The 72089-nt window shown below is 43.2% G+C and overlaps 1 protein-coding gene across 1 annotated transcript; it reads left to right on the top strand.

Annotated features, from left to right (window-relative positions):
* Positions 1-40609: 40609 nt before the first annotated feature.
* Positions 40610-69306, top strand: AADAT (aminoadipate aminotransferase). The gene is made up of 14 exons (XM_054990303.1): positions 40610-40788; positions 50124-50240; positions 51932-52100; positions 52907-53039; positions 56334-56408; positions 59484-59693; positions 61485-61550; positions 61999-62081; positions 63166-63262; positions 64055-64116; positions 65167-65231; positions 65718-65824; positions 67445-67546; positions 68818-69306. Exons 2-14 carry the CDS (start codon positions 50174-50176, stop codon positions 68857-68859), a joined length of 1278 nt encoding a protein of 425 aa, XP_054846278.1. The 5' UTR covers positions 40610-40788; positions 50124-50173; the 3' UTR covers positions 68860-69306.
* Positions 69307-72089: the final 2783 nt, after the last annotated feature.

Below are 72089 nucleotides of genomic sequence, written 5' to 3'. Positions count from 1 at the left end.
ACTGGTCGGTCACTGTGTGAGATGGGATGCTGGAACAGATGGATCCTGTCTAATCTGGCGGGGCTCTTCTGCTATTCTTATGATATCTACCATAAATAATTCTCTTTCCACACTTTCTTGTGTCTCTAGATTCTGCCCAGCTGCACTTTGTAACAATGAAACTTCTTCATGGGAAGTACTTCCTTAAAATATGTGTGTGATTTAAACTAGTTCTATTAGAATTATACACTGGGTGCTAAAGAAAAATCCCATATTTCAAGATTGATTTCTAATTAGTCTGTGAAAATATGTTATCTTGCTATGTGAGGCTAAGTTGTCCTATTGTTTGTAATAAGAAGTTGGACTGAGATTATTGGGAGTGGGGTAGTACAGCCCACATATAGTTTAAAACTATGAAATGTATATGATATTTTTAGTGTTATATAATACATATAGTGCTGCTGCAGCCCTCCACCATGGCAGCTTTGCTGATCTGAACAGGACCGTTAGCTGGTGCTACCCTGCAAATGGGCAAAATCAACAGCTGCCTTGCAGGGCAGCAGTTAGTTTTCCTGAACAGCATCAATCAGATGCCAAGAGGAGAAAGACCTTACCTTATTAATTAACTCTGTTGGCAAGAAGGAGGAACAAGACCAATGTGCATGAGTGCATCTCCCTACCCCATAGCTACCCGGGCCATAGCACCCTCTCCCTCCCTGCCAATCCAATCCTTGCAAGGAGAGACCCTTCCTATCAGCTTTGAAAGCATTTGGAAGGGAGATTTCAACCATAGGCTGTAGTTTGAAAGATACTTCCCTGGGAGTAAGCACTATTGAATAACATGGGACTTACATCTGAATAGACCTGTTTAGGATTAATTCCATAGTCTTTCAGGGCTCTCTTTTTCTGAATCAAATACCAAACATACACCTCCTCTGCCCTTTTAAAAACAATCCTGCTTGCTGCCACAGCAAAAGGAAAACTTATAGGAAAAACATAGGGCCAGGGGGGTTCAGCTAATCATTCTGTCTGCACTTGGGGGACGTAGAAGATTGGCAGTGAGAATGCTCTATTTTGCAGCGAAACGCAGAGCTTCAAGAAGAAGGATTTGGATTTGCTCTTCATTGTGGGAACAAAGCAGAAGGAAACATGAAAACAACAGGCAACAGCAGAACGCAAAGCTAATAAGTCATTGGCACTAGAGAAAAATAAAAAGTGAACAAGAAGCCAGATGAATTTAATGGTTTTTAATGTTGCTGCACTGCACTTGTTTAAGCACTCTTCTACTTGAGAACGCTCCACTGCAGCTGCCTTACCTGACCACACTCGGTCTCTATGGGCCCCTTGTTGTGTTTGTGTGCGTGCATGCATGTGTGTGTGCATGCCTGTGTGTATGCATGTGCATTATGGTTTGAGGAAAAGTTCAGTGAATCAATGGCTTAGACTGGGGGGGGGGACTAATGGTTGATGCTGTTCTTGGTTAAGAGTAAAAACAGCTGTCCCAGAGCCTCATTTACCCACCCCCCTCCCCTTGGAAAGAACAGCACGCATTTGTGTATGTGCTGCCAATGAGCATGCAACGGACCAAAACAAAAACAAAAAAACCCAAACAGATCAGTGCAACCTCCACACTTGGAGACTATGGCTGCTTCCACACACATTAGATAATCCACTTTCAAAACTCTTTAGTGCACATTTGGAACTGCTTTTCCATGTGCTGAACAAAAAATCCACTTCCAAAGGATTGCTAAAGTGCATTGAAAGTGCATTATTCAACGTGTGTGGAAATGGCCTGTGAAGCTCCTTAGTGTTTGATTAAGACCCTTGCAGGTGACTATAATTTAATTCGAAGGTCCAAAAAGTTGGCACCTAAAAAAGAAGAATAGATTACATCATAGGAAATCTGTTAATACATAAAGGACTTACCTCAGGACGCCAAGTCTTTAATGTTGTATTATCAGCACTTACGGTTGGGCAGTAGAAGAATACTTCCTGATTACATGATACGTGTAAATTATTATGAGCTGTTGTTGTGATTGAGTGATGTATTTATTGGACATGAACTATATACTATTTCTTGATATTTAAATAATTATTTACTGTTATTTATTGCACCTTGCACTTTATAATCGCATATATAAATATATAAAAATATTGAATGTTACTGGGTTTTGCATGGTGCACTTTAACGGTTGAGAAGGTTTTAAGTCTTTGCTGTGGGAGATCTTTGATCTCTCCTCTTCCCTGTGCTCTCCGCAGCATTTCCCCTCTTTTTTTTTTCCTGCTTCTGATCCCAGCTGGATAAAGGGGGGCGGGCATTTCCTCCTGCTCCACAGTTGATCCCGACCTGTTGAAGGGGGGCGGGCATTGCCACCTGCTCCACTCCTGGGTGAAGGCATGGGGTGGGCAGTGCCACCTGCTTCATGTCTGATCCCACCTGGGTGAAGAGGGGATGGGCATTTCTATCTGCTCCGCTCCTGATCCCAGCTGGGTGATGGAGGGGGGCGGGCATTGTCATTTGCTCTGTGCCTGATCCCAGCTGGGTGAGGGTGGTGGGCGGGCATTTCCACCTGGTCTGCTCCTGATCCCAGCTATGTGAAGGGGGCAGGGAATTGCCACCTGCACACTTCTGATCCCGGCTGTGTGAATGTGGGGGGTGGACATTGCCACCTACTCCCATTCTGATCCCAGCTGGGTGAAGGTGGGTGATGGGCATTGCCACCTGTTCTGCTCCTGATCCCAGCTGGGTGAAGGCGGGTGATGGGCATTGCCATCTGCTTTGCTCCTGATCCCAGCTGGGTTAAGGTGAGGGGCAGGCATTGCCCACTATATTTGCCCACTGTTCCACTTCTGATCTCAGCTGAGTGAAGGCGGGTAGTGGACATTGCCACTTGTTGTGCGCCTGATCCCAGCTGGGTAAAGGCAGGGGATGCACATTGCCAACTGCTCCACTCCTGATCCCAGTTGGGTGATGGTGGGGGATGAGTATTGCCCCCTTCTCCATGCCTGATCAAAGGGTGGGTTGGCATTGACACCTGCTCCATTCCTTATCCTAGCTGGGTGAATGCGGGGGGTGGGCATTGCCACTTCCTCTGCTCCTGATTCCAACTGGGTGTCAGTGGAGGGTAGTCATTGCCACCTGCTCTGCTCCTAATTCCAGCTGGATGTAGGTGAGGGTGGGCCTTGCCACCTGCTCCACACCCGGCCACTCCACTAGGCTGGGAAGTCCAGCCTAGTCCTTGGTTAAACTTCATCCTCTTTGTTCCAAACTACTTTGAACTCATGTCTGTCATCTTTTTCTTTCCCCTTCCATGCTTGTGAACTACACAACTTGAGCCTGACTGTACATCTCGAAACTAACATTAAAGGAAGCACTTTATGTACTTCATTTTTAAAGGGTTTTTTCAACTTTGTTTTTGTCTCCCTTGGGTCTACTGGAAGTGGTATGTATAATCTCCCCCTCCCCCACCCCCCGCCAGTGGTAGACTTAGAACAGTGGTATTTGCTATACAGCCCATGGCTGATGGAAAGATTTACAAGATATATAGTAGTGTGTATCATAAACTAGACTGGTTGGTTCTGTGTGTGCGCTAGGTGGCATTTTTGTCCTGAAACTTGTAAAAAACCCTTTAGTTGGCTTAGAAGGATTGAAAGTCAGGGTTGTACAGATGTAGGGGTTTCTTCCCTACCCATCTTGGCCACACACTGGTTGGTTATCCACAGTATCCTTCAATAACTGCCAAGCGTCTCTTGTGCATTACAGAGCCGATATGTGGTGCTAGTAACTACCGTGCTGCCTTCAACTAATGGAATTTTGATTCAGCCTTGATAAGATGGGGCCAGTGCCAAATACAGTGATGTGAGCCAGCTGTTCTTTTGCTTGGGTATCAGACCCTATCCCGGCCTGGGCTTTCCACCATGGAGGACCCCTCTGGAGGTCTGGCTGCCTCATCTGGGTTTCCCTGCACAACCGTGCCCTCTGGTGGTGCACCAGGGTAGGAAATGAGTTGTCTTGAATATGCTTAGCCTTTTATATAGTAGGATATGTTAGTTAGGAACATGTTAGTTACATCTGCCTTGATAGCTATGAAGGCTGATCCAGCTAGTAGCTGTAAATATATGGAAGCAAACTTGTGTGCATGTTTCTAAGTAGATGAGGTACTGGATGCACAAATGCATGTGCAATTCCCAGTCTTGCACCAATATCCATCTTCAATTACAACTTCTGGATATTGCTTTGGGTTATTTTCTACTAAAGAGACTTTTAGAAACATTATTTGGCACACTAAAGTGAAACATGTGTAATTGGAAGCAAGTCCCATTAATCTCAGAGGCGCTTACTTCCAATTAAAGTGGTGGGCCCTAAAGAGGAAAGAAGTTCTAAGTGCAAGAAACAGGCTCACTGGCACTAAATATGTAGATCTGACAGATTGCACAAAACTAGACCAACATTCCATCTGTCAGTTTATATTTAAATAGCCAATGGGTACATTTAAATCACCAGGCTGTTCCTGTTCTGTAAAAGAATCGAGTAGAAATTTAGCAATCACTGCATGGTAACATCTGATACCAACATACCATCAGCAACTAAGCCTTCTGCAGCTTCACAAGAGTCGGATGATATTCAGAATCTGCCTCATCTCAGCCCGGTTCAAAAAATCACGTTTCATGTGCATTCCAATAGCAACAAGTAGAAAAGCCACTATGTGGCAAATGAGAGGTCATATATTAACCTTCATGTACTAGGATGGGCAGCAGCATTTGGAAAAGAAACACGGCCAGCCAAAACCATTGGGTAACCAAGGGAGATTGGAATCCTTCCTTTCCTTACTGGAGACCATGTGGTTGAGAGTCAGTTTGGTGTAGTAGTTAAGAGTGGCAAGACTCTTATCCAGAGAACCAAGTTTGATTCCCCACTCCTCTGCTTGAAGCCAGCTGGGAGACCTTGGGTCAGTCACAGCTTCTTGGAGCTCTCAAAGCCCCACCCACCTCACAGGGTGATTGTTGTGAGGATAATAATAACATACTTTGTAAACCGCTTTGAGTGGGTGCTAAGTTGTCCTGAAGGGCGGTATATAAATCAAATGTTGTTGTTGTTGTTGATAGGCTGATCCAACCAACATCAGGCTGTGAAATGGGCACTGATGACAAATGCAGATGACAAAAATCAATCGAGCCCTGATTGTTTCTCTGCTCACCTCACGTTTTACATTAATAACTAGACAGATTATGATAGAAAATTGTCTTCCCTTCCTGAACCACGTTCCAAATCTGAAATGCGCTCTGTATTGTTGAGATGTTCAGAGGCAGAAGTAGGTATCAGAGGATGTGCATTAGACTGGTTCAAATCATTCCTCACAGACTAGGCTCAAAGCGTTGCCACTGGAAGCCAGTTATCATTCGTGTGGGAACTATCCTTCGGGGTTGCCCAGCATTCAAACCTATCCCCCACATGCCATTCAATCTCTATATGAAGCCCTTAGGACAAATCATTCATAGTGTTGGAGTTGCTGTCCTCAATATGCTGATGACACCCAGTTCTGCGTCTCCTCATCCAGATCTCCTAGTGATGTGGTAGAGATCCTGAATCACTGCCTGGCTCCTGTAGTTAAATGGTTAAGCATGAACAAATTGAAACTAAACCATGGCAACATAGAAGTAATTCTGATTGAGAAGGCAGAGATCTTGAAAGACATTGAGCTCCACACTTTTGATATGGTTCAGCTGACACTTCCGGACTCTGTTAAGAGACTAGAGGTTATATTGGATCCAACATTACTGCAGAAAAAGCAAGTTAAAGCAGTTGCAAAAAAACAATTTCTCATTTATTTATTTATTATTGGGTTTGTAATCCTCTTTCCCTGCAAAGCAGGCTCAGAGTGGATCACATCATTTTAAAAGACATAAAAAACAGATTAAAAGAGATAAAACCGGTAGCATAAAAGAGTGAATACAATACAGAAAACCACCCTCTTCTACACAGTCTAACCTGAAAGATGGTTCCATACCTTGACATAGCTGATCTGACCACCGGGATCCATGCCACAGAAACATCAAAGACTAGCCTACCATAATGAACTCTACATAGATCTCCCCTTCAAGTCAACTTGGAGACTCCAGTTGGTAGATAGATCCAGAGGTGTTAGCCGTGTTAGTCTGTGGTAGCAAAATCAAAAAGAGTCCAGTAGCACCTTTAAGACTAACCAATTTTATTGTAGCATAAGCTTTCGAGAATCAAGTTCTCTTCGTCAGATGCCTGATCCAAACGTTCATATTACTCCCATCCTGCAGTCCCCCATAAGTTACCAGGCTCAGTTCAAGCCACTGCCTATCACTTACAAAGCCCTTCTTGGCCCTGGACCCTCGTATCTGCAGGTCTGCATCTCTCCCTATGTGCCGCCATGATAGCTTCACTCATCTGAGCACAGTCTTCTGCAGGCGCCACCCTGCAAATGGGCAAAAACCACTGCCCATACAGGTGCATTCTCTATTGTGGCCTCTATCTTAGGGAATGACCTGCCTTATGAGGTCAGGAAAGCTTTTACTCTCCAGGCTTTCCACAAACTATACACATCTGAATTATTCAGGAAGGCTTTTTAGACAGGGAATAGGACTGTACTGCAACAAAATGTTCAGAAAAATGCTTTTGTAAAGAGATAAAACTGGACGATACTACTGCTTATAGTACATACTGCCTGTTGCTGTAAGAATGGTCCCATTATATAATTCCTGCATCCAGGGGCCATTTCGTAGGAAAAGAGCTGGAGGAATTCATTAGCATAACTCATTAGTATATGCCATGCCCCTTGCCATCGCCAGAAGTATGTCATTGGCATAACTGATTTGCATATGCCACACACCCTGACGTCACCTATCCTGGCTGTTTTGGACCCAATCCTGGCAATTCAGGGCCGAAATTGGGCCCAAAAAGGCAAAAAGGGGCTGGAAATGGCCAAAAAGGGGCCCATAATGGTCAGGACTGGGCCACTGCTGAGTGTGAGAGTGATCCACCACCTGTCAGAGGCCTGATCCAGGCTGTTTTGGCCCCAATCCAGGCTGAAACGGGCCCAAAATGGCCGAGAGTCAGGTGGGCAGGGCCACCTGACATGTGACCTCTTTGGGGAACTGCTGGAACTGCATTACTGCGTGTTCCCCTTCGAAATGAGCCCTGCCTGCATCATTTAACATGTCCTGCTAGTGCTTATGCTTTGTTTCAGTTCTGTGCCACATTTCTGCTTAGCTTCAGATTTCTGCAATCCAAATCCTATTGAATTGTTTATTGGATATCACATCCTGTTGATTGTATTGACTAACACTGGGTAATCCACTTTGAGTCTCAATCAGAATGGAAGACTATAAATATCTTAAATAAATAATCTTATGTACATTTGCTCGGAAGAAAATTCTGTTCCAATCAGTGGGGCTTACTTCTGTACATGTAAGATCAGTCCACGGGTATGTTTACATTTGTGACAGTTCAATAAAACAACTTCCAACTTGAGAATCTCCCTACATGAGACACCTGAGCACATGTTCATCAAGTGCTGGGAGATGCAATATTAGTTGGAGAATGTAGTTTTAAAAGATAGAGCTGATGGAGATTGCTCCAGAGAGGACAGATTCTCTCACAGCTCTCTGCCATCTCTTGCATGCTGGACTGTCTCCCATTCTGGAGCCTTTGCCTTGCCACCCTCACTGCTTAAAACACTGAATTAACCAAGCCTTGGCTGAGCAAAGGCTCCAGAAGGGGAAACAGTCCAGCACACCAGAGGCAGCAGAGGGCTACGAGAGAATCTGTCCCCTCTGCTGGCTCTGTCTTTTTAAACTATACTTCCTGGCTAACATTGTATCTCCCAACATGTGAAGAACACATGTCAGAAGGCCTGCGTAGAGAGACTCTAAGACAACTTCACACAGGTAGGAATAGTCCTTAGTTTCTAAATCTGCTGTTCTCTTCATCTCCATATCTATATATAAAAAGCTCTCCCAAATGATACCCCTTGACCTTCCTTTTTCTAAGTGAAATAAGTATTTTGGGTAGTTACTGCTGACTTCTGATACAGCAAGCTTCCTTGAGGCATTGCTCATTAGAATGCTAAAAGGAATGATTCTACCATGACAATTGATGCAAATCCCCTAGAGGTGGGAGAGAAAATCCTATTAGCTGTTGGTTCATACCTCTGGAGACTTCAAAAGCCTTCCTTTGATGTTCAGGCAAGGTCTTTGAAGTGGCCAAACATGCAAACAGGAATTAAAAGACAAGGAAGCATAGGATACTGAATCCCATTATGTGTCTCCCAAATTACAAGAATACTACAGTGATTCATTATTCCCGGATGGCATACCAGTTGCAAAAGAAGCTTGTGTCTTGTAACAGAGGTTGCATAATTACTGCAGAGCAGTAATTCTGAGCTTTCTAGAACTGATCACTCCCATGTAATTGTCCTTTTGCCCTAAATCTCAAAAAAAAAACCCGTCCAAAATAACTCATATTCCTTACAAGGGCATTGGAGAATCTCCCACTGAAATATAATGACGGGGAACCGCATGATCTAAACCGTTTGTTGAAATATATCCCAGACATTCCCAGGCTTATGACGTTACATGGTGGTGAACTCAGCATTTGAGTCTGGCACCAGGTTTTGGACTGAACCATAGGAATTTGACCAGTTGGAACACTTGTCACCACTGCCACTTGTTCCCTTTGAACAAGGGTATATTGTTTATTCTGCTTGACACCCAGTTAGATATACCACCCATTATATTCGCTACATTCAAGCCAGGCTAAAACTAGTAAACAACAACCATTAAAATTCCAATTGGGAAACCTTTGTTTATTTTACATTATTGATAGTCCACCTTTTCAACTAAGACTTAAGGCAGATTATTTCAATACTTTAACTGGTGCGTGTAAGGTGGTTGATTTCTATTATGTTGTCACTACACCAAGGCCATTTACAGAGCAAAAAATAAAAAGAGGACTCTTCGCAAAGTAACATAGAATGGTGGGCGGGGGGATGGAAAAAGGATCAGAAGTAGGACTGTAAGCAAATGCAGTTACAGACTTATTCACTTTCATGTCTCATAAGAGCAGCAGTGCTGCTCTTCCGTGTTTTTTCACGACGTTCCGCAGCATTCCGGATGACGGTGAGTAGTGTGGAAATGGCCCAGGATATGTATGCAGTGTTCCAAAATTAGCAAGGAACCTGATGCATATAATTAGCAAGGAACCTGATGCATATAAGATATCAATTCAAAGGAAACTCTTTTACACACTGAAAGGTAGACTAGACAAGGGGCCATTTCATAGAAAAAGAGCTGGAGGAACTCATTAGCATAACTCATTAGCATATGCCACACCCCTTGACATCACCAGAAGTGTGTCATTAGTATAACTGATTTGCATATGCCACACCCCCTGACATCACCTATCCTGGCTGTTTTGGACCCAATCCTGGCCATTCAGGGCCAAAATAGGGCCCAAAATGGCAAAAAGGGGATGAAAATGGCCAAAAAGGGGCCCAAATGGTCAGAATTGGGCTGTTGCTGAGTAGGAGAGTGATCCACCACCCATCAGAGGCCCGATCCGGGCCATTTTGGCCCCAATCCAGGCCGAAACAGGCCCAAATGGAGTCAAGTGTGTGGGGCCACCTGACATGTGACCTCTTTGGGGAACTGCTGGAACTGCATTCCTATGCATTCCCCCTCAAAAAGTGCCCTGGACTAGCCTTTCTCCAACAACCTTCTTTTCTTCCACTTTTAATTTTGAGGTTCTGCCCTGGCACTCATCCTTGTGGCTCAGGCTCATGGGAGTTCTTCAGCTTTGATTGTAAATCTTGTTGAATAGGCATATGAGTGTACAGTAATATCAGTTTAAATTGCATCCCTGTCCAGAGAGTCATAACACCAGAGCAGCAACAGCAGCTGCTGCCACTTGGCAGGAGCAGGAGCAAATGTTGTCGGGCAGCCAATAAAAATAAGTGACAAGAAGAACCTCATGGGGTTTTTAAAATGTTTTTTCAAACTTAGCACCCACGATACAACCACTTCTTGGTGGCACAGAGGCTGGAAGCATGGAAAGCATCAGCAAAGAGGATAGATTGGCCTGATTCTATCTTCTGCTGAGCAATCCTGAAAATTTCCAATGACCATTCAAATACAGTTACCATTTTGAGACTCTAAGAAGGCTTTCTGTTTTGTAGTCTTCCCTCCTACAACACAGGTTATGCAACAGAAACAGAACTGGCAGCAAAACCAAAGCCTGTGAGATGATCCCAGCACAGGACTGATATTCCTGACAAATTAAACAACCCCTAACTGCCAATTGCATGTATACCCTAACATCCTGCACTTAATTATCAGGCAAAGAGAAACAGCCAGTTCTTCTTTAAAGATCTGAGCCTGCCAAGATCAGTTAACACAAAATGTCATCTCCTAATAATCTACAGAGTTTTGCGGGGAGGGGGGAGAATAAAAATGAGTAATAGTTTCAAACCAGGGTAGTCAGAAATAAAACTCTTTGGACAATAAATTTCGATATTTTTGGTAATCTCTGAAAATGAACGTTCTTTGGGATGAAGTTGCAACATGTTTCCTCGGCAAGCTGGCAATTGGCGTTATCTCCTTTATATGCCCTTCTGGGCTAGGATGAGGGTAATAAGCCAAGATTTCTTCAATAACTCTAGCATTTAATGTTTGCAGCCGGAATAGTTATAGCAGCATAGTGGCAACACCCAGCGTCACTGTTGCTGAACTGATTGATTACAAAGCCTAGATGCTCTTGTGATGGGGAAAAGCTGACGGATTCCAGAAGCCATCTAGACACCTGGTTGCTTTTCATTCACTTTTTAGACCAGCAACTAAAAATGTCTTTAAAAAAAATGAATAAAGAAAGCTCTTCATACTATTGATGTCTGAGAATAAAGCCTTTTGCAAAGATCTCATCTATACATCTTTGGATACAGCACTATCATTGCTCTATAGCAATCAACTGCAGCTGAACTGGTTTGTCTGCACAGGACTACCCAGTCGCAAATAATAGTTATAGTACAATATCCAACAATGTGTGCATTATGCTGTGGCAATGGGTTTTCTGGCATCCCAAATGCAATACTACATTTAGATGTGGGTTATTTGTTTATGCTTCTTTGTCAAAGTGGCTCTCATGTTTTTCCCCTCTGATAACATCGATATCCAGTCTTTTTTAAAAATCTATATATAATCCATTGTCCATCAGATAATATTACCATTTCACATTTTCAAATGCCATGGCTTTCACCCTTTCAGCTTTTATCAAGTTTTTTTCCATGATGCACTATTTTCAGACAAGCCTTGAGCATCTGCCATGAATCCCAGAATATTGAAAAGAATTCAGTAGTATGTCCAGCCACATCACTGTCTCATGCAAAGTGAACCTACATGCCCAGCCTTTATAAACCTGGGATCTGTATTGGCCCATGTATTTATTTACTTTATCCCACCTTTCTCACTGAGACCTAAAGCAGATTACAGAACTAAAAAACAGCACAATCAGAGCAGTATAATGCATAGCACAATCTAATAAAATGGGACTACAAAATCAGAGTAGTACACTAAACAGTATACTATATACAATAAAATACTATAATATCTACAACAAACAAACAAAATTTGATTACAAAATTATAGAAACAGTGCAATGGTACGTACACAGTACACAGGGAACAAAGCAGTGAAAACTATCTGTTAAGTTTCACAGACATTAGTTATGATCTTATTCCCTTTATTTAAAAAAGGTCCTCCTGAACAATTATTTATCAATTTTACAAAATTATAGACATTATTGTCAGGCAAACTATTTCATCAGAAATGTTCAGGTACAGGCAACTGTTGATTTACAGAGTGGCCCGTTCAGAAAGCTTTGCTCAGAAAAGCAGTTGCTGTAACTAAGCCTGACGCCCCCAGGCTGAGCTCCTGTTGCCTGCCACTGCATTGGGAGAGGGGATTTAAAAAATGCACTGGCACCACAAGCACAATGACATCACTTCCAGGTAAAAACCCAGAAGTGACAGCAGTAGCTATAGGAATCACTGGAAACTCTATTATTTTACCATATGATGATTCCCAGAGCTGGGAAAATGGCAACTTTAGGAAGTATTTAGCTCCCTAATGCATGCCGAGTACAAGGTGATGCAGAATGGCCCCACTGACTGGTGAGAACTACTCCTTGTCCCTTGTCCCTCTATGCATCCTTTAGCTGGTTGTGTTCTAATACAGGCTCTTTAATTTAGAAGTTACAGTGTTCTAAAAACTTCCAATTACCTTGGAGTGTCCATCCAGGAAGCCCTCCCTTTGTTTGCTCAACATGGCTATGACAGCCACAAAGACGGCACTCAGGTATGAGAGCTCCTTCCTCCAGAAGGAAACGGCCAAAATGGACCTGTAAAGATGACCCATCTCCCTCCATGCCAAAGGGCTTTATCTCTTCTGTTTTTTCCACCCTCTCATGGGCCAAAGAATCATTCCCTGAAATCTTCAGGAAAATACAATATAGCCTCTTGCAGCCCTAAGTCTCTTTATTGTTAGTGGAGTGTAAACAGAGCAGAGAAGTTACACTGTGCTGATTAAAGAGGCAAAAAGTTTATTTAAGAAATACATACTTGAGAGTGAAGGAGAGAGCTAGAGATAGTGTCCTTGCTATCTGACTACATCTTGTAGAAAAGTGAATAAGGCAGGAGAGAGAAGAAGCAGGATATTGCCCTGTTTAGCCCAACAGGAGACAAGACAAGGAAATGACCCCCAGGAAACAAGAGAGATGCTGCTCTCACTGTCCTAACTAAGTGATCCTTGCTGCCCCCTGCATAGAAGGCACTTCTTCCCTTCTGGCTGCTGCAGTACACCAGGCATTGCAATTTCCAACATTTATCAACATCTAGGTATCAGATTCCAGCTAAGGTGTGAGCTGGCCATTTCATTGTCCCTGGTTAGGACGGCCATTAGCATTTCCAAAGCTTTGGTGTTAGTACTTGAGTGAAGCTTGGGAGCAATTGACTTCCCTCCTCCTGCCTGTCTTCTCCCAGGAGATAAAAAAGTGTTTAAAACTAAAGTAAAAAGGTGTCTCTCCACAAAAGGAACTAGAAAACATTATTTGAAACACTTTCTGGGTCAATGGCTTTCATTATGATGATGCTATGAGGTCACTGAAGGCATTTTTGGGTCACCACCATTTACTATTAATCATGTTATTATTGCATGGTAATTATGCCCATTAAACCAATGTCATAACTATGAATTGTTTTTACTGTTCTGTTAGCCTTCCAATCAACAGTGTGCACTGACCATGCATAAACCCCACAATTGTGCCTTTAACGCACAATGATGATCGCATAAGAATATTTGCTAATTTAATTTGCATTTCTGTAGTTCCAAGTTTATTTTTCAAAGTAACGTTTATTTTTCATGGTAAGTTCTCCTTCTTCTGTCTCCAGTTAGAAAACTAAATGTTTTAATGATGCAGAAGTAACAGCAGCTTTATTTCCCTTCTTGAAACTTGTGTCTTTCTACTGTCTGGATCTTCATAAGGTATTTGCCTCTATATTCTCAGACAATTATAAATTTTATGAGGCTCCTTTCTATTAATACCCTGGAGAGTCAAGGACTGAGGTAGGGGAAAGTTCCCCAAATACTATTCAACTTAGAGTCTCTCTACGCATCTGACACATGAAGAACACTTGTTAGCCAGGAAGGATAGTTTAAAAAGACAGAGCCTGCAACAGGGCAAAGGTTTTATTATACACTGGGGCTGTGTGAAAGGGCTGTGAAATGCCAGAGGGGAAACTTCAGCCCATTATGGCCTGCCCAGGTCTGTGGGACACACACCAATCTGCCCTATTCTTAGTAGTAAGCAGAAGCCCTCAGTACACCTGAGAGACATATATGCAACATTAGATATAGTAAGATTGTAGATTAGAAGACGTATAGCTATAAAGAGTCAAGTCTGATATTTTTTGTAACTTGGCCTGACTTTCTGTATGTAACTCAAGAAATGAGGCCCCTTGTCTCTGTTCTCTAATTCCTGCATTTCAGCATGAATTGGCTACTAGGGGTGTACGCTTCAAGTTTCCGATTCTGATAAAATACTCGAATCAGACTCGATTAGTAAAGATTCGGGATTCCCGAATCAGGGCCAACATGATGGTCTCGATTCAGAAATCCCGAATCAAACCTTCCCCAAAGCATTCAGGTTGCTTCGGGAATTTTCAAAGCTGAGTTTAAAGGGCCCTTTCTCTGCGTCGGCAGTGGAGGCAGCGTGGGCCCTGCAGGAGCTGGCACAGTGCTTCCTTGCCACCCAACTGGCCACTGCCGCGATGGTGGAGGTGGTGTGGGCCCCACAGGAGCTGGCTCCATGCTTCCCCGCTGCCCAGATGATTGGCCTCCCCTCTCCCTGCCTGCCAGGTAAGTGGGGTGGGGGTTTGCCCCAGGGGGGTGGGGGGTTGCTCCCCCTCACTTCAGTATGCTCTGAATTTTTATGGAGCATACTGAAATGAGCTAAATTCCAGAATCCCAAAGTTGCTTGCCAATTCAGGATTCTGGTAATTCTGGATTTGGGAAACCCGAATTTTTTGGCAGTGCACACCCCTATTGGCTAGGGAACCAAAAACACATTCCAGAGATGCAAAATAACTTGTAATTGCCCTTTCTGCCTGTTCTCTGCTAAGTGTCAAAGATTAGATAATGCATAGGCCTCAAGGACCCAGGGCCAAATGACAAGTGACGAATGACACAGGTTGGACACTTGTCAGCTTCCCTCAAGTTTTGATGGGAAATGTAGGCAGCTTGGCGGAATGTTGGACAAGTGACAGTTGAAAAGTCCATTAGATAGCAGTCGGAGAGCCAAGCTGCAAGATCAGGATGCCTACATTTCCCATCAAAACTTGAGGGAAGCTGACAAGTGTCCAACCTGTGTCAGGTATCACTTGTAGCTTGGCCCTCAGACCAACACTTGCAACCTGATTGCCCACTGAGTCTCCAAAGTACAGCCGATCTCCTGTCACACATTAAGATCCTTGTAGGTGCAAATGTTACTAGATCAAGACCTTTATTTCAGGAATGCTTGGGAGATCACCTCCTATATGAACCTATATCACCATATGGGACAGGTTTACAATGGGGCTTGTTATGCAAACTAGCCCTGAAAGATGGCACATCTCCACTGAATGGCTACTTTATTGATACTGAGGTGCCTGTAGAAGGAATGTTTGGTCTTTGATATGATAAACAATTGTTACAATTGTTAATTGAGAAGATGACCAACCCCAAACTGTCATGAGCCAATGGACTTTTGCCAAGTCATAAGCATGCTTCACATGCTTGACCAATTATTTGGTGAATGTATAATCTCCGCTAATGAACCAAAGGTGATAAAAGTTTGTGCAATGCCTTTAAAACCCCGAAGAGCACTTGGGTTCTGAGGGGCCTTACACTCTCTCCCTACTCTCTTCCGTCTATTCTAATAAGCCAGGTAGTTTAACCTCTTCACTGGACTCTGCCATCTGCTTCTTTTTCTGAGTCTGGCCTAGAAGCAGTTCAGGACACGTGTTTGCGTGTAACAGATCCAAGCCTGGCTCAGGAAGGCAGCTCCAGCCCATTTCCATTCCTGGCTGCCTTCTGGTTGTGATCCCACAGAGTTTTAGACTGGAGAGGTGAAACTGACAGAGTCTTTGGGGAGGTGAAGATGAAATTAACAAACCCCCTGAGGAGCAATCTCCACTGGTTCTGTCTTTTTAAACTACGCTTCCCGGCTATCATTTTGTCTCCCTACACTTGACGAACATGCGCTGAGGTGTCTCATGTAGAGAGACTCTTACTATTACAACCAAAACTTTCACAGGGCTTCAGTGAATGGGCCATGCTGTTACAAGTAAACAAGGCTATCCTATTCTTTTCTGAATAGGAGAAAATGCTACAGATGCATCCTGAGGGAAATTTCCATGACACCGAAAAGAACTGGGACAGCTTTTGCTGGAGCAAAGTTCCATGTGCATCCTGGAACCCCCTACATACTTATTATTTATTTATACCTCTCCTTTCTCCACAGTGGCTCCCAAAGTAGCTTAAAACACCATTCTGTCCTCACAATAACAACCTTGTGCAGTAGGTTAGGCTGAGAAAGAGAGAGAGAGAGAGAGAGAGAGAGACTAGCCCAAGGTCAACCTGTGAGCTTCCATGACAGAACAGAGATTCAAACCTGGGTCTCCAAGATCCTAGTCTGACACTCTAATCACTACACCACTCTGATTCTCACCAGAGCCAAAACAGAAAGGTAATTTTATCAATATAATCTGGCAAGAGTATTCTTTAATGAGGTCTCACTGCTTTCTGTCATTTCATAGGACAACTTCATCCCCTTTGGAGTGAGTCGTGAGTTATATCCTCGTTGCGGCGTATTTAGCATTTTGCCAGTCAGCAGCTTCATCTGTCTCCTCTTCTGCTTTGTTTGGATGCAATTCAGACACTTCCATCAAACGCGCTGCCGCAGCCAAGATCATCTTTACAGTGTTGTTTTATGAAGCACCCCTTGCATTCTGTATTTTATATATATACATCACTACATTTGAAGCATGATAAATAGTCCTCAAGCTGCAATCATCTACGGTCTCACGCCACTCTGTCAACACATCCAAAGAAAGCAATTGCTTCAGCCTTAAAAATGATGAAACTGCCTCTATCCTCACTGACGAGGGGTAGCATCCTAATGGGAGTTCAGCATTCATCAAAACCTCCAGGTGCCACATTCGCTTTGTTTCCCTTTTTTCTTCTTTAAATCCACATTGCAAAGCAACATATTTCAAATGAGGGGAGAGGAAGAAGTTTCAAAAGTTTGTGACAAGGTATTTACTTTATTAGTATGCTGTCTTAAGATCAGGGTCTGAAATATTCCCCTGCCCTTCCTTTAGCATCTTGAGAGCATCTTGGAGGACTCAGTGTGGTGTAATGGTTAGAGTGTTGGATAGGACCTGGAAACCCCAGGTCTGAATCCCTGTTCTTCCATGGAAGCTCACTGGGTGATCTTGGGCCAGTCAAACACTCCCAGCCTAACCTACCTCATGAGGTTGTTGTGAGGATAAAGTGGAGACGAGAATGATGTAAGCTGATTTGGGCCTCCATTGGGGAGAAAGGTGGGGTATAGATGAAGTAAATAAATAAATAAAACTCAACAGCTTGCACATTTTTGGTGTTATTTTTGTGCATCTTAATAAAAGGTCAAGATGGGTAGCCATGTTTGTCTGTAGCAGTAGAAAAGAGCAAGAGTCCAGTAGCACCTACAAGACTAACTGCAACTGAAGAATTTCCTGAACAAGACCTCGGCCCTAGATCCCTTCCAGTCCGGTTTCCACCCAGGACATGGGGTCGAGACACTGCTGGTCGCCCTCACAGACGATCTCCGCAGACATCTGGATCAGGGTGGATCAGCACTGCTGATCTTACTGGATCTGTCAGCAGCGTTTGATACGGTCGATTACAAGCTCTTGACCCACCACCTTGCCGATGTGGGGATTCAGGGGACAGCATTGCAGTGGCTGGTCTCCTTTCTCCATGATCGGGGACAGAGGGTGGCACTTGGAGATAGAATATCATCTCGTAGGCCACTAGTGTGTGGTGTGCCACAGGGAGCGATACTCTCTCCATTATTATTTAATATCTATATGCGCCCCCTTGCCTGGCTGGTGCGGAGTTTCAGGCTTGGGTGTCACCAATATGCGGATGACACCCAGCTTTATCTGTTGATGGACGGGCGGCCTGGATCGGCCCCTGATGTCCTGGAGCATGCTTTTGAAGCTGTGGCTGGTTGGTTGAGGCAAAGCCGGCTGAAATTGAATCCCACAAAGACGGAGATCCTGTACCTGAGTCGTGGAGGGGTGGCTGTAGGACCCCGGCTTCCTACACTTGATGGGGCAGTGCTTACGCTGGCCCCGAGAGTGAGGAGCCTGGGGGTGATTCTGGATTCCTCCTTGAAGATGGAGGACCAGATCACTGCAGTTGCCAGGTCTTCCTTTTATTATCTTCGGCAGGCCAGACAACTTGCCCCCTATTTATCTTCCCGCGACTTGACTACAGTGGTCCAAGCAATGGTCACCTCTAGCTTGGACTACTGTAACGCGCTCTACGCTGGGCTTCCCATGGGCCTGATCCAGCAGTTACAGCTGGTACAGAATGCAGCGGCGCAGGTCATTGCTGGAGCACCGGTGTGGGAGCATATCACGCTGGTGCTATGCCAGCTGCATTGGTTGCCAGTGGAGTACCGAATCAGGTTCAAGGTTTTGGTGTTAACCTACAAAGCCCTATGCAGACTGGGACCGACATATCTACGGGACCGCCTCTCACCATATGAGCCATGGAGGACTCTTCGGTCAGGCGGGAAGCATCTTTTAAGGGTCCCTGGTCCTAGGGAAGCCCACCTGGCGTCGACCAGGGCCAGGGCCTTTTCGGTCCTGGCCCCGGCCTGGTGGAATGCTCTGTCTTGTGAGACCAGGGCCCGGCAAGACTTGTTAGCATTTCGCCGGGCCTGTAAGACGGAGCTATTCCACCAGGCATATGGCTGACACCAGGCGGTGCTCCCGCCCCCCTCTGTGGAGGGGAGGATCAAACCATATGCCCTCCTATGCGGATGCAGATGTTATTATTATTGTCCACACTTGATACTGTACATAGTTGCTCTGGAAAAACCACTGTATGGAACATCAAATCTCAATTATGTGCTGCTTTTATCTATTCGTATGTAAATATATGACATTTATATACATAGCTGTAATTTTAATGATTAGATATAGTGTTTTTAATGTTTTTAATGGTATTAACATTTGTATTTTTGTTATCCGCCCTGAGCCCACAAAAGTGGGGAGGGCGGAATATAAATGTAATAAATTAACAAAATTTGTTTGTCTGAGTTTTTGTGAGTCACACAGCCCACTTCTTCAGATGGCTTCAGAAGGCTGTGACTCACAAAAGTCCCTACCACCAATTTTGTTAGTCTGATAGGTGCTACTGGACTCTTGCTCTTTGCTTTAATAAAAGGTATTACCCGGTTTCTGCTCTGCAGACAGAAATTCTTTGTCAGCAATAAAAAAATAAAAATACTATTGCTGTTTGTGTTTTATTATGGTGATGTCTGGTGAGGCAGCTCATCAAAGACAGAAGAGGTACGAGCGGCATTGGGGAGAAGCAGAGACTGCGGTGTCAGCCCATTCGCAAAGGCAGCCTGAACACCACAGCCAAACACAGAGAGTCCACGTGTCTTATGAGAGTTCAGCACCCGTGTATCAGCAAGGATAGGATAGCGGGCCCATGTGTGTGCAAAGAGTGTGTGAATGGGGCACCCATGAAGACTCAGGGAAGATGCAATTCCATTTCCCTCCTCACCAAAGGCTCCAAGCATACACACACACACACACACACACACACCAGCTCCAACTACTGCCTCCCCCACTGATTCTTTATTCCCCCACCCCCAGAAGATCAGGGTTCTCCTTTTCTCTTTCCCTGCAGCGACTCCTGAAGCTATGGATTCTCCATCCCCCCCCCATTTCCATTACCACTGAGGGCTCTCATTTTCTGTCCCCCACTGCAAGCTTTTCTTTTCCATCAGCCCTCTGCTGTCTGCACTGGATTCCCCCCCCCGCCCCATTTCTTTTCACTTCTGTTGTTGTGTACAATTTTAGAGTTTCTATGGCAACCCCAAATGCCTCCTGAACTCTGAAGGGTTTTTTTTCACCACCTGTACATGTGTGGATGTCAGTCACCTTCTCCCAAAGTACAGCGTTTTTTAAAAAGATTATTCTGTAAATTTGGAAGTCTTCACCCTAAATCATAACCTGTGGTCAGGGCCGGCTCCAGCTTCGCCGGCACCTGAGGCAGCTTAATGCTGCCTCTGTGTGCATGTGCATGCGCATGTGCGTGCACCGGACTGCATGATGACATCACTGCATGTGACATCATCACACAGGGGCTGGCGCGCACACAGGGGCCTTCCAGCCCTCCTATTCAGTTGCTCTGTGGGCCAGGCACAGCCGGCCGCCCTGGGCCCCGTCTGCACCTGGCCCACAGAGCAACTGTACGGGAGGCCTCCCACTCAGCTGCCCCATGCTGCCACCACCAGCATGCGCTCCTGGCCACCGCCGGCAGCTCTGTGGCGCGCATCCCTACCCCCAGGCCAATGCCTCTCTGGCGCCTTAGCGCCCTGAGGCGGCAGCCTCACCAGCCTCAATGGGTGGGCCGGCCCTGCCTGTGGCTAGATAGAAAGACAGGCACAAAGGGCACAGGTGGTGGGAGGACCTGTGCACATGTACCCAAAGTCTGGGAAACACTGCTCCAACAGAAGAAACATCCTCCATTTACTGAATCCTAAAGAAAGCCTTGATGAACATGCTGCCTGCTTTTAATTTGTCATGAAAAACTGCAGAGCAAATAATGCTTTGTTCAAAGAAGAAATTTTGACCAGAAAGGATAAATAAATCCTGTCTCTTCGACCGTAAACCGCCACTGAGTGTCATTTTCCCAGGGCAGCAGCAAGATACATCAGATCAAAACCACTCTCTGCAATGCTTTTGCTATGCTACAGAGAATATAGTGCCACAAATTAGTTACCATAGCCTAGGTGATTAGTATTTCTAACTCCCTTCGGTTTATGCCTCTTCAGTTTTCATTTTCACTCTTTCTGGCCTGGCCCATTTAAGTTAATGGGAATCTTTAATGGGTTCTGCCTGTGGCTTGGTCAGGTTCAGTATCATCAGTTCTCTATGATGGTTCCAGAAGAAATTCATTTGGATTCGCTGGGCAATGCTCTCTGCTTGCATATAACTTTTGTTTCATTCTAATAGGCACATCCTTCTTAATGATTTTGTTCTTTGAAATATATCCTTTGATTTAGTCCTATGACATTTTCTAGGTTTTACTCAGCTTCTAGGTTTTGCTCAGTTATTTACTTTAAAATGTACTTCCATCCCTTGTTTCTTAGTTGCAGAGAGCAGTTTATAATATTTTTTAAAACAACATATTAAAAACCTAAGTGATCTCTTGAAACTTAATGATAACAGTTGGTGACATATTAACATGTTGTATTTTACTGCAGTTGTTTTATAGCAGGTCTGTAGCAGTTTGGCAACGCTAGCCCCGTTCATACGTTACAAAGAACACGTGTATATCCTGCATGTACAGGTGTACTTCTGTTTGTAAGGAAGAATCAACACACATTCACTTTCAGTGAAATCATAAGCAGAGTTACGCCAGTCTAAGCCCCCTGAAATCAATGGGCTTAAATTGGTGTAAGTCTGCTTAGGATTTCACTGTTTTCTTTTTTCTTTTTAAAAAAAATATTTTACTAAAACAGAAAAAAGCATTGGACTGTAGAAAGAATATCAAAAGCAGACTATAGAACAGAAAGTAACATTAGACAGTAAACAATATCAAAACATAACGTAATAAAATATTAAAACTACATAATAATATAACAAAAAGTAATATTAAAGAATAAGCATAATATCAAAAAAAGAATGTATAGCAGATTATTAAAGCTGCATAACATTTCTCCTCTCCATCTCTTCATTTATTTATGTTAAAAAAACATTATACTTGCCATTTGATATTCAGCATATTAAGAAAAAACTTATCTTTCAGCCACATAGTCAAAAGACTTTCCATTTTTCCTGAAATTCTGAAATTGGTCTGTTACGCGTATAAGAAGTTAATTTAGCCATTCGTCCATTCAGTCATATCTGGACAAAGTTCCACCTTCCATTTTGTTGCATATACTACTCTCACTGCCGTAACCATATATTTAAGGAGTTCACTGCGGGGTTTTTTTGCAATATTACTTGTTAAAATATTTAATAACATATTTGGTGGGTCTAGCACATAGCAGAGCTTAAATAGTTTTTGCATCTCTTCATGTATATCCAATATCTTCCCACTTTCTTGTATGTCCACCACATGTGACAGAATGTTTACTAGCTTTATATTTGGTGCAAAGTATTATATATTTACATCATTTATACCCTGCTTTTCTTTCTGAGCCTCAAGGCGGATTACACAGTGTGAATTAGTACAGTCAATTTCAAGGATATTTCAATGAACAATGTAATATGTAAATGCAAATTTGCAAAGATTTAAACCAGCAGAAATAAAATGTACACAGTTGAAGAAATGCTGAACAGAGTGTTAGCAGTTCTAAGATATTAAACAATGCAGAACTACTCAGTAGGATCATACTTAAAGCAACAGATAGTATATAGTAATGAAGTCTATGGTTCTTATCTCATCTCTTTGATACCATTACCTTATAGAACAGAGTAAAAAGCCCTCTTGAATAATTCAGTTTTGCATCACTTGTGGGAAGCCTAACCTCTTCAGGCAGGCCATTCCGTAAGATAGGTGCTACCACAGAGAATGTATGTGTATGGGCAGCTCTTAATTTTGCCCATGTGAAAGGCAGCACCTGCAGAAGGCCCCATTCAGATGAGCAAAGCTGCCATGGTGAAACATGGCAATGACAAAAATCTGATACAAGACTAAATATTTTTAGAATGTGTATGCTTGTACTTGTGCAAGTGTGCTTACACAAGTGGAAAGGCACCCATAGGATACAGACTGAGGTCATAGTAATACCATTCGTTACCTGATTGAGTGGCGGTGGCGGAGCAGCTGCAGGTTTTCCTGGAGGATTCTTCTATCCTGGACCCCTTCCAGTCCACCTTGTGTCTGGGCCACGGGATGGAGACAGTGCTGGTCACCCTCACAGACAAGCTTCGTAGGCACCTGGCTCAAGGCGGATTGGTGCTGCTGGTTTTATTGGATCTTTCAGCAGCATTCGACACAGTTGACTATGCACTGTTGACCCACCACCTCACCAATGTGGGGATTCGACAGACTGCCTTGCTGTGGCTTGTCTCCTTTCTTCATGGTTGGGGGCATTTGGGGAGAGGTTATCAGCATGCCACCCATTGGTGTGCAGCATCCCACAGGGGGCGATACTCTCCCCTTTGTTGTTCAATCTTTATATACTCCCACTTGCCCAGTTGTATCTGTTGATGGATGGCCATCCTGACTCTGCCCCAGATGGGCATCTTTGGCAGGCCAGACAGCTTGCGCCCTATCTGTCAACCCATGACCTAACAACAGTGATCCATGCAATGGTCACCTCCAGATTAGATTACTGTAACTCGCTCTATGCAGAGCTTCCCTTGGGTCTGACCCAGAAATTACAGTGGGTCCAGAATGCTGCTGCACGTGTCCTGATGGGTACATCATACAGGGCACTCCGATCCTGCAGCAGCTGCACTGGCTTCTCATGGAGTTACGGAGCAGGTTCAAGGTTCTGGTTTAAACTTACAAAGTTCTAAATGGACTGGGACCAGAATACCTGAGGGACCGCCTCTCCTCATATGTACCCCGGAGACTGCATAGATCAGCAGATCAACATCTACTGGTGATCCCTGGCCCCAGGGAAGCTTGGCTGGCCTCAACCAGGGCAAGGGCCTTTTCAGTCCTGGCCCCAACCTGGTGGAACTCTGTCGAAGGATACCTAGGCCCACCAAGACCTTACATCTTTTCAGCATGTTCCGACTTTTCAGAGATGTTCCGCCAGGCATATGGTTGAGGCCAGTCTTAGTAATGCCTCCCTACCGGTCTCCCATTAAGGGTGTGCTATATAGCCATCTGCCCCATCGGTGAAGTCAAAGTTTGATTAGATCAACTTGCACCCCCCCTCCCCCTTGTGTATGTTTAGGGAAGAATGGAGGGGGCTTCCATCTTGGGACCTGGAATGTATGTGTACTGATGAGTTTGATTTTAAAGTATTTAAATGTTTTTATCGTATATTATTTATACTGTTGTAACCCATCCTGAGCTTACTTGCAGGGAGGGCAGGCTAGAAATGAAATACATAAATGATGATGATGATGATGATGATGATGATGATGATGATGATGATGATGATGATGATGATGATGATGATACATTTACCACTGATCATCCTCTCTTCTTCTCATGCATCTATCATTAAGTCGTTTTCATTTCAAAGGCTTTTGCTTTGCTTTTCCTTTCAAAGCCAGCCTCCTTATCACTTTTCCCTTCTTCGTGGCCACAATGACCTCTGCTAAAGCTAAAAAGCTGAGTTTCAGCAACCTAAGGTTTTGCCTTCCCCTCATTGGGCGGGGAGGGGAAGCATAGCTGGATTCTTAGTTTCATTTTTGTTTCATAGCTGTTTAAATTTCTTAAGTCACCATTGCCTTGACTTCATTGGTACTGATCTAGCCTCCAAGGTATGATCTATTTTCTCTAGAGTCTGACAGCTAGATAATAAAAAGCTGCCATGGCAAATTCATCTTCTCTTTTCCCTAGTGTTAACTTTCTGGCCCCAACACTCTGAAAATTTCTGAGGTGTTTTGCTTCCCACAGATGTTTTCTGGTTTGGCTTACAACACTTTCAGGTTCCCTAAGGGGCCGATAGATTCATTGCTAATCGTCTGTCTGAACATTCCTATAGTGATGCTTACCAGAATACAGCTACTAAAGATGGATTCACACATAACGTTTTTCATTCACAGCAGATAGTAAATTTCATTTGAATTTTCAGAGGAAGATAGTCAACCAGTGTAAGCAGTCTACTCAAAAGTAGGCAGCTGTCCCAAGCAGGTCTAACTCAAAAGTAAGTCCCATTAAATTCAATCACCAGGAAAAGTATTCTTAGAATTACATCCTCACTCGCCTAAGTTGTCCTTCCTCTCTCCAAAAAGAGGGGGAGAGGAGCAGCCATACCATGACTCAATATGAAGTCGTTGCTTTGAGCACCTAATTCCACAGGCACCCTTTTCCTGTCTGACATTTTTTTAAATGAGTTACAGTTTAGAGGAGGGGCAAAAACATTTTTTCCCCATTTGCCTCAGGTTGCACATCTGCCATCCAGCTTTCCTCCCTTCCAGGCTCCTGTATGCTTTCAGGGACTTCAGGGGCAATTCTCACTGGACATCCATTCTTGGTTCTTTCTAAATCTTCTAAATCTTCTTCTGCCCCTACTCCCTTCCAGCTAATCAAATGCCAGAAAGGCAGTCATCTTGTGATACCCATGCAATGAGTCAGCCTAGCAATAAGGCCGAAGCATTCATTCCAAACTAGGAAAGTCAGATCATGCACTGATTGGCTTAGCAGCCAGGGTTAGCAATGTCAAGGTGGGGTCCAGAGTTCTCCCAGAATTACAACTTATCACCAGAATGCTGAGATCGGGTCTGCTGGAAGACACAGCAGCTTTGAAGGACAGGTTCTACAGCATGAAATCCCAGCTGAAAGCCCTCCCCTCCCCAAACTCCGCCCTCCCTAGGAACTGCCTCTAAAACTCAAGGAACTTCCTAAGTTGAGGTTGGCTACCTGAGGGATGCTGTCCACTCCTCCATACCATCATGGCTTCTCACAGCTCAGTCTGGCTGCTTCTGTTCTGATGGTTTAGTTATTCTCTATTCATTTTGCTTCAAGTAGAAAATGAGTTTCCTATTAGTTTTACATATGGATGGATGTCCAGTTTCACACATGGAGGCATTTGGCTCAATCTCTTTCTCTTTTTCTCTTTTCAATGCTAAGCATCTCTTGTTTGAGTCAAGTCATATCCATGTTGCAATTTCTTTTACCCAGATTAAATCAGGGTAATGTTCAGGGTGCTAATGTATTGCTGCTATAGCTGATTGTGCATAGACCTTGCTTTGGTATTTCTTTGTGCTTTCCTGTCTGTCTTCTGTGTTCTGCAACTGCCTTTGGATAGACAGGCAGGTGCAGTTATTCTGGCTTGAAGCTTGTTCTGTAACTTGCTGTACAGGGGACAAAGTAAATGATGTAGGATAATTTTTTTACAAACATTTGCATTATGGTTGAATCCAGTGAAGCATAAATGGGAAATGCAAACTCAGTGCAGTTGCACAAGCAATAGTACTATATATACTGCAATGCACGCCAACAGCTTGCACAATGTTTTGCGTAAGGAGAAAGGCAAGTTGGGATATGTTGTGGTTAACTTAACACAAGCTGATAGCACAGTCTTATTAGTACGTATCTGCTTACATAAGGACTCTATCTTGCACAGAAATCTACCACTGGATCTACCCCTATGCTAAGGGATTAGTTTAATATTCTGCAGCATGGATCCAAGTAAAACCAATTAATTAAAGACATTATTTGTATTTACTGAACCAAGCTTAAATGGGAAATGTTATCACTACTTCCAGGAATTTAAACTTACAAGAGTACCAAGATTCTGCAAGGGCGAGGAAACTATTATCCATCCCTTGAACCAGATGGATATACATGGTGATTTTAGTGAATTTTCTGATCAATATGGTTGGCACTGTGTTAACATCCTGGTTGACTTCAGGAACGAAGCAATAGCCCAGGCAATTGACATAATCATCCCTAGGTTTGCTATTTCAGGTCTTAGAACCTGAGCAGCCCCTTGGTTTACTATGGGTCTGTGTGCCATGACATAATATAATAACAACAACAACATTTGATTTATATACCGCCCTTCAGGACAACTTAATGCCCACTCAGAACAGTTTACAAAGTGTTATTATTATCCCCACAACAAAACACCCTGTGAGGTGGGTGGGGCTGAGAAAGCTTCAGCAAACTGTGACTAGCCCAAAGTCACCCAGCTGGCTTCAAGTGGAGGAATGAGGAATCAAACCTGGTTCTCCAGATTAGAGTCCCGCACTCTTAACCACTACAACAAACTGGTATAGAGTTGCTAGGCCCCTACCCCACTCTGGTTTCCTTTAGGGCCAACGTCACTTCCAAGGAACAGACATGATGTCAATCCTCTCTAAAAATTGCTGGAACTCTGGTTTTACCATAGAGTTTCTGGTGATTCCTAGAGAGATGTGGGTTTTACCAGAAATGTCATCACACCGTTGCCGATCTCCCACCTCCCTTCAGGTGGTTACATCTAAAGATAAGGGAGATGGTCAGAGTGACATTTAAGGAAGATTTGTGACAAATCCAACAAGACAAAGACTAGAGCTCATTTTAAAACCTACTCCATAATGGGGATTTACTCTGGACCCAGGAGATTTGCATAACTACCATCCAGTCTCAAATGTACCATTCTTGAGCAAGGCGGCTAGAAAACTTCAAGAATTCCTGAAAGAAGCAGATTGTTTGGATCCTTTCCAATCTGGTTTCAGGCCTGGTTACAAGACTGAAATGGACTATTGGATGATCTGCTCTAGGGAAAAGGGAGCAGGGCCTTGTTGATTCTTCTGGGCCACCCAGGGGCTTTTGATACCATTGATACCTTTTGATACCTTTCTGGACCAACTTGGGACTGGGAGTCACTGGTTTTCAGCAGTTTTGGTCCTGCCTGGAAAGTAGGTTTCAGGTGGTGATATCTGGGAATTGCTGATCAACCCCTTGGCCCCACAAGGTTTCATCCTGTCTCCCATGCTTTTAAACATCTACATAAAACATCTGGGTGAGGTCATCTGGAGGTTTGGGCTGGGTGATCACCAATATGCAGATGACACTCAACAATATCTCACACTTCCAGTGGATCCCAGGAAGACTGCAAAAACCTTTAACCTGCAGCCTTTCCTGGGTTAAAAAAAATCTTGCCATTGTGGTACATGCCCTGGTAATATCTAGATTGTCCTGTGCATGAGGTGACCCTTGAAGACTGTCCAGAAGCTACAGTTTGTTCAGAATGCTACAGCCAGAACGCTGATTGGAATGGGGGATAGGGACCATTTAATCTTCTTTCATCTACACTGGCTCCCAATTTATTTCTGTGCCCAACCTTTAAAGCTTTATATGACTTGGGACCAGCATACCTTAAGGACCATCTACTCCACATGAACCTACCTGAACATTATGGTCATCTTCACGAGTCCTGATTTGCAGGGGGGGGTAGGTAATCTAAGAGCCAAACTAGACAAGACAAATTACACGAGTCTATGCAAGTGGCCAGATTCGTTTTTTATCCCTCACCTTCCTGTGTCTCTTTTACCCCCGATGAACTCATGTCCATGGCTCTGCTCTGTGCACATGTCAGCAAAAAAGTGGCTTACATTGGCGAGTGTCCGCAGACCATATCATCGAGTCACCGTTGCAGAGTGATGATTCTGTTTTGCTTCCACTTCCCTCTTCTCACACAGAAAGGCAATAGGGGACAGGGGATGGTTACAGGGGACAGTTTACGCATGTGCAAACTGGCTGTGCATGATGGGATACCATTCCTGTGTCTTGGAGGAGTGAAGAAGAAACCCGTGCCAACACAGACACAGGATCGAGCACAGTCTGGCTGCACTAGCAAGTGTTCAGGAAAGCAACAGGGAGACGCATGTAAGTCCATTTGCGTGTCATTCGTATCGTGTAGTTTGGCTCTGAGACAATTGCAACCCAAGGAAGGGCCTTTTCAGTCATGGCACCAAAAGTGTAGAATACCCTCCCCAGGGAGATTCGTCTGTCCCACTTGACTTCCACAAGTGGGTGAAAAGATTTTTGTTTCATTCAGTATTACATTATTGACCATCCTTCCTGTTTATGTTTTAACTGCTGCTTCATACATATGTGTTGTTTTTAAAGTTGATTGTTAATGTTTTTAAATGTTTGCCACTTAAAGGGCCCTAATTGGATGGAAAGGTAGCATTAAAATGTTTTAAATAAATAAAAATGTGCATTAATATCAAATTACTCATTACCAAAATCCTAGAAGATATAGACTGCACTCCTCAAATCACCTTACTCCAAAGAAACTAATCTACTCCCATCCTAAAAGATAATGGCATATATTAAGGTCTGCATAGTATATCTGAATCCCTAACAAAATAAATCCAAACTGACAGGGCTGTGGGTTTTTAGCACAGTATCTCTATGTTGTCAGTAAAAGTAATTTCATTTCATATGATTCATTTCATTTCTATTTTAGTGTATTAGCTGGATACATTATTGATCTTTGCTCCATCCAATTTTGGCTTCACCATAAAGACAAAAATTTGATTTGAAAAATGTCTGTTCTGGCTTATTCTATAATAAAAATGCTGATGATAACTGGAGTTTATGGGGTTCTGAGTAAAAGACGGTAGCTACAATGGACCAAAAGGGAAGCGCAAGGTTGGAATAAACGTTACTTGGGAAATAATTACTAGATTCCAGTTTGGGGCTACTAATTCCTTGTCTTTCAGTTCTGTCTATATGGCACACTTCTGTTTTCCAGATGCAGAATTTACCCAAGTTTGATAAGAATGTAAAAAGAGCTCTGCTGGATTAGACCAGTGGTCCATCAAGTCCAACATCCTGTTTCACACAGCAGCCACCCAGTTGCCATGGAAGCCTAATAAAGCCTGAACAACACCTCTCTCCCCCCCCCCAGGGAATACAGTCAACAGGTACAACCAGTTCTTATACAAAATTCCTGTTTTCATACAAGTGCATGGAAAAGTGCAACCGTGCATAAAGTGCAACCTCCAACATAAATTATATAAATGGTACAATAAATACTACAATAAATAGTTTCCAGTCAGTATCACAAGTACAATAAATACTAAAAAAAATAATTTCCAATCAGTATCACAACCACACAGTATCCAATCTCTGTATGCAGTCCCGCCTTAAGAGCCCTCAAGCAATTTTCTGTCTGCTATACATCAACCAAGGAACTAAGGGACATCACAATAGTGGAGCAAAAAGACACGACTGCTTGGCAAAATCTCACACTGTCTGAAAGGAACGTCTTGACAGCCTTAGCCAATGACCCAGAGATTACTATTAAACCAGCAGATAAAGGGTGAAGCATAGTTGTTTTTGATATATTAGATTATGAGGCTAGACAGCTGGGGGATCAAGAGAGTTATAAAAATTTTGTATAAGAAATGGTTGTATCTGTTGGCTGTATTCTCTTGGGGGAGGGGTGTTGCCCAGACTTTATCTGGTTTATTCCCATGGGAGCCTTCTTTCAGTTTACCATGGAGGCCAAACCACCAGGCCACACAGTCTTCCCCTGATGTTGCCTTATAGCAATAGTATTTAGAAGATGAACATGGTGGCTCCCCTTAGCCACCATGGCTAGCAGCTACTGATGGACCTCTCCTACTGTAATCCCCTCTTAAAATCCATCATGGTCATCATCACTATGATTACTTGCAATGAATTCCACAATTTAATTATCCAGTAAGTAAAGAATTATTGTCATTTGCCAGTACTGAATCTATTGTCCATCAATTTCATTGCGTACCTCCAAGTTCTAGTATTATAGAAAAAGGGAGAAAAGGTTCTCTTTGCCCACTTTATCTACTTTATAAACCTCTCCTATTCATCTTTTATTGTAAACTTCAAAGCCCCAGACTCTTTCTCCTTCCCTCATAGGAAAGGTCCTCTAACCCCCTCCATCTTTGCCCTCTTTTTAAAAAATGGAAGTGGGAAAGAGAGGCAATTACTTTTGCAGCTATGGAATGAATACTCAACATTGAGAGGAAGAGTTATCATGGCCTTTTCCTACCCACACTTCCAGCCCAAGGACACAGTCCACAGAACTAAATCATTAGTTCTGCTGTGTGCCCCAAAAGACTTTGGACTTGTTTCCCAGAACCATTTGCAAAGTACTGAGGCATTTCAAAAGGGGGTGGAGGTCAGAAGTAGACATGGGCACGAACGGGGGGAAAAACCCGAACACCCTGTTTGTCGTCCATTGCCATCCACAAACAATGAACAACGAACACAGACAAACATGAACTGTTCCCGGACATGTTCATTGTTCGTGGAGATTCCCCCCTGCCGTCTGCCATCTGATAGTTTAAAGGACCCTGTCCTGGCAAAAACAGCAGTGTCTGCTGGCAGCTACTTTGAGGGGTTACCAACTGACCTTCCCAATGTCCAATACCCACCAAATTTGCAGGGGACATAGTCCTCACTGTCCTCTGAAGACCCCCCAAGTTTCAGAGAGATTGTACCCCAGGAAAGGCATGATACATGGGTCTCCCCATTGGCTGTCATTTTCTCTTCACAGTGGCAAAAACGGGACTCTCTGCTGGAAGTACTTTGAAGGGTTAAAGCCAGAAGGAAAGGCAGAAGGAGTTCAGACAGAGTTCAGTCCCTGCCTCCAGTTGCCAAGGGGATTGATTGCAGGTGCCAGACTGTCTGGCTTGACGAAAGGCTGCCAAAGGCAATGAATGATGCTTGCAACGGCCACCTGTTCGTTTAGGATGGGGCATCATGAACAGCTTGTTAGCAAACAGCAGATTGGGCTGTTCGTGGGTTTTTCTGTTCGTAATGCTGTTCATGCCCATGTCTAGTCAGAAGTGCCGCTGAATAAATGGAAAACCGCTTCTGAAGTAGGTGACTGGATTGTGGATCACATGGCCTACCGTTAACGCCAAGTCTTGCTCTTCGCCCCAAATAATCCAAGATCCGTGACATGACTCCAGTAGCAGATAGCTAAGGAAGAATTAAGAAGAGCAGAACTTGGGATAGCTTCCAGAGCAAATGACAGAGAAACAACAGAAGTTGTTTCAAGATTCTGAACTCAGTTGAGCACCTAAACAAATAAATTGTTCTACTGAATTCTATTGAATGCCCAAGTCCTGACCACAACTACAAGTTAACAATAGTTTTTGTTGGTCTGGCTTGGAAGCAGGTACTTTAAGAAGCATGTGTATGTATGTGTAAGTTAAAATGCATCTCCCCAGGGCATCCCCCCCCATCTTAGGAAAAGTGACAATGTACTCCACAACCCTTTTTTTGTCTGTTTTACTATAGCGTTTCACCACATACTACCCACATTCCTGGAAATGGATGAAAATGAGAAGGACTATTCCCTCCGCTGAATCAAGAAGACTATTGTTAGAGACTGGGGGAGTAGCTTTTCCTCCTTCCCCCTTTAAGAAAAATGCAAAGGAGAACTTAGGCTGAACTATGTGGTAATTAGATACTTACTCAAAAATCATCTAATTTTATCCCTTGCTACACTTGCGAAGCAAGCAGGTGTCAGAAAACACAATGGCGGCCATCATGCTAGGAATTGTCGTGCTAGCAAAATTCCATGTAAGTGGAGACTACAATAGAGGTAATCTGATGGGTGCTGCTATGTTGGTGTAGTTTTCCTTCAGCCATACTATTGTGCTGCACCAGGACAAGGGCTGAAGAAAAGATCTTATCCTGCCCTCCACGCACAACTTCAGAATTGCTTTATTGACATCTTTGCTGGTAGATGAATCAAAGTTAAATGTCAGGATTTAGACAAAATGATCTCCAAGAGGCCTTCCTAACCTACAGTTCTGTAAAATGCAAGGAAGGGGTTACAGATTACAGGGAGTGGGGGTCCTACCATTTATCTTTGAAGAAAACCTTGAAGTAACAGCTTTGCCTTTTTAAAATTAAGGGCATTTCCTGTTCAGCTTTTGCAAAAGATATGCCATGCGGTAGGGAAGAAAAAACGGTTAAGATTAACCATGAAAAGAAAATGCAAAGGAAAGGTAAACTGTGTGATAAATCATCTGCCACAGCAAATATTGTTATCTCAGTTAAGATTGTTTAAAGGTCAGGATCTCTCTCTCTCTCTCTCTCACACACACACACACACACACACACACAACACAAGGTACAGCAATTTGGAAAAAAAGAAACTGTTCGGGCAGCATCTTTCCATATGGTTATATGTTAGTGTAGGACAAAATAAGACACGATGCTGGGAATTCATGCTCAGAACCCCAAATGTGCAACTTAGCTGCCAAAAAAACAGAATGGGAAATTAGGGATTCCCCCCCCACACACACACACACACCTCATATATAGTTCAGGCTTTAGTCAAATAGCTGGAAAATCCCAGGGTCGTACCATTTTCTTTCCAATGACCCCCTCAGGAAAAAAAATGTGGATAGTTTACTCAAAGAACTTCATGTTTCAATGAGATTTACATGCACATTAAATAATATTATGTGTAAAAACTATTCATATGGACATATATTAGTTTATAGGCTCTCTGGGTCACACACCCTGGCTCATGTAACTCCTGGACCTTCATCTTAAGCAGGGGCCATTTTTAAGCCTCCATTTTGGTTCTAACATGTGCTTAGGGCTAGAAAAGGGAGTCTACGGGCCAAGCTACACATGACGAATGACACTTGAATGGCAAGTGTATTTCTCCCTGTTCACTTGCCCTCCACTCAATCCACTTGCCGTTCAAGTGTCATTCGTCATGTGTAGCTTGGCCCTACATCCTGCTAAAATTAAGCTAACAGCAGTGGCAATGAGCCATGCCAAGGACAAGGTGGTAAGGCATTAAGCAGCAATGGAATGCAGGCCCGCTCCTCCCTAGAGCCCACCTCAGCCTGATTAAACCAGAGGGTCGTTCTCCTCAAGGACTTTGGACCCTCCTCCCTGAATAATCAGACCCTAATGAAAGACCCAGTCTCTCAAACAATAAGCAATGGATGGACTACCCCATCTAGTTCCTCCCCTTATCTTAGTTACTATACGCACTGCCGGCACCAGAGTTTCTGGCACCTGTGGCAACCCTCCCACATGCGCGCTGTGCGTGCACGTGCCACAGACTGCACGATGACGTCATTGCGCAATGACGTCATCACGCAGCGCAAGCCGGGGGCATTCACTGGCAGATGGCTGGGGTGGTGGGCAGAGGCTGCTCCGCGCGCCGCGCGCCGCCCCGGCAGCGGCTTGTGGCTGCTGCGCCCGCCTGGGGTCATGTGGCGGCGGCAGTGGCGGTGGCACAGGGCTGGCTGGCTGCAGCAGCTGTGGGCCAGCCACTCCAGCTCCACGGCGCGCACCTCCACCCCCGACACCCCTTCTGGCGCCTCTCCAGTGCCCTCATGCCTGAGGCCACTGCCTACCTGGCCTCTAAGGGCGCGCCAGCCCTGACTGTATGGGAAGGTTCCTGCCCTCTCTTTAGTCTTTTTATTCACCCAGCTTTAGGTGTTTCTCCAAAGCTCCTCCAGGAAGCATTTTTAGTTTTTATGGAAACCAAGAAAACTCCCCATTTCAATATCAGTTTCCTCCCCACCTTATTCTCCAGAATTAGTATTACCTAAAGAGCAGGTCTCCTTGGGGTTAGGGGGAATTAGCAACAAGGAGAAGCTTGCCAGAGGGGGTAACTGGGATCTTTTGTGCCAATTTTGCGACTACAGACTAACACAACTTCCTCTAGAGAACCCTTTCAATAAGCAAGCAGATGTTCGATCAAAAGGGGGTTTTTATTTAAAATACTACAGATCAATTACACACAAAACTGCACTCCCGGTGCACGCGCAGTGCGCTTACCCAGGTGCCGCCATTTGCCCTCTTGCATGGAGGGAGAGATGGCTTTTCCTGGGCATCCAGGTACTTCTGGGGAGGCATGGCTTGGCCTATATAGGCAAGCCCCGCCTTCTTCCCCAAAGGAGTTGCCATTGCAAGCTCGACCCACCCTCCTCACGCCCTTTTGTATTTGCAGTACAGGAATAGCTGGTCGCTGTTTCACAGGGCCAGGTAGGAATTTTTTCACCCCTTGCCTGATTAGCTTATTGGCATGGAGTGTTTTTCGCCTACCTTGTACTGCTATTTAGGGAGTTTGAGTGTTAAGTTTGTGCAGTTGTTAGGTTCCTGGCAGGTTAGTTTGGGTAGGCAGAGTGGGCCAGTGAGCACCCGGTGGCACCTCCCTATTGGTGGGGAATAGGGGGTCTGTTTTGGATTGGCTGGCAGGCTGTACGGCTGCCAGCTGAGAGGACAGACTGCCTGTGGGACCCTCTGGACAAGGCCTTCCCTCAAGCTTCACAGCTGGGGCATATGGCGGTTTAAGGGGGGAACCACTCACCTGGCTGGCTGGGTTACAGCCATGCAATTAGATGGCTCGGGCCTGGGGCAGGGGGTGCTCGCCCATGCAGGTTGAGGAGGAGGTCCAGTTGACCCCTTGGCTCGACCTGTACCACTAGTTTTACCCATTGCCGTTATTAAGTTCTTATGTTATTGTTGGTCAATAAATGGCCCTGTTTTCACCCAAGCTTCTGTGTCTGTCTCTTCATTCCAAATTGGAGGGGGGGGGGCAAAACACACAACACACACACAGAGCTAACTAGAAAAAAACAGGGATGAAAGTTGGAGAGAGTTGCAAAGTTGGGTTTATAGTTACCAGATCCAGAAGATTGGGGGTGTCCGAGGGAGAGCAGCTTCAGTGACCAGCACTTCATGGCAAGAGGGAGAAGAGCTCAGACATGCCATTTGAGGGCATGTGGAAGGTCCAGAACACACACACACACACACACACACACACAGAGCACATGGCAGGACAGTCAGTTATACTGTGAAACATGCCCTGAGGCAGAACTGGGAGTCTCTGCCCTAAAACAATGCCTTAATGGTTCTTCCCAGGGTGGGACAAAGGATTGGGAAACTGTTTCCAGGGTGAGACAATAAGGCTGGTGAACCGTCTCCAAGGTGGAATAATGAACTAGGAAGGTTTGATTTGATCTTCTTGAGAGGAACTATAGGTGTAAAATGATTATTTGATGACCCACAATGGCTGGATGGGTGAAGCTATATTAGGAGAATGAGTAAAGGGTAGAATTGGCAGAGAGTGTGAACGGATTCATTCAAGTAGTTCTGGAGACCTCCTTTGTTCCGTGGTTATGCACAAACTCCAGGGTGTGGGGCTAAGTTAGCCTTACTTCTCTTCTCACATTCCAGTACTTTTCCATCATCTGCCTAGCCAGGCAGCTTGTCTGTGTTTTAAACACATGAGAAGAGGGGTTTATGATATTGCCATATTCATAAGCCTTAATATTGTGAGGGCAAGTATGACCACTTAGATGCAATTTCTGTGCCTCTGTCCATTATTTTAGAGAATTATTGGCAATCAAGCGAGGTGCCAGAAGATTGGAGGCAGACAAATGTTGTCTCCATCTTCAAGACGGAGGAAAAGGAGGTTCTAAGTAAGTACTGACCGGTCAGCTTGACATCTATACCTGGAAAAGTCTTAGAACAAATCATCAAATAGTCAGTCCTTCAGTATTTAGAAAGGATAGCTGTGATCGCTAAGAGCCAGCATGGGTTTCTCAAGAACAAGTCATGTCAGACTAACCTTATCTCTTTTTTTGGGAAAGTTACTACTTTGCTGGATCAGGGGAAAGCTGTAGACATAGTTTATCTCAATTTCAGTAAGGCTTTTGATAAGGTTCCATATAATATCCTTGTTGACAAGTTGGCAAAATGTGGTTTGGATCCTATTACTATTAGGTGAATCTGTAACTGGCTGACAGATCGCACCCAAAGAGTGCTACTTAATGGTTCCTCATCTTCTTGGAGAAGAGTAACAAGTGGAGTTCCTCAGGGATCAGTCATGGGACCTGTTCTGTCCAACATTTTTATAAATGATTTGGATGAAGGAATACAGGGAATGCTTATTAAATTTGCAGGTGATACTTCAAATATGGTTGAAGACAGAGTAAGGATACAGGATGATCTTGACAGGCTGGAAAACTGGGCTAAAACAAGTAAAATGAATTTCAGCAGAGATGAATGCAAAGTTCTGCATTTAGGAAGGAAAAATCAAATGCATAATTATAGGATGGGGGAGATTTGTCTTGGCAGTAGTATCTGCAAAAAGGTTCTAGGGGACTTTGTAGACCATACGCTAATTATGAGTCAGCAGTGTGATATAGTCGCTAAAAAGGCAAATGCGGTTTTGGGCTGAATAAACAGAAGCACAGTGTCTAAACCACGAGAAGTGATGGTTTTGCTCTGCTCTGCTTAGACCTCACCTGGAGTATTGAGTTCAGTTTTAGGCACCATGACTTCAGAAGGATATAAACAAGCTGGAAGGAGGGCAACGAAGATGGTGAGGGGTCTGGAGACCAAGTCCTATGAGGAAAGGTTGAAGGAGCTCAGAATGTTTAGTCTGGAGACAACTGAGAAGCGATATGATAACCATCTTCAAGTACTTGAAGGGCTGTCATATAGAGGATGGCACAGAGTTGTTTTCCGCTGCCCCAGAAGGTCGTACCAGAACCAATAGCTTGAACTTAAATCAAAAGAGCCTCCGGCTAAACATTAGGAAGAACTTCCTGACAGTTAGAGCGGTCCCTCAGTAGAACAGGCTTCCTCGGGAGGTGGTGGGCTCTCCTTCTTTGGAGGTTTTTAAACAGAGGCTAAACGGCCATCTCACAGCAATGCTGATTCTGTAAACCTGGGCAGATTATGAAGGGAAGGGCAAAATGGGTTACATCAGTGCATAGTTTTCGTGGCCTTCTTACATGCCAAGGGTAATGCCGATCATCACCTTGGAGTCACGTAGCAATTTTCCACAGGCCAGTTTGGCTAGGGATCCTGGAGGGGTCTTGCCATTTTCTGGGCATGGAGCAGGGGTCACTGTGGCAGTTGGGAGGGTAGTTGTGAATTTCCTGCATTGTGCAGGGGATTGAACTAGATAACCCTAGAGGTCCCTTCCAACCCTACGATTCTATGATCTGGGCCATAAATATTGCCCCCAAATCTCCAATATATAGCAGTAGTTTTTCCAGCTACTGCCCGTGGAGACACAAGGTCACCTCAGTCTCTACACCCCACTCTACTCTTCGCATCAGGACTCTACAGAATCTCCACACTCTATAGAACAGGTCCATCATTTTGTTTTCTCCTAGACAGGTAGCTTTTAGGGAAAGGTTTTTGGTTGCTACTTTGCAGTCTCTTTCTTTCTCATTCCTTGTAACAGTTAATTTGGCTTGTTATCTCAATAAAAAACCCTTTTTCATTTTAAGAATGCTTATTCCCCCTCATTGAGTTCTGGGCTGTATCTAGACCTTAGTATACACTTATTAAAGATCCCAAAATATTGTTTTAAATACCCTGCAATACACATTGGCCAACAAGGAGACACATTTGCTTGTTACAGGGACACCACATGTATAGCAATTTGGGTAACAACTGCATATGGAAAACTGCATGATCAAGTGTTCAGTATGTACAAAACTAACACATCAGTTACCATGTCAGTTACCACAACCATGAAATGACTCTCAGCACCAGATCTCAGTAGCTTAATATCTTCTGAAATAACTATAAACCCTTCCTATTTGTACTGACTTTCATTACCAGGGTTGCGATACAAACCTTTTTTATTTATTCATTTAAAGATCCTTTGTATTTTAGTCAGTACGTTATTTTCTCCCTTGTGGAGATGCAAAGCAGCTTACATTGTTCTCCTCTTTCATTTTATCTACACAACAACCCTGTGAGGAAGGTTAGGCAGAGAGTGTATAACTGCCCTATGGTCATCCAGCAAGCTTTCATGGCAAATAGTTTAAAAGAAGAATAAAAATAAACTAGATTTTTTTCTTGATTTAATAGTCAAGGCCAAAATAATACAAATGAAAGATGGTTATTGTGGATTTTCCAGGCTGTATCGCCGGGCTGTTCTCCGGCCATGAAAGCCTTCAACAATATAATACAAATGAAAATTCTGGACGATCATTTGAAGGATAAAAGAAATGGGCCTTCATTATTTTCTGGGGTGAAAAAAAATGATTAAAATTACTATTTATTTAGTCATCCTAAATCAGATGTGAGAAAATATTTTTGGTATTTCAAGCTTAGTACGATGCAGGGATCTATGGAAATGTAATAAAAATTAGTGCAATATCTAAATTAAGACATCATTAGATCTTCAAATGTGGAATCCCTAGTTGTGTTTTTACCCTTTGACCCATTTCTGAAGGCAGAAACGGCCTTTTTGCAAGAGGTTTTCATCTGCTATGTAGCACATCAAAACTGCAAATGGGAAGTCAATGAATAGCAAAATACGGCTGATAGCACAGGTGTTGCCCTACTGAAGAAAAAGGCCAACTGGATGCTACACACTGTCTAGCACACTGCTGGTTCTGAATAAATGTTTAGCAGAAGCAGCAGTTGCCTGATAACAGTTGTGTGGCTTTAGACTCACTTGACTTTATAATATGAATCTTACTGATTTCAAAGCAAGCCTTTCATAAGCATACATTATTAATGCTAATCTAATGATATCACCTTCTATGCTCTCCATTTAGTTATTTCACAAACCACTAACGGGTCCTGACTGGAATTAACCCTTACAGTGAAATTCAGATCGGTAATAGCTCAGGCAGGACTCATTCCTTCCAGTTCCACAAACTGCCTACAGTGAAGCAATTACTATGAAATGGAATAAACTGACACAATTTTGCTTGAGACTGTCATTTTTTGTTGTTCAGAGTAAAGCACATAGGCGACATCTAGCGGTCAGTGAGAACTCAATCACAAATGTCTATGAACAGGACCCTGCAAAAGTCACCTCATGTGTCTAACTAGACACATGCAAAATGGAACACCTAAAGGTAGCCTAAAATGCTATACAGAATACTGAGTGACTACAACCAATTAATTTAACAACTTTTCTTGTTGTAGGTAAAATATATAATTTAAAGAACAGAAGTGAAACCTGTTTGTGTCAAATATTGGCTGGCCTGCCTCTGATATTAAATCCTAAAAATTACCTCAGTGAAATCTTGCCACAACTGAATCTATGTATGTCACTTTTTAAATCAAATGTTGAGGTGACAGTAAGTTTAAACAATAATTAAAGTGACCAGTAACAAATATAGTTGAACTGAACATCCAGCCTGATGAAGAATTCTGAGAAATTCTAAAGCTTGCACATAGTTTTGTGATATTTTATTAATTCATTTATACCCTGCCTCTCTCCACAATGGAGACCTAAAGTGGTTTACATTGTTCTTCTCTCATTTTTTATCCTAAGAACCCTGTGAGGTAGGTTAGGCTGAGCATGTGATTGGTTGAATGTCACCCAGCTTGTTTCCATGTCAGAGTGGAGATCTGAACGTGGGTCTCCCAGATCCTAGTCTGACACTCTAACCACTACACCACACTGGCTCTAATTGGCCTTACTGAAAAGATGTTACACCTTTTATTTAAAAAAATCCTATGGACCAATATCACTATCTACTATTTTAATATTCATGCTCAAGTAAATGAAATAGCTTGAGTGACACCTTTTCCACAGACATAACAGTTTCAGTCAAACTGTCTTTGGCTCTGCAATTAAGAAACCGAATATATTTAAAAGGGTCCAGACGCTAACTTTTAAACTTGCCTATGGACAAATTGTCTCTACAGTATGCTAATAAATCACATAGATCAACTTTGATAAATGCTTAATTCTCATCCAGGTGTGTAGGGGATAAAACCAGGGGGGGGGGCGGGGAGAGAGAACCAGCATCCTGCACATGCTCAGTAGCATTCATTATGTTTCCAGAGTTTTGCTTTCCCATCGAAAACATGGGGCTTTAATAGGGTTGCCAGCCTCCAGGTGGTGGCTGGAGATCTCCCGGAATTACAACTGATATCCAAGCCACAGAGATAAGTTCACCTGGAGAAAATGGCTGCTTTGGCATTATACCCTGCTGTGGTCCCACCTTCCCCAAACCCCACCCTCTCCAAGCTCCATCCCCAAATCTCCAGGAATTTCCCAGCCTGGATCTGGCAACCCTAGGCTTTAATCACCCTGTCATGACCCCCTAGTCCAAGTCCAGCTCTTTCCTAGACACAGCGACCTCCCATGTGCTCTTTAGCAAGATTTCTTGGAACTGAACAGCATATGCAACTAAACCGCATGTGCACATGCCCAGTCGGGTATCAGGAAGGCCCGGCAGACGGAGCCCAAAGTCTCCGCGGGCCCAACAGCCGGCTCCAGGGCCTCTCTCCTCGAGGCAAGGCGGTTTTCGCGGGCAGCGGCAGCAGAGGCGAGGCTTCCTCACACCTGCCCAGCGGGCGGCGTTCCCGGGGAAGGTTAGTGCGACTCTTTCCGCGCTCCAGCGCCAAACTCCACCAGGCTTTGCCGAGCGCCGCGTTCGCCGCGTGTTTAGGCCGGCTGATTCTCGAGGCCGAAGGGCTTCGCTCTGTGGCTGGGGCGGCACGTCCTCCGCGGGCCGGGCTTCCGCGGCGGCAGCCGCACAAAGGCTCGAAACGCTCCTTCGGGAGCCAGCGGCGCGGCGTTACGCAAGAGAGCCTGCCTGCGTTTGGTGCTGTTGTGACGCTCGGCCGTGCGGGCGGAGGCGGTAGAAGAGGGAAACGTCGCTTTCCGCCTCACTCCGCCCCCCGCCGGCCGCTAGAGGTTCCTGGGAGGGGCGGTGCCTTTAAACAGCCTTCGAAATAACCAGCAATGCAAGGGGCGCTCTGCACGTGCTCAGGGGCACCTTCTGTTTTACCCATGTTTATTCGCTTATTTTTAAACCTACATTGCCTGCTTTCTTCAGCTGAAGGCGGCAATAAATGCCCTTTTAGGTTGAGTCCCCGAACTTTGCCTTACTTCTTAGGTCAGCGGGTTGCAGGGCTGAAGCTGATGAAAAGGTAGAGATGAGTCTTGCTCCAAGGAATTTCTTTAAGAAATCATGCTTTAGTCCGTTTTGGGTGCACCTGCAGAGAGACTATGCTGTTTAGGGATCGCTTGTCCCTTTCAAAAGTATTTCTGAGGATGTGCTGATAAAAAAAGGCAGTAGACAGTAGCACCCAGGGGACCACATAGAGATGGGTCTGCTGCACTTCTAGACCAGTTCACTGCCAATTCTTAGGTCATCTTTTCGGAAGACGTTCTTCAGATTATCAGTGCAGTCTTGCATTTCTTCAACCCACTTTAACTCACTTGTACTGGATTCCACATGTACTAGTTGCATGGAAGTGCCTTATACTGACTTAGACCCTAGGTCTGTCAAGGTCAGAATTGTCTACTCCGATTGGCAGTGACTCTCCAGGGTCTCAGGTGGAGGTCTTTCACAGCACCTCCCACATGATCCTTTTAAACTGGAGGTGCCAGGCCTTGAACCTGTGGCTTTCTGTATGCCAAGCAGATGCTGTGTTCCTGAGCCATCATCACTCATATAAACTGAAGTCGGGCAATTTAGGCTTCAGAGTGGATTCCCAAGGTGCTTTGTTACATCTGCACCATATCCCTCCTGCTTTGGGGGGACTTCTTCAGTTTTATCTAATTAAATTCTAAAACATCATGCAGATAGGTGTCTGTCCAGACTGGGAAGAAGAGGTGGTAGAACCCTGGAGGATGAGATCCAAGAGCCAGCGCCGCCTGTTAGAGGAACACTGTGTTTATCAGCGGTATACCTTCTGCCAGCTGGGCACATCCGCTTTCACTCAGATGCTTTTCATTTCAGAACCATTACTATTGGTGCTTCTTTTGTATTTCTCTTCCTTGCTGACCACACGCTGGCCAACAGTTTTCTGTCAGTATTAAACAGAAATAAATATTGCAAATGTTCCACCCCTCTAGCTAATATAATCCTTCTGTAGGGTAAAAAGATAGACAACACTATCCACTTTTGCTTCTTTTGATAGAATAGAACGAAGTATTACAACCATGTTAGGTAACCCCTCACTGTGGCACACAAGTCCCTTTGCTTGCCATGCCAGACCTGTTCTCTGCCCGGGCAACCAAAGCAATGCCCCTGAGGCGCTGGTAATACCAGTGGGACAGGCGGCATGGGAGAATGTGATGCTCGTAGTTCATGCCCACCTTTGCCTCTGGGACACAGGCCAAAAGCTGTTCTGGAAGCAAGTTCCTGAAGAGCTGGGAGTTGCAGTGAGAACTGACTTGCTCCCAATGTGTCTGGCCATGTGCAGCCTTTGGCACTCTCTCCACCCCTATTTTATTTGTTGGAGCACCAACATCTTCACAGGTAAAACAATGCGTGACTTTCAAGCCGAAAAGGTTGCCTACCCATTCCTTCTACCAGTGCTTAGTAAACTTTTTTAATAGAGAGGAGGATAAACTTTCTAATTTTGATTTTATATATATTTTTTAAAATCCCTTTTATAGCAGAGAAATCTTAGTTATGCAGAGGATCTTTTCCTGCTGTGAGAAAATCCTGCAGTAAGTAATGAAAAAAGAATTTTTTAAAAAACCCATAAACATAGAATAATAAACATAAACATAGAATAATGTGAGGTATAAAAGAGGATGTTATCAGTATGTGTGTATATGTGTGAGAGAGCGCCATTTCCATAAAATTGTTAGTAATTTAGAAAGAAAAAAGAAGCATAACGTGAATGTGTACTTCCAGCTAATATGGAAATATTTTCTATGAATTTAATAAAAAGTGCAACTTAAAAGCTTAGTATGCTTGCAGTTTCTATTCTCTCTCATACATGCATACTCACACTTACTGCCCTAAATGATGGGGGTGCAGTAGATGTAATGGTACCCCCTGAAATGAGAAATTGAGATTTAAAATTAATTAATGAAAAAAAATAATTCAACATTAATATCACTTAAGTTTATTTTCCCCCTACCCCTGAATAATGTTAAAGTGCTGGCTCTGGAAGGAACAGCAGAGTCCCGCCTGGCTGGCCTGGGCTGAGCTGGGGGTAGGTGGGTGGGAACTGGGCAGCTATACCATTAGTTCATCTTCATTTTCAGCAAGCACTGGAGGAAGAGATTGGAATTAGTGCTGGCGGAGCTGCAGTTAATCTTGGTGGGTTCAGTATTGTGCTGTCACTGCCCCCTTCCCCATTGCCAGTGTTGTGCAATGGTTAGAGTGCAAGACATGGAATGGGCAGGTCTGTGTTAGGGATGTCTAGCACCCTGGGGTTTTTTTGCCTCCTGGCACTTTGGGTGCTGGCAGGAGAATATGGGGAGAAGAAACTCATGTTGACGTACTTATATCAGAAAAAAACATAAATGATATGGCAGATGCTCTAGCATTTTGCAAAAACTCTATGGTAACCATTAAAGGTCTCTTTAACTGGAACTGGAGCAGTTAATGAAAATGCGAGGAAGCACAAGAAAATATCTCATGGTTTTCTGTCTCACTATTTTTTCTAAGATGTATGTTTTATTTTTGTTCAACCAATACCTCCTTGTCTTTCTATGATTAAACTTTAAGGAAAGATGATGGTAAGGAGTGTATATAGACCGGTGGTACTCATTCTGTGATGCACAAAGAGCCACATTCACAATTATCCTCAACCAAAAGAACCACGTAGCTACTTATGCTGTGTGCACCACCCCACCAACACACACATACAATAATGCAATATTACATATTAAATATATAGCTGTAACCTTCTTAATTTCCAGATTACTCCAGAACATGTAGAGTTGCCACTGCCTATCACTGTGGAAACTTAGCTAACCCTTCTATACCGGGAGTGAGAGGAAGGGTTTGAGAATCAAAATTCCAGCAACCCGTACCCTCTTGTTTTTGTTCATTTAATGTCCTAGCTGTCAATCATCTTGTATTTTTGTTCTGAATTGCTCAAGACTCATTGGCCAAAGGAGCAGTATAATTAAAAGTATTTTTGTTCATTCAGTTTGCATTTATGAAATGCTCTGTTGGGGTTGTTGTTCTAAAAGTCCACCTCCCTTTCCCAGCTCCATGAACAGCTCTGGCCTGGGAAAGCCTAGAGGGAGTAGGCTGTGTTGCTCTACACTTGCCCAGAGTTGGCTTCATCTTCCTTCATCAGGTGAAGCCCCAGCTAGCTTCTCTTTGCCCAACAGGAGTGAGCATGACATATTTTATGGATGTTTTTTCACCATGCCATTATGACTTTATTCTTGCAACAAGTAAAATGAAGAATGGGCAAATGTGAATGAGCAAATAAGTGACATGTATCAATATATCTTTGAGGTGTTGAAGAAACACTGATATACAAGGTCAACATGGCCTATGGAGTGTGACTGAAAAATGTATGGGAAAAGAGATCACGGCTGACGAATGGGTTGCTAGAAACTGAGGAACAGCTGCATGCATCTTGTGAAGACCCACTAGAGAAAGTACAGACATAAGCAAAACCACAAGGGTGTAACCAACTAAGGACACTTGCACAAACTTGTGGTCAGGTGAATGGTCTATTGGGTAACATCCAAAGCTGAGGGTCCAAACTGGGAACCAAGAACTGAAACTAAGAACACAAGAAGGACATCTTTAGCAGTAAGAACTTCAGAGAAAGGAGCAGAACATAACCATCAAGAGGTGCATTATCCAGACATCGCAGTGCATGGTATCTGCTGTCTTTGCAACACAACTGGCCTCCTAAGTGAGCACATTAGGATAATCTCTGTATTCATTGCTGTTGATGAATAAATGCTACATGCATAGTAGCCCTCTCCTATTTAACCCATTTATTTATTTATTTATTCAATTTATATACCGCCCATCCCAGGGGCTCTGGGCGGTGAACAGTTAAAATTGATAAAAACAAAAACTAAAATCAATATACAAATAATAAAACAAATTAACAAGGTGCAGTGGTGGGGAGAACCTTCCCCACCCCAAAGGTGGGAGGCCGACATGGCACCGCCCCCTTCAATCACCAAACGCCTGGCGGAACAGCTCTGTCTTACAGGCCCGGCGGAACGATAATAGCAAAGTTCCTTTGTGGTACTCTGATTGTAGGTCAAGATGATGTTTTTACATCCACTGAAAAGAAATGGGATGGTTTTAGGACCACCTGGGAGGAAATGGAATAGCATTTCCTCTTTCCAACCCATCCCTTTTGGGCTTTGGATGCAGATACTTAATTATTCTGTCATTAATGTTTCCAAATGCCTTTGTGATGTCTGAATAGACCTATTAGGTGTGACACTGCAATTCTGGTGCTTTTTTAAAAACAACTTCCCATGATCCATTTTGGATAAGGGTAGAAGGGGAATAATGACAGTGCCTTGTACCCCTAGGGGTGGAAATCACTACAAATAGATGTTTTGAAGGCAGAAGAAACTAGTATGTGAAAAATCTGGTTAAAACATTTTAAAGATGATTTTTCTATTGTTCTTTCTAGAGACAGCATCTTTTCTTCCAGTCTGACATGTTGTGACACAACCATGACTGCTTGCATTAGACAAAGAACTTTAAAATACAATCCTTAATAGAGCCAGAGAAACAAAGATGGATTCTCATTAAATAGAATGAATAAGTGATACTCATTTGTCACACCTCTCAGCTTGATTTAGCTCTGCCTAGGGATTAGGGAAAGAGTATCTTCTAGAATAATAAAACAAATAGGCAGAATCAGGGCTTTTTTTCAGCGGGAACGTGGTGGAACGGAGTTCCCGCACCTCTTGAAAATGGTCACATGGCTGGTGGCCCCGCTCCCTGATCTCCAGACAGAGGGGAGTTTAGATTGCCCTCTGCGCCAGCGCGGAGGGCAATCAAACTCCCCTCTGTCTGGAGATCAGGGGGCGCGGCCACCAACCATGTGACCATTTTCACCAATGGCAATTTAAACTTTAAAAAACTCCCCCCTTGTTCCAGCTGACCCAAAGTGATGTCATTGTGTGGTCTTGAGTTCCACTACTGAGTTCCACCACCTCTTTTCCCAGGAAAAAAGCCCTGGGCAGAATATTCAGCTTTGCTTGCTTTCTAACTCTACATTCACCTTTAGAATGAACTCTACTAGACATACTTCAAAATGGGGATTGTGCCAAGTGTGGCTGAACTGAGGGCTGTTACATGCAACCCGAAAGCAGACCGGAGCAAGTGGCAAATTCAAAGTGTATTACATGGCAAAGGTTTCACTTAATTGCTCTAGGCCACTTCCAGATCAATGTTTAGGATCTGATGAAGTGAAAAGGCAGAAAACATTCTATTACATACAGAAATGCTGCGTAACCGTTGAAATCTAATTTGAATTTTCCATGCTCATAGGATTGATTTGTGGTTGTGTGGTTCATCCTTAAGACACTGATTCAGGGCAGGGTTACACATTATATTGAGGACTGCGAACCCTTCCCAGCCTCTCCTCCCCTCCTTGCAGACTCAGGGTAGCCCACTGTTAAGAAACAATCTAAGTTAGAAACGGGCAGCATCAGTGATAAGAATTTTCAAAGCATCAGCCGAACCAGTGTAGGATTATGGCACGTTATAATGCCTTGCGTACATAGAAGTGAATGAAATACGCTTGAGAAGAGGAGCATACCAGGGTGTCTGTTAAACAGCAGAACTGGGTGTGAACTTGCCAAAGTAACAGTAGCAGAGAAGTAGGATTTTTTTTTGAGCTTCTGTTTGGAAGAAACAGGCAATGTAACAAAATCGTCTTTGCAGCCTTTGATACAGTAGGCCATGCGATCCTGTTGAGATGTTTGGAGGCAAAAGTCGGTATCAAAGGATATGCCTTGGATATGCCTTGGACGGATTTAAATCATTGTTCATGGAATGGACTCAAAGGGTTGCTGCTGGAGACCGGCTGTCCTCAATGTGAGAGTTATCTTGCAAGGTTCCATAAGGACCTTATCCCCCATGTTATTCAACCCCTGTGCAAAGCCTTTAGGAGAAATCATTCGTAGTTTTGGAATTGGATGTCATCAGTATGCAGTAGAAAAGAGCAAGAGTCCAGTAGCACCTATAAGACTAACAAAACTTGTGTCGGGCAAATTTCTTCACAAGATTGATCGATTTCCATTCTGTACGGCTAAATATGGTGCCTTCCATGGAGACAGATCAAGATAGGTAGCCATGTTAGTCTGTCTTTTCTACTGCTACAGACAGACTAACACAGCTACCCATCTTGATCAATATGCATGTATATCCAGCTGTATATCTCGCTCTCAAATCACCACAGGATGCAGTAGAGGTCTTCAGTCACTGCTTGACAGCTGTGATCAGATAGCTGAAAGCAAACAAATAGAAACGGAACCCAGACATGATGGAAGTGATGTTGGTTGGAAGGGCAGAGCTCTTGAAGGACATTGTGCTCCCCGCTTTCAGTGGGGTTCAGTTGACCCTTGCGGGCTCAGTTAAGAGCCTGGGGGTTATACTGCATCCAGCATTGCTGCTAGAGAAGCAAGTTAAGGAAGCTGTAAGAACAGGCTTTCTTCCAACTCAGAGCCAAACTACAAGTGCCATCAGTCATGGGTCCATCTTGTGGCCACCAATGCCGTTTTAAAAACAGTTGTGATTCTTTAAAAATTGCTGAGGGGTCTTGTGGTATGGCAGCCTCAGCCCACCCCCCCTCCATCCCGCACATCCCATTTTGGCACCTGAAAAGGCATGAGTGGGGGCGGGGGCGGGACACAATAGCTCCTGGGGCTGCTGTATGTGCAATCTGGGTTGAGAGATGACAATTTTTAAAGAATCACAACTGCTTTAAAACGCTGTTAGCAATTATGAGATGGAGCAATAGCTGTTGTCACTTGTAGTCTGGCCCTCAGTCTAGCCTGGAAAATACCCCCTACCTTGACACAGTTGATCTGACAACCTGGATCTGCACCATACAGTAACATCAAGACTGGACTACTGTAATTCACTATACATAAGTCACACCTCAAAGTCAAGTCAGAGACTCCAGTTGGTGCAGAACCCTACAGCTCAATTATTGTCAGGAGCTAGGTGGAATGTGCATATTACACCCATTCTATAAGCACTCCATTGGCTGCTCATTGGTTACTGGGCCCAATTCAAGGCCCATTTGTTAGTTGCCAGGCTCAATTATAGGTTTTGGCTATCACTTACAAAGCCCTTCATGGGCTTAGTCCTACCTCTCTCCTTCTGCTGCACTATGGCAGCTTCACCCATCTGAGCAGGGCCTTCCACAGATACACCTTGCACATGAGCAAAATCCAAAGCTGCCCGTACATGTGCATTTTCTGTGGTTGCCTCCACCCTATGGAATGACCTGCCTGAAGAGGTCAAGAAAGCTCCAACTCTCCTGGCTTTTCCCAAACTATGCAAAACTGAATTATTCAGGAGGGTTTCATTAAATAGTTAACAGGGCTGTGCTGTAGGAAAACCACTCAGAGAGATGCTTTAGAAAAGGGATACAGACTGTAGTCTCTACTACTACAGAAGTGTGGTTACCCGTTTGCTGTGCTTTATATCACATAAGCCATTTTCACACGCCCCTATAGGGACAGCCCACTCACAGAACGCTACCAAGAGTAGGGGAGACAAACCCGGATAGTAGATAGCACTGAATACAAAAAGCCGGGAATCCACCAGTTAACCAAATCTTACTATTAAATATAAGTGCAAAGTGCACTTATGGATAACCTTATAGTAAAAGACATGATCTAGGAGTGTTTGTGACCGGGAGAACTCTGCCCTTCCATGTTCATTGTGCCTAAGAAGAAGTGTTTTCAACACGAAACGGGAACTGGAAAATCTATGCACGCATCTGCCCGTCAGCACACTCATCTTCTACCCCTGTGTGGACTGTGGTCTACTTACCTGGTACTTACCTGGTACCCTGGCACAGCTTTTTCCTACCTCCAGATCTCCCATTGTGGATTATTTATGGATTTTGTATACGGACTTTGATGAGCTGAAATTGCATTCATATTTATATTCATTTATTGCTATTGTACACTGTTTACACTGTTTGCACCTGCACTTTGCACTTATATTTAATAGTAAGATTTGGTTAACTGGTGGATTCCTGGCTTTTTGTATTCAGCACTCACAGAACGCTGGCAACATCCCCCTTTGCAAAACAGTTGCAGGCTGTTTGGCTTCTGTTTTTTCAGCACCTTTTCTGGGACTGCAGAAAGTGCATTCCCAGAAAAGACGCCAAAAAACAGAAGCCAAACAGCCTGCAACCATTTTGCAAACAGAGATGTCTGGATTCCTGGGGAAAAGCTGCCAGCATTCCGTGAGTGGCCCATCCCTATAAGGGTGTGTGGAAACGGCCTAACACTGCATAGGCATTAGACAATATATAATAATAACTGTATAAAAACTATAATAGTTTTACCACTCTGGTCCATAAGAGTCATTTTAAAAAGAAGGTGGGATGGGGGTGTTAATAAGAACTTTTTCATTTTCTTGAACTGATACTCTATAGGAGTTATATGAAACTGTGCCTTAGTATGGGTACCTTAAACGACAAACTCTGGTTTGATCATTCTGGATGCCTGAACAAAGAATATTTGGTAAATATTCTCTAGTTCTCTGTGTGGCAAAGAACATCTACTTTGATTGTAAGATTTGTTTTGATTATAAGAACGTATGAAGGATGCATAGCTAAGTTGAGTATGTAGGAACATTGCCTAACTAGTATTTAGGTAATGGGGTGAAGTTCATTTTGTAATGAAAAAGCTATTGTTCTGTGAGTGTTCCTTTTGAGTTTTTTAAACACTGCTTTGAAAAAGCAATGATTCCTTTCATTCTCTTTTCTTTCAGCCTAGATCAAGTTTATTTAGGAGCTGTATTTGGTGACTGGCCCAAAAGCCATGAATTATTCACGATTTATAACTGCAGTAAGTGCAGCAAGAAAAGCCTCTCCAATAAGAGTGCTGAGTAAGTACATTTTTCCATGATGGAACCACAATCCCAAGTTTTCCTCATATTTTTAGTATGGGTTTCTGATGGGATTAGGAGGAGGACATGATACAAGAGTCAGAAAGAGGAGCTGGCACAGTTGAGATAATAACAACAGCAGCAACAACATATGATTTATATACCACCCTTTAGGACAACTTATCACCCACTCAGAGCACTTTACATAATATGTTACTATTACCCTCACGGCAATCACCCTGTGCGGTGGATAAGGCTGAGAGAGCTCTGAAAGAGCTGTGACTGATCCGAGGTCACCAAGCTGGCTTCAAGCGGAGCAGTGGGGAGTCAAACCTGGTTATCCAGATTAGAGTCCTACCACTCTTAACCACTACACTAAACTGTCTAAAGACTTACTTTCTGTGGAAGTCACGTTTGGCATATTAAAGATCCCAAGCCCAGTCTCCAGCATCTCCAATGGAAAGGATCTCAAGTAAGAAGAAAAATCTCTACCTGAGATCTTTGACAGCTGCTGCCAGGATAGACAAGACTGCGGTAGAATGGACCAGTGACCTGTCACCATAAAATAGGTTTATATGTTCAAAAGCAGAGTTCTGTCTAGAGATAAGAATGAACCAAAAAAACCTGAACCACGTGATTCGTAGTTCATAGCATTCCACGGAACCTCGAATCACAAACTTCCAACCTTTTTCCAGTTCGTGGTTTGTTATTCTGTGGCATTTCAACTACCCTGCACTGGCTGCTGAAGCCAGTCCAGGGCGTTTGAAACAGACAGCCCCTTTCTTCTGCTGCCTGGGCTGTCTGTAAAACTGACAGCCTGGGCAGCAGGAAGAGAGGCTGTCATTTCACAGCCCCCAAGCCGGTTCCAACGCGGGGGCTGTGAAACTGACAAACTGACAGCCCGGGCAGCAGGAGAAAGAGGCTGTCAGTTTCACAGACCCCATGTCGGTTTCAGCCCATTGGCTGAACCCAGTGCAGGGTCTGTGAAACTGACAGCCCCTTTCTCCTGTGCAGGGGCTGTCAGTTTCACAGACCCTGCACTGGGTTCAGCCGGTCAGTGAAACTCCAAACCCGGCCATGGAACAGCTGGAAAAATCCGTTTGTTCCGCAAACATGCGTTCCCATGGAACACGTGTTTCAGTGCAAACAACCAGCCATTCTGTACAGAATTTTGTTCCGTGGTTCGTTTCGTGCCTATCTCTAGTTCTGTCCAGGAGAGCACATTTGTGGTTTTGTTAGCACCTCAAAAACTTTCCCAGTCCAGATTTTGTGATGTACCACAAACTGCAGAATCTAGGAGTGTACCCAAATAAGTTTTGGGGACTTGGGGAACTTAACTAGTGTGGAAAGACTGTTTAGAAATGTTTTAAATAAACAAGTAAACAAATAAATAAAATCAATGTTTAAAGATATAAAGAGGGCTGACTTTACAGTTACAGTTCCTAAACACTTGGGGGACACTTGTAACACTTATATTTTACTTGAACCTTTAATACTATTTTATTTGAACTTTTAATACTTTAAATTTTAATGGTCTTTTTATTATTCATTTTTTTCCTTTCTGTTGCACTGTATTGTTTGGTTACCTCTCTGACTACTCAGTGGAATAGGTAGGAAGTCTAAATAAACAAATAAATAAAAACATGGGTTAAAAAGGCCTTAAATCTTATTGATCCCTTTTTCTCCTTTAGCGGAACTGATGCAGACGTCTCCCCCATCACTCATTTCCCTGGCTGGAGGAGCACCAAATCCCAACACTTTTCCTTTCAAAGCAGCAAGCATAAGCATTGAAGATGGAACAAGAGTTGAAATTGGGGAAGACTTGATGAAGAGAGCTCTCCAGTATTCTGCCTCAGCAGGGTACTGTACAGGCACCAGAGATCTAACTCATGTTCTCAAAGTAGCAAGTTCATTAAAAAAGTATTGCAGATAATTGTTAGGGAGGCAGGTGCAGTCACCAGTAGCATTTTGTGCAGTGTACAAAGGGTCTGTCATCGGAACTCAAAGAAAATGTATGAAGGCTTGAGGAATTTACATAGATGCAACAGAAGGAAGGCATACAGGTTTCCTTGAGTTACAACCTGACCTGGTGGACTGGCCACCCAGGGTTATCTTGCATTCTCCCAGCATTCTGCCCACTGGTTAATTTGGGGGCGGGGGCTGTCTATAGATATCTCTGCCTCCTGACTCAATAATTTCAGTTTCAGAAGTTCAACCTGGTCTGCTTGATCATGTTCTAGCTCTGAGGTTGTCATGTCTGCAAACAAGCCCATTGCTTACCATGTGTATATACTGGTTTAAATAATTACATTGGCTAAAATAAACTCACGTCCCCAAAACCTGGAGCCGAATCAGGAAACAAAATAGTTGGGTTGGTTTAAAACTCTTTAAGTGAATAGAAATTTAGTTTAAAAGAATAATAATTAAAAATGATGTTAATTGTGAAATAGTTTCGTATTGATACTTTACTAAGACCAAAATTCACTATGCTGTTTCGATCTTAAATGCAGCATCCAGTATCCCAGTATAACTTTACTTCTGTCCATTGCCTGTGCTAAAAATTCTTTAAACAAAGAACTAAAGGGATCTACTTTGACCAATAAAGGGTAACTAACGTAACATACATATTTAGCAGCTTACTGATGTAAATATAAATCTGCATTCAGCATCCCAGAGTTGTTGTCGTGGCTGAAAGATTTACAGAGGAGTCTTCATAACCCTCCAACAGCTGACTATAGACCTGAAGAAGGAAAAATGGAGATGTGTGTCACCACTGGCAGCCAACAAGGCTTGTGTAACGTAAGATTTCAGACTATTAATGTGTGTTAAATATATTAACCATTCTTCTTTTTTTCCTGATTAATTGCTTCTCTTTCTCCGCGTGAGATCCTACCTTGCTTTGCAAAAAAAAAAAAAATCCAATGCATGAAATGTACTATTAGTAAAAAGTTTATATTAAGATGTATACAAGTAAGCTTTTAAAGAGGAGTCAGTACTATTTTTTCTCCTACAAAGTGAACCCAACTTCCCCCCCCCCACCACCACCACCCAGTCTTCACAAAGTTTCTGTTGTAATACCCTGTGATTCCATTGCTGATTAATTTATTATTTATCCAATACCCAAAAGGAAAATTAGGGGGGGGGTTGAGGTATGCCATCAAGAGGGTCATCTTACATTCACATATATGTTATAAGTGTATACAGTAAAACAAAACTTTTTGTGTATAACGTTTTTAGGGAGATCAGCTTACATGGTTTGTCTTTTGGGGAGGAGACTTGGCCACCCCAGAAGTGTCTGCAGCCTCACATCTTCAGTCCTGTGCACCTTTGATCCCAGCATGCCTCTAGCCGATGGGGGAGGCAAAGGTGGTGGGCAGCAAATGGCATGGTGTAGTGGGTCAGCCACACCAGGTTGCACCAGCAGCAGGCTGAAGTGCCGCTGGGCAGCCACACCCTGTGGTGGCACAGCATCACATCAGCTGGTTGAACCAGGGTAGGGTGGAAAGAGAGAGGAAGAGCTGGGCCACCCTCTGACACAGCACAGGATCACACCCTCTTTTGAAGACTCATGAGGTAGGGCTCGGGCCCCCTTGTAACCTCTCCCTTAAAAGGAGGGCTGGCTGAGCTCCAGGAGAGGTGTGTCAAGGTCCTTTTCAGCAGCTTGGGGAGAGGATACAGGCTGAAGAGAGTGGGCTGCAGGTGAGCATAAACTCCCCATCCTTTCTAAACAATGAGGCAGCCCTGAAGCTCCAGAACAAGAGACAGTGGAGGGAGCTTTGACCCAGGAATCCAACCCCAGGGAGACAACACAGACACTTTTACAGTTAAGCATTCAAAAATTAATCTGTTGTCTTACTTCTTTAACAAGAAACAAACCTGGAATCCATTCTTAAAATGTTAGTGGTCAAACCTTGTTCCTCATGTCCTCCTATGCCATCACTTCTGAACAAAGCACGCAAACCATGGTTTGCTGCTATAACAGACCCTCCCTTTACTCTCCCCACTGTGAGGCAGATTTTCCTGCCAAAACTGAGCAGCCCCAAGTAGAATGTTAATATTTGTGGTTTTGAAAGTCTGTTTGTCCTACCCTAACATGCAGTTGTAATTTTGGCTTTTTAGCCCAACCTAGAAACTTGATGGGGGAAAGTAGGAACCTTCTTCCTTCTTGTTGCAAATGGCACTAGAGACTGTATAACATTAAAAAAAAATAACTTACTTTAACAGACAGTGATAGTGTAGTCAGGGGATGAAAATGCGAAGGTAAAATGTTGTTGGTAGTACAGAATACACTTTGAGTAACAGGCAAAAATAGTACCCTTGAAACTTATTTTCATATATTCTTGGTCCTTAATAGTGAGATGTGTTTTACTTAGTAATTTAGTTACAGCAACAATGTTCTTCAGATGCATCTGATGAAGAGAGCTGTGGGTCTTGAAAGCTTATGCTACAATAAAGTTGGTTAGTCTTAAAGGTGCTACTGGACACTTTACTATTATGACTGCTCAGGTTTCTTGAAGCGGTTCTTAAAGCCGTTTTCTCTTCACAACATACCTGGGGTCCTCCTCAGAGCCAAACCCCTCTTAGAAACTGGGCAGGAATTAATCTTCTCAGAAGGTATAACCTTTCTGCTTTTGGGTTGAAAGAGAGTCTCAACCCATTACCCAATCACTTTCACCAGAACACACTCCCAGTTCTCTCCTGTCTGTATAAAGCATGCTTCAGGTTACACTGACACTTATACTTTGAATTCTTAGATAGAATTCTTCCTTTGGACAGTAACACTACAGTTAAGGCAGTTAAGTTCTCTCTTCACCCAAAAGGTGAACCTGTCTGACTTGTGAGTCTCCCTCGCACTAAAATCCTGTCAGAAACCGACTGTCTTCAGACTGGTTCTAACTGACTAATCAAAGAAGAGGGAGCAACCTGTCACTCAAGCTCTCCATTCTAGGAAATAGTTAACCCTTCCTATCCCAACTCTCGTATTTTACTGCACTTACTGTTGATTTTAGTGTTGTTGTTTTCTTGTTTTTATTGATTTTAACTTGTTCACCGCCCAGAGCCCCCGAGGATGGGCAGTTTATAAATTGAAATATAAATAAAATATAAAAATATAAACTTCGGAAACCTGCTGTTAAGTAAAGTCTGTTACAGCTGCATTTAGATGTAACAGCAAATTTGCTATTTAATTGTATTTTATGATTGTTGTACCCCGTCCTGAGCCCGCTTGCAGGAAGGGCGGGTTAAACACCGAATAAACTTAACTATCATTTATTGAGAAGGATGGTGTAAAAATATGCAGGGGGAAAGAAGGAGTGTGCAAGCCAATGTGGTTCAAAGTTTAAGGAGCATTACCTCTGGAGAGCTGCACTTTGGGAGAAAGAAACACAGATATAATTACATTTCTGTGCCAATTACTTCCTACAATGAGGATTAAATTTTCAGAAAAATACCTGGGAGAGCTGTCCTTGAAGATGTCTGTCCTGGAGTGGGGCTTGTTCTCTGTGGGGTTTATTCTTGTTGCTTGATTCTTTTTTTCTCAAATAGAATTAACTTCATTTGACACAATGAAACAAATTTTTAAAATGTGCAGTTTGAGTCTGACAAGGCCGTTGTCCTGTATTAATTGCTTCCACGTAATTACTAAATATTTACTGTTTTGGCCAATGATCTGTGAAATAGGCAAAGTTTATCATCACATAAGCATTTCTGCAGTATAAATATGGAACCATTTGCTAGTATTTCAATCCATTCTGTTGCCATTTATATTCCTACAAACAAAAATAATGGATTGTGGTGGTACAGTTGAGTAGGATTTTATGTTCTGTAACTTCACCATTATAATTAGGTTAGGGGTTTTTGTAAGTTAGCTTTCCTTTTTTCTTGTCTGTTCTTTTCTCCCTAATACTTGCTGCATGACAGCTGATTCTTACTGAGAGATTAAATGTATTTTATGAGTTCTTTTAGATGGTTCATATTCCATAAAGTTAGTAATTCATGCTAATGGTTTGCACTCTGTGATTATTTAAGACTATATTTTGGTCTACAGCAGAATTTACTAATGGTATTCAGGCAGCCTTTTAAAATATTTTGTAGGTGTTTGAGATGCTTATTAATCCTGGAGACACCATCCTGTTAGATGCACCCAGCTATCCTGGGACACTCGCAGCGGTAAGTATTCCATAGGTCTGCAAAACCTGTGGCAGTAACGGCTATTTGTATTATTCATGCGCACTTTCAACATCATTTTGCAGCCTAGAGTTTTTATCCTTTCCTGAGCTCTGGAAATCTATAAACCGGTTAAAGATAATGTAATTATAAATGCTTATCTGGGTTTCATAATTTTTTATCTCCAAATGTGTGTGCATTTCTCAGTTCCTTATTTATCTTAGAACTAGAAATGCCTAAGAAAATCATAGTTGCATGGGACAGTCTCTTGCTCATGGGATTGTGGTGCAGCGTTGAGCACCATACTGTCATTACGCATCGAGCCATACAGATCGCAAAGCCAATCTCCCTAGCTGTCATCTTCTTATACTGAGCAGAAATATGGTGGGCTCATTGCTGGACTTTGGGCTTCTGGGGACTAGATGTGCTGAATAACTTCATAAACAATCTCCATGTAGAAACGACCTTAGGCTCACACTACACATTATGCATTACATACATTCGCCACAGGGATATGCTGCCATAGTCCAGCTGAAAGTCCCGATAGGCAACTCCTGTGTAAAAGCACAGCAGGGGCTGATTTGAATCCAGACCATGGAATGGAGGGAGGTCTCCTGCCTTCCCTTCCTGCGCACTATTTTCAGTAGCCAAAACTGCCTGGGAGGAAGGCAGGAGCACCTCCTCCCCTCACACCACAGTTCCGATCCAAATTGGGCTCCTGCTACATTTCTACACAGGAGTTGCCAGTGGCAGCTTGCAGCTGCAATATGATTGCCAGTCCCCATTGCAACTTGGGTAAAGCAGAACGTGTAGTTGGGACCTTAGTAAATAGCAAATACTTCTGGATCCTTTAGTGGGTCTATCTGCATCAATCAACCTTTATCTTAAAATGTTATGTTTAAAATTGGGATGGCCTGGGAAGCTGTGGCTTGCCAAGTTTCCATGACATGAAACATGAGGGAAAATCTCAAAAAAGACTAGTCTGGGCTGGTTGACATATGCAAAGCCACTATTCATTCTCTCTATAATTCCTTCCATGTAAAGAATCCTGGAAAATTCTCATTGCTGGACAGGATTGTGCACAGAAGCAATTTAGCCATTTCTGCACTGGTGGCTGTGTTTTTTCTAGTCCCCGTGATTGCCAAAATGTCTATAAACAGTCTCCATGGATGGCTTCATTTAGATGGAATTTTTTGCTCGTGTTCCTGCCCATGGAAAGGGTTGCATGGGAGGAAATCCTGTTGGTATGTGCAAACTGGCCGTGTGTTCAGTGGCTACACACATACCTCATGCATTTAAATGAAATACACCATCAGGTGATAGTTATAGATTCAGAGAAATGGTGGAAGAAATCTTATCCCTGTCAATGTTACCTATAATATTCCAGCATTCCCTGATTCTACAAATCACCGCGGGTGTCAGGATGATTTATTACTTGACTTAGTGTATTATTGGCAATATTTTTTCATTAGCTATTCTGGGGGACAGTATAAAACTTTTGCAGCTACATTTTATTTATGGCCTAATAAATGCTAGTTAGTGCAGAAAGAAAAATTGCAGACTCTTTATTTTAAACTTATACTATAATTGCCCATGCCTTTCTATTTTCTCTGCCATTCTCTTAACATTATTGAATTTTCAGTCCAATTGCTGAACGTCCTGCATTTGGGGCCATTAGCCTGTCTTCTGTTGAGACAGAGGAGTTTATGGTTCTGGCAGTCTCACCTAATCTATGATGAGGCATAGACTGGGGTGTTCTGCAGATTACTGGGAGGTGAACCCCACTTTGCCAGCAAGTTTACACTGAAGAGAGAGCAGCATTCAGTCCTGGCTGTCTGAGTAATCTTGAGTTCTTTTAATTAATGCATTACATTTTTAAATATATACTTTTTTAAAGTGTCAAGCGTACACTTAAAAACTAGCCAAGGGGACACTCTCAAAACACAAGTGTGCAGTAGGATGCCTGGAATACAGGGGCCGTGGTGCCAACGCCTGGCTGCTGGTTTGAGACTCCTTGGTGCCTTAAAAAAGTAAAGTGAAAACAGGGATGAGGAGGACACAACAGGAAAAAACACACAGTCCTGGTGGATTATTTCACTTTCTTCCCTGTTATAGTTAACAAATTATTATTTTCAACATGGGATTCATGCGTTACCACTAGTAGGATAAACAAAGGTAAACAGAGTAATACCGTTTAAGTCCATGGTGAGGAGTCTGGAGACGAAGTCCTATGAGGAAAGATTGCAGGAGCTCGGTATGTTTAGCCTGGAGAGGAGACAACTGAGAGGTGATATGATAACCATCTTCAAGTACTTGAAGGGCTGTCATATAGACGATGGTGCAGAGTTGTTTTCTGTTGCCCCAGAAGCTCGGACCAGAACCAATGGCTTGAACTTAAATCAAAAGAGTTTTCGGCTAAACATTAGGAAGAACTTCCTGACAGAGCGGTTCCTCGGTGGAACAGGCTTCCTCGGGAGGTGGTGGGCTCTCTTTCTTTGGAGGTTTTTAAGCAGAGGCTAGATGGCCATCTGACAGCAATGCAGATTCTGTGAACCTAGGCAGATCATGAGAGGGAGGGTAGGAAGGGTTACTGTCAGTGCTTAGTTTTCGTGGCCCCTTCTTACACGCCCAGAGTAATACCATCGCCACCCTGGGGGCCAGGTAGCAATTTTCCCCAGGCCAGTTTGGCTAGGGATCCTGATGGTGTTTTGCCATCTTCTGGGCATGGAGCAGGGGCCACTGGGTGGTATGGGGGGTGGGAATTTGTGTATTTCCTGCATTGTGCACAGGGTTGGACTACATGAGCCTGGAAGTCCTTTCCAACCCTATGATTCTATGATACTACTCTGTATGTAACTGTTTAGGATTGCAGTGTTGGAGAATTTAAAATCTTAAGGTTGATTTACAGGGGGGAATCATCAGTATTACAACACTACAGCAAGTGCTGACAATTGATTTGTGAAATACAAAATGGATTGCTTGAATAAGAGTGCAATCCTAAGAAGAGTAACTCTGCTTAGGATTGCACTGTAAATGTTCTTGTCTCTTCTTACCTTTTCTTATTATTTTGATTAACAGCTGAGACCATTGGGATGTAACATCATCAGTGTTCCCAGTGACCATCATGGTATTATTCCCAAAGGCCTGAAAGAAATTCTTTCCAGATGGAGTCCAGAAAGTACAAGAAAAGTCAACAGCGACCTCCCCAAATTTCTCTACACAGTTCCTAATGGCAGCAATCCCACTGGGACCTCATTGACAACGGACCGCAAGAAAGAGATCTATCAGGTGTATCAGTCAGAATAATAGTTTGCAATTTAAACCAAAAAATGATGATTTTGGATCAGGTGAATCTTCTCGATGTTATATACCATCAAAGTGACAGAAAGGGTTGAGAAGAATACTCTTATGTTTCAGGGGGTTTTGAGGGAGAAGCCATGTGTTTCTGTGGAGTTCTATGTACAGGATCTATTGTGGCCCTCATAGGATTCATCGAGGTGGACACCAGATGGCAGAAAGAAACAGGCAGCCATCTCTCCCTCTTAGCTTTAAGCATACAGTGGGATTTGGGAGGTGGTTTCCCCAAGCTAACAGTGCTGTAGCTCTACTCTATCAATCAAGTGGTCTTATCCTTAAACATAAAAGCTGAGCCGTGTTCCCGACAACTCACTTTTTATCCTGGCACAGGCACATTGAGTGCCCTGCGGTGCACCTGTGGCAGGATAAAAAGTGAGTCAGCAGCAGCAGGCCTCTGAGGGGCTGCAGAGCTGACGGGGAGGCAAAGCATGGGGGAGTTCCCCCTGTACAGTCTTCCTGCTGCCTTGGCAGCAGCTGTGAAGTCACGCTACACATCCCCACCAGCTCCACGGCCCCTCAGAGGCCTGCCTACAGAGCTGGCGGGAAACCGCAGCATGTGTGAGCCCCCCCCCCCCCCCGGCATGGCCTACCCACCTTCTCCATGGCAGCAGCAGGGCCTTGGCTCTGTTGCTAGTTCAGCCATAATTGTAAACATATTGGCTTGTTGCCGCTCTTAGTAAATATATAGTTTATTCACTAGGGCCAGGGTGCTGATGAGGTTAGGATGTAAATCATTTGTCTTTATATGAGCTCTAAGTCTGTATTGCTTTATTCAGGAAAACATTATTGTTAGAGCAGAGGAAGAATCTGTTGCAAACGGTTAATGATTAGCCTTACTCAAATGTAACAAGGGAACCTATAAACTTTCAAAAAAGTATGGTTAACGCTCAGTTACAGCTCTATAGTCTGATCCGTCAGACTGTTCCAGACACATGAATTTAGAAATGTTCATAGAGCTGTCTTAATCCAGACCATTTTCTCCATTAACTTCCAGCATTGACTAGTGAGATCTTTAGTGGAACCACTGGCCATTCTTTGGGGATGATTGATAGGGCATAGGGGATTCTCGCACATTAACATCAGGACTGGGAGCCTGTGTTGTAGGCAGAAGGCTCTATGCAGTCAATGCAACCACACAGTCTAGCAGGGGATGCCAAGATTAGCAAAGCGGAAGGGGGAGTGTGAATTAGCAGCGATATACTTTGTAGCGGGTGCTGTGTTCCTAGTGCTGATTGAGGCTGCCAAATGTGTAAGGGCATGAATTTCCCTCCTCCCTTGCAGTGGCCGACAGTTTCAAAAAATGAACTGCTTTTCCATTGTTTACATCCAGGGACCAAGCTGAGCTGCATATACCATTTTTGCATTCATGAATCAGCTCCCTTCATTGAAATGAATGAAGACCCCCCAGTATTTGTGCCAGATAACATTAAATATAAGAGTGCATGCGGCTCTCCAAATCGGGGCCACTAGTCTGTACCGATAAAACATATTTACACCTGGAATGAAATTTGAATTCACTCAGCCCATCTGAATGCTTCCTGGCAACATGGGATTGTGGAATGAAATAACGGTAGATCTTTTGTGGAACGGGAGTCATTCAGTTGTATTTAAAGATTCCCTTACTTTGAATGAAAAGTCTTACGGAAAGGAGTCTTTGGATCCAACCCATTTTATTTTAATAAACTGTTCTTATATATATGTGTGTGTGTGTTTTTCTTTTAGCTTGCAAGGCAATATGATTTCCTCCTAATAGAAGATGATCCATATTACTTTCTTCAGTTTAGTAAGGTGAGCTCTCATTTGGTCTGTTTGATGCTTGTATTATTTTCTGCATTAGAGGAAGAAGTGAATCTTCATTTTCTTCATCTCCCGGATATCAAATGCCTGATGTATTGTAGAAAAGTCTATCTCTATTCTCCCCTATTTAGTAGAACTGTTTGCCCTAATCATGATGCTGCACTTAAAACGACAAAAGTAAAGGGGACTCAAGCAGCTATCCTGTCAATGTGATTAACTTTCGCTGGATAAATGCATATGACCACAGTCATTGTTTCCAGCAGCGAAAACTGCAGATAGCATTTCCATGGCCACAGGCTCTCACATGCCACCAGTAGTAAAAACAACAACAGAGGCTGCCAGGTAATATCTCGTGTCACCACAGGCTCTAACTCCTTTAAAACAGCATTTTTAAACATGTCCCTTTAATGGTGATACTTATTTGTCTTTCTTTTGCAAGCCTTGGGCACCAACATTTCTCTCAATGGATATTGATGGTCGAGTTATACGGACGGACTCTTTCTCTAAGATCCTGTCTTCTGGGTAAGGCCATCTGTGGTTAGAGCACAGCACTAGCGGTTCTAGGAGAGCCCCATCAAGCTATCGGAAACAGAAAGCCAGATGACTGCCTTGACTTTGCAAGTGCATTTCTAATAATAAACAGCTTGATCCCTATGTGGATGATGAAAGCCATTTACAGATACGATAGTGGTCTCTACATATTTGGGGAACTCTCTAGAGAGGCAGAAAAATGTGACATTTGTAAAGTTACTAAAAAAAAAAGAAAGGGAGGAACCCCTCCAGAAAAACAGCCTGGTGAGAACTACATGTGCTCCAAAACAGACAGAACGTTTAGAGCAGTTGATCATCTGTTAGCAGAAAAGAAGGGAAAGGGGGACAGATAAGCCTGTTCAGGTTGCTAATCCAGAGGAGTTAGCCATGTTAGTCTGTAGTAGCAAAAATAGAAAAGAGTCCAGTAGCACCTTTAAGACTAACCAACTTTACTGTAGCATAAGCTTTTGAGAATCACAGCTCTCTTTGTCAGGTGCATGGAGGGTAAGAAGAAACTGGTCAGATATCTGACCAGTTTCTTCTTACCCTCCATGCATATGAAGAAGAGAACTGTGATTCTCGAAAGCTACAGTAAAGTTGGTTAGTCTTAAAGGTGCTACTGGACTGTTTTCAGGTTGCTGATAGCTCATTAGAAAACTCATGGTTGGCTTTTGGAGGTTTTGGTCAGGAGGGGTGGGTTTGTTCCCTTTCATCATTCATCATGTACAACTACTGCGCAGCTAGTTTAGAACTGTTTTTTAATCTTCCATTCTAGCCTTCTCTGTTATTAAAATCTAGATTCCCCTTTCGGGGAGTGCATCAAGATTAGGCATTCAACCCAGCCTAGACTTGTCAAAGTGCTTTGGCAAAATGTGTTCAGACTATTAGATACTTGATCGGTTTTCATATCCTCTTGCTTTCTTACTCGTACCTCGTATTATAATTCCCATTAGATCAAAATCAAGTTAAACATCAGGGGAGAAGATGCATTTTCAAATATAATGACATATTAAGTTTTAATTAAATATTAATGGAACTTACTCTTCTGAGATAATAATTATTTTCTTTTACCTAGATTAAGAATAGGCTTTCTAACTGGTCCCAAGCCTCTCATTGACAGAGTTATTCTACATATACAGGTCTCTACGATGCATACCAGCACTTTCACTCAGGTGAGGACCTTCTCAGCCAGATGTGCTGGTTTGTCTTCCATGCTTCATGTGTTTGGTGTCAGAAACATCAGTGTCACAATCGTGTATACACAGTCATTGTCCTCGCCACCTAAACTGCAGAGCCATACAGGGTTACAGAGGTTACACAGAAAAATACTGTTCATCATTTACCGTTTCCGTCTCACCTCTCTTGTTCTTTCAGCATGATTTTCACAAAGGTTAAAGGTTTTTCTAAGGAACTATAAGGTAATGCAAAGATGTAAATGGAGGGTAAAGCAGAAACATCTTCACACATTACAGCCATTTTCATTTAATTGAATTTTTAATATAGTTTATAGAATATTTAGGGAAATTATATTTACGAGAATTATATTCAAAAGTTAAAAAAAGCTTTCGAAGCACTTGGAAATATACAAAGCCAATTAGCAGCACCACCAGCTCTGGAACATACAGCCTGCTGTAACTAGCCCCCTTGTCTGTTCCTTTGAGTTAGCAGGATCATTAAGAATAGTGGGATGGGAAACTAGGACACGCCAGGGATAAGTACATGCCGTTTCTGCTTTGGGTTTCTGAACATTACTCACAGTTCCTTGGCAACACAATGCCTAATCAATTTGGCATGGCATGTACCAGCAAAACACTTTGAAAAGAGGGCATTTGGGCTGAGACCTTTTTAAAGAATTAACGTAAATTTATACTCACAGGGATGCTAATATTTGTGCCGCCGAGATTATTTATTAATATCTGTTTGTGACATGAGCATAATATTTACTATAGGTTTTATTTCTACAGCTTATGATATCCCAACTTCTTCAGCAGTGGGGTCACAAAGGTTTCTTTGACCATGTAGATAGGTAATGCAAATATATCCACTATACTGTATTGTTGAGAATTTTTTCCTTTTGATTATTCGATACATTGAACTAAGTTTATTTTATTTAATGTATTGACCACACTTTTATATATGATGACGAAGTGAGTGAGTGAGTGTGTGTGTGTGTGTGTGGTGTTACCTCTTTCAATTAGTGCCACTAATCTAACATCATTATACTGATCTTAATGGTGGTGGAACATGCTATCAACTCTCAGCCAGCTCATGGCACCTCAGCAGAGTTTTCAAGACAACAGTTTATGAACAGAGGTGGTTTGCCATTGCTTGCCTCTGTGTAGTGACGCTAGTCATTTTTGGTGGTCCAAGTACCAGGGCTCATTTCGAGGGGGAATGCACAGGAATGCAGTTCCGGCAGTTCCCCAAAGAGGTCACATGTCAGGTGGCCCCACCCACCTGCCTCTTGGCCATTTTGGGCCCTTTTCGGCCTGGATTGGGGCCGAAATGGCCTGGATTGGGCCTCTGATGGGTGGTGGATCACTCTCCCGCTCATCAGTGGCCTGATCCTGACCATTTTGGGCCCCTTTTCAGCCATTTTCAGCCCCTTTTTGCCATTTTGGGTGCAATTTCGGCCCTGAATGGCCAGGATTGGGTCCAAAACAGCCAAAATAGGCTATGTCAGGGGGTGTGGCATATGCAAAACAGTTATACTAATGACACACTTCCAGTGATGGCAGGGGGCGTGGCATATGCTAATAAGTTATGCTAATGAGTTATGCTAATGAGTTCCTCCTGCTCTTTTTCTACGAAATGACCCCTGCCGAGTACTAACCAGGTGGTCCAAGTACTAACCAGGGCCCACCTTGCTTAGCTTCTGAGGTCTGATGAGATTGGATTCACCTGGGCAATCCAGGTCAGGATACTGATCTTAATAGCACAATTCAAAACAGAATGCAGCAATCATTAGACTATATCGGAGTGTTGTTTCCCTTGTAAACTATTACTTAGATGTCTTGTTTCTGCCATCAGGACTTTAATTTTTCTAACTGAGATGGGGGGGGGGATTGTCTTCCAGAGTGATAGAATTCTACAAGACACAGAGGGATGTGATGCTTACCGCAGCAGACAAGTGGCTAAAAGGTCAGGGATCACATTAAGCCTTTGAACTGTCAAGAAGTGATGTTTGATGTACAGCTGCTTAAATAAAACTTGACTACATTATGTTACTAGAAGGAATAAATCATCAGGAGGAAGTAAGTGAGCTTCCCTATAGAGACAGAGAAGTATGTTAATAAACCACATACATAACAACAACTGATGATGTGAAGAACAATTCTTTGGATAAACTATTCTAATAAAGCAGTAGGAAAAAAACCTGATGTATTGCAGAAGGGAAGCTGTGTGTCCCCATGCCAGTCATAATTCCAAACTGCTTCTCCTATATAAGTATAGAGATATATGTTGGAGGAATCTCCTGAAGCTTTTAAATCTCTTCTTCAGGGTGGGAGATTGGAAAAGAGAGTGCCGCTTAAATTTAAAGAATGGATTCTATTCAGTGTGATTCTGTAGCAGCTTCTTAAAACTACACCCTCTTTCTCCCTGCTGTTTGTCTTTCTCTTTTCATAGGCCTAGCAGATTGGCATGCCCCTGCTGCTGGAATGTTTCTCTGGCTTAAAATTAAAGGAATTTCTGACACACAACACCTGATCATGGAAAAAGCTTTGGAGAAACAAGTATGAAAACATCTACTGAATATAATATAATACTGTGAGGAAGGTGCTCTTAATAACAGGGGCTGGTATTCTACCCTCTGTTTCCCACCAAGGAAGGATACTTCCATCATTGAAGGGGGGTGGGATTTCCACCAGTTTCTTCTTGCTCTTTCTTCCTGTCCTTTATACTGTTCATTAAGACAACCAACCCATCCACTCCAAACAAAACGTAGGGAGCTCAGTGGGCTTCAGCAGGTGGGAGAGCCAGGAAAGTCCTTTTGTTCAAACTGCTCCATTTTTTGATTATATGATACATACCAACATTCATCTACACTTCGGAAGGTGTGACAGAACCTTGAGATTCAATATGGCTCAAGAGCACCACCCAGAGTGTCTGGGCTCTGGACCTCCGAAACGTACATGAGAATAATGATTTAGCCTCCATTCCAGGAGGGCTTTTTTCTGGGAAAAGAGGTGGTGGAACTCAGTGGTGGAACTCAAGACCGCACAATGACATCACTTTGGGTCAGCTGGAACAAGGGGGGAGTTTTTTAAAGTTTAAATTGCCCTTGGTGAAAATGGTCACATGGCCAGTGGCCCCACCCCTTGATCTCCAGACAGAGGGGAGTTTAGATTGCCTTCCGCATGGCCAAGCGGCACAGAGGGCAATCTAAACTCCCCTCTGTCTGGAGATCAGGGGGTGGGGCCACTGGCCATGTGGCCGTTTTTAAGAGGTGCTGGAACTCCGTTCCACTGTGTTCCCGCTGAAAAAAAGCCCTGCATATCGGGGATACCTGGCCTGCTTTTTTTTTACAGAGAACAACCAGCTTGGGCCAGATTCCCTTTTTGTCATGGAAGTGTAGAGCCATTAATATAGTGGGACCATCCTTTAATAATTCTCTGAATGGTAGCAATACTCTCTGACATCAGAGATGGAGCTTTGCTGGAAATTGGTTAGATCTGCTAATCCATCTCAGCAAGGCTTAGGTCAGACTCCATTGCCCATAAATATCTGAGAGCTCTGGATTCTTGTCCCAACTTTGGAACATCAGGAGACCCCAAGACCAATGGGCCAGATGTTAGGGACTTCTCCACTATCTTGGCACTGCAAGGAACTCTGTACGTGCTTTGAGAAACCTGCTACAATCTAGGTAAAGTGTATTTAGCTGAGTTAGACCAACATTGTTGCTTTTATCTGAGTGACTGTGTGCTGTATGATAGTGTGCCCTTCTCTATGTTCTGTATTTTGTATCCTTTCCTACCCCTTTTGAATCCACTCAAATCATTTTCCCCCTTTTCCCCCATAATGAATGTTATTTCTATAAAGACATTTTTTGACTTCCTTAGTACAACACATTTCTCTGGGATATTTCTCTGACCCTCTTCCTTACATGCCAGTCCATTTGGATACTAACTAGTTTGCTATAAGGTGTAAGGCTCCCTGATACTTTGGGGGTTTTTTTGCTAGGGCTGAGCTGGAAGAGCAAATTCTCAGTGGGTCAATCTTGATGTTCTCAGCTTTCTGGGAAACTCTGGTCTAAGGGAGCTCCCAGCAAGGAAAGTCACTTCGCCCACCCCGTTCTAACAATAACACAGGGTTCCAGAAAGCTGAAAGCTTGAACACAAATGATTTCTCTTTAGGTGCTACTAGTTCCTGGGCGAGCGTTTAACATTGATAGTTCTGAACCAAGTTCGTATGTCAGGGCTTCCTTCTCATTATCGTCTCCAAGCCAGATTGATCAGGTGAGTATAGATTAACTGTTTAGTCAGACTTGCTGTCACTAAATCTCCATTCATTCTTCTCCACCAGAGTTAAAACTCCATTTCATTGTCTTTCCCATACCCTCACCCACCCAACAGAAAATGCACTCCAGTTGGTGCATGCCACAACGTCTTTTTTTTTTTTTTTTGCTTCAGTTTGTGGATTATGGAGCCTCTAGAGTGTGAAAACATGTGTGTGCATGCATGTTATAAAATAGAAATCTTGGCCAGTGTGTGCATTTGACTGAATGACTTCGTCGCTTGCTGGAGAAAACCGTAAAGTTTAAAGAGATCAAGGATGTTACTCCATCTGGGAGATCTTAGAACCACTTTATAATATTATTTAGCAACAAGTATTTTTTCCACCATATGTACATTGGGCAAATAAGGGGCGAAGTTTATCTATATTGTGCCAGATAGTTGATGTTTAGCATGTAACGTGTTTTAACAGGTATAGATAGCATTTTAGGTATTTCATTGTTTTTTTAGAATTACTTTTGAGGTAGTAACGTAGAAACGTTGTCAAGTCAATTCACAGAGTTAATGGTGCAGTGCAGTCTTAGTAAAATTGCACCTTTCTACATCCATAGAAGTCAGTGGACTTAGAAGGGTGTAACTCTGCATGGGATTGCACTGTAAGGGTTTGATCCAGTTGAGCTAAGGAACAGCTCCATAACTCTATTTCCCCCTTTCTTCTGCCAACGTGACTGCCAGGGCATTCACACAAGCAGCAGAAGATGGCATTGCAGGGAATGGGTGGCCTTTCCTCACATCTCTTATCAGCCTTCTCTCTGTGTATGACTCTGCTAACTAAGGGCCAAGCTACAAGTGACGAATGACACAGGTTGGACACTTGTCAGCTTCCCTCAAGTTTTGATGGGAAATGTAGGCATCCTGGTCTTGCAGCTTGGCTCTCCGACTGCTGTCCAATGGACTTTTCAGCTGTCACTTGTCCAACATTCCACCAAGCTGCCTACATTTCCCATCAAAACTTGAGGGAAGCTGACAAGTGTCCAACGTGTGTCATTCGTCACTTGTCGTTTGGCCCTCAGGGTCTGAGCATGAATAATTCATATGGCACACAGCAGGAGGGCTGGATAGGGGATATGGAACACTCACACAAACTTCCTACTCACTGCAGTGTTCCTTCACATTGTCTGTGTATATATAGAACTGGGTTCTGCTGTGTTATTCCTTTACATTGGGGCACTGTAACTGCCCTTCACTGACTCACCTTTTTTTTTTAATTGTAGGGTTTTCAGAGGTTAGCAGAGCTCATCAAAGAAGCTATATGAGTCCACCAAATAAAGAACCCTTAAGAAACCAGAATAACCTTCAGTAGAAACGGCAACCCTTAGAGCCTCCAACTTTTAAAAAAAAGTATACTGCGATACAGTGTATGTGTTATTCCTTGTCCTACTGCTGTTGTGTTCAGACTGCATCTAAATGTCTTGGAACATTGTGTTAAGTAATGTAAGTGGCAAGGTTTAGACTAACCACACTGTCACTGCAATCTTATCACCAATGAATGATAGACCATCTGTTTGAAAAGAACTTAATACATTTCTGGCTTGGCTTCACAGAGTTGCTCTTTTTTGTTTTGTTTTAAAGATGAGCTTGATGAAAGTGCAAGTCTTTTCTATGGGTAACACTGCTGTATTTGTTATGAATTGGAAAAAAGAAAATAATTACAAATACTACCCTATTAAGTTTTTTTTCAATTAAACCATGAACATATGCAATCATTTGCTTTTATATCTCTTTGAGTATCCCAATCCCCAGTAATCTGACAAGGCATGCCTGTTTAGAAGCAGTCATCATAGGAGTGGATTAAGCTTGAGAGACAAAATCCACAAGGTAAAATCTTGTACAGTTTCCAAATCAGGAGCCCTCTCTATCAGGGCTCATTTCGAGGGGGAACGCGCTGGAACGCAGTTCCGGCAGTTCCCCAAAGAGATCATATGTCAGGTGGCCCTGCCCACCTGACTCTCGGCCATTTTGAGCCCACTTCAGCCTGGATTGGGGCCAAAACGGCCCAGATTAGGCCTCTGACAGGTGGTGGATCATTCTCCCACTCAGAAGTGGCTCAATCCTGACCATTTTGGGCCCCTTGTCAGCAATTTTCAGCCCCTTTTTGCCATTTTGGGCCCAATTTCAGCCCTGAATGGCCAGAACTAGGTCCAAAACAGCCAGGATAGGTGATGTCAGGGTGTGTGGCATATGCTAATGAGTTATGCCAATGAGTTCCTCCAGCTCTTTTTCTACGAAATGACCCCTGCTCTCTATACATGATGGCTCAAGAAAAACATCAGGCTCAACAGAATGACAATAGTTCCAGGCCCTTGACTATCACAGAACCTTTGACTGGAGTACCACACTATGAACCCTGGACTCTAAAGATATTTTTGCATGATTGCTGTTTGAATCCATGGAATATTGCTACAGGTTTGCCTAAAGTGGCTTTTGAAGGGGAGTCAGGAGGACCTTTGATAAAAATATGTTGCTGTTCTTAAATATTTGCATATTTAAATCTCTACATATTTCCCGAATGGAGAATAATTATTCATGTCGCCTAATAGTTTTTGAATAAGATGCCCTTCGGAGTTTGTAGCAAGGTTGTGTGTCTTTGTGTGTGTGAAGAGACAGCAGTTTGAGTATTACAAGGAACAGAGGGTGACCTTGGATCAGTCACAGCTCTCTGGAGCTCTCTCAGCCCCACTCACCTCACAGGGTATTTTGTTGTGGGGATAATAATAGCATACTTTGTAAACCGCTCTGAATGGGCATTAAGTTGTCCTGAAGGGTGGTATATAAATCGAATTTTATTATTATTATATATTATAGGAGGGAAAGTTCTGAATCAGCTGAAAGGTGAAGAACCTTCAAATGCAGGGTCTCTCTGTCTGGGAATATGATGTGAGGAGCAGTGGCTTTTTGCCTCCCCCTGTGCTCTATTTATATATATGTAAAAAAAGTAAATACTACTAAAGCAAATCTGGGAAACGTTGTCCTTGAAACTTCTCATCATTCAGGGAGGTGGAGTACGAAAACTGAGCATGACATTATCTTTCTATAAATTAACGTGTACCTGATCCACATATACCTTTGTGCACAAGAAACTGACTGTTCCAGATACATTTACAGTTATCCTCTTGTTCCTGTGCCCAAACACAAATCTTTGTTAGAGTGCCAGGATGGGGCTTTCATTGCCAAGGTGCCATCTCAAGCCTGCTTCCATTTTCAAGCATGATCCTTCCTTCTTTCAAAATAAGGAACTGTTATTTTTGGCGTCATCCAGTAGGCACAAGTTGGCATCAGTATTAATGACTGACATTGTGTTTGAATGGAATCATACATTACCCGTTGCCATTACATAAAAGACATTTTTCCTCAAAAGGTCTATTATTTTTAATCAGCAATTCGGATCTCTCTTTAGCATCTGCCCTAGTTTTAGCTGCCATGGTTACCTATAAAGGATAACCATGGGCAAAAAGATGTGATATCAAAGTATTACATTTAGTCTGATACCCATCTGAAGATAAGGTATTACATTTAAAACATAAAGAACTATAGGGCAAGTTCTTACATAGCTGGGCAGGTTGATGACTAGCATATTGTAATAAAGAATTCCTGTCTGTTAATTTTTTATGAAGTCTTACCTTTAAATGTTCCTTATCGGCTTATACAAAGGGATCCAGATATGTCAATTCTACATCACTCATATAGTGACAAAATTTTATGGTAGAATGAAGACTATTAATCCGCCCAATAAATTCTTGTACTCTGGATTTTCCTTTAAAGACAATGCAAATGTCATCAATGTGTTATTCCCCAAAGGACTGGATAACCCCCTAATGGTCACTAGAATTAGTTACATTCAGATGCTTATTTAGTGCATAATTGTGTATGTTTTCTAAAATTAGATTTTTCACACATCTTTTCATTGTGGGTGGTTTTTGTTTCTCTTTCTGTGGTCACATACTTTTCCACAGGTCTTTGAAAGGATACTGTTTAATGTCATAGGTTCATATGTGGTGATGGAGAGAGTCCCCAAATCAGAAATGAATTATGGCAACCTCTGGTGGGGCTTTCATGGCAAGAGACTAACAGAGGTGGTTTGCCATTGCCTGCCTCTGCAACCCTGTTCTTCATTGGAGGTCTCCCATCCAATTACTAACCAAGGCCGACCCTGCTTAGCTTCTGAGATCTGACGAAATCAGGCTATCCAGGTCAGGGCAGGTTCATATGTATACATCTAATATCTGATCCCTCCCCCCCCCCAAATTGATAATACTCACCCACATCAACCCACGTACAGATCAAAGCATAAAAATACTGGCTCACAGTGCCTTCCTGAGAAATGCAAGAATAGCAAACAACAACAAAAAAGATCTGACAGTTGTGAACAACCCGTGGTCTACACTGTAGTCTCATTGAACTAAAGGTATACAAGCACCACACACACAAATCTATATTCATATTAATGAGAACTGTGCAACAGGTGCCAAAATCTACCTCATCTGTT

The sequence above is a fragment of the Eublepharis macularius genome, chromosome 10, assembly GCF_028583425.1.
Source record: "Eublepharis macularius isolate TG4126 chromosome 10, MPM_Emac_v1.0, whole genome shotgun sequence".
In the NCBI taxonomy this organism is placed as follows: Eukaryota; Metazoa; Chordata; class Lepidosauria; order Squamata; family Eublepharidae; genus Eublepharis; species Eublepharis macularius.
Note: the sequence above shows the minus strand (reverse complement) of the source record. Positions and strands in the feature narration are given on the sequence as shown.

Bases quoted from the DNA above. Each gene is read 5' to 3' on its own strand.
- AADAT (XM_054990303.1), top strand. From the start codon at position 50,174: ATGAATTATTCACGATTTATAACTGCAGTAAGTGCAGCAAGAAAAGCC. The intron at 62,082-63,165 runs GTAAGGCCATCT...TCTTTTACCTAG, and splicing joins TCTAAGATCCTGTCTTCTGG to ATTAAGAATAGGCTTTCTAA. The intron at 67,547-68,817 runs GTGAGTATAGAT...TTTTAATTGTAG, and splicing joins CTCCAAGCCAGATTGATCAG to GGTTTTCAGAGGTTAGCAGA.